This window comes from Camellia sinensis, chromosome 8 (genome assembly GCF_055761805.1).
Source record: "Camellia sinensis isolate YWXY chromosome 8, ASM5576180v1, whole genome shotgun sequence".
In the NCBI taxonomy this organism is placed as follows: Eukaryota; Viridiplantae; Streptophyta; class Magnoliopsida; order Ericales; family Theaceae; genus Camellia; species Camellia sinensis.
In genome coordinates, this window is record NC_138968.1 from 54,135,908 (window position 1) to 54,207,996 (window position 72,089).

The window sequence follows — 72,089 nt, forward strand, 5'->3', positions numbered from 1 at the left end:
CTAGTACCACGACCACCACGACCACCACCACTATCAATGCTACCGATACCACCACCAACATGCCGCCACCACCACCGCCACTACCACTTCCAACACCATCACAATATAAAAATTGAAATATACAATTTGCAAATAATAAATTTTAAATTTGATTTTGTATATATCAATCAATTTAGTTTTTAGTTAAATACCTAAATTTTTATCAAACAAATTTTCAATTTAAAAATTTTAACATTCAATTTTTAATACATAATTTCCAATTTCTAAATTTTAACTTTATCAAATACCACCTAAACGTAGAGTGTATATGAAATTAATAAACTTCCTAAGTATTACTATATATTCTTAAAAAAACATTAGTACGGATGAAGTAGTTAGACTAGATTGTTCCAAGGAAAATGATTGAGACCCTCAAAATGTTCTCAATTGTACTCTTAATGATGTGGCATAATATATATTAATTTTTATTTGTTATACACCCAATGATGTAGGGCCCACCTTCTTGCGTTATTATGGGTGAATTTATGAGTCTAAAAGTGTGAATATCTACCATTGCTCTTGTCTCAATTAGTCCTACACCATATATCATGAGCAAAAGAAAAATGATGTGAAAGTGACCTTAAGAATGTATTTGGTTGGAGAATTTGATGAGAGAAATGAAAAAAGAAAAGGAAAAAAAAAAAAAAAGAAGAAGAAGAAGAGAGAAAGAATGGATAGGATTCGAATTCCAAGTGATATTTGGTTGAGTTGGGAAATAGAGAAAGAAAAAGCCTAAGGGTGTGTTTGTTTGGACGGACTGGATAAGGGAGAATTATAATTCATTGGACTGTTAGTCCTGGGATACATTGTCCCCGAATTATTTGGTTGGACTGGATTTGTATCCTATGTTTGTTTAGTCATGGGATTAGATGTCTGGATTGGACTATTTTTAGTGAATCAAATGTTTGGCTGGATGGATTGAATAAGGATAAATGTTCAAAAAACTATTTTATCCTTGTAATTTATAATTTTTATTTAATATATAATTTTAAATTTGTAATCTATAATCTATAAGTTATAATTTATAATTAACAACACTAAAATTTTTTAATTTATAAGGCCATAATTTTTAATTTATTATTTTCAATTAAATTAAAATTTTAATTTATATTTTTTATTTAATATATAATTTTAAATTAACAACTTTAAAAAAATAATTTTATTTAATATATAAATTTAATTTTTTTAACAGCACTAAAAAAATTATAAGGCCATAATTTTTAATTTATTATTTTTAATTAAATTTAAGTTATAACTTATAACTTATAGTTTATATTTTTTATTTTTTATTTACTATATAATTTTAAATTAACAACACTAAAAAAATGATTTATAAATGTTCAAATGACTATTTTATCCTTTTCCAATTGTTTATTAAGTAATATCATGAGGGTAAAATAGATATTTCACACATTAGTCCCATGAGATACCAATCTCATGGAAATAATCCCACCCCTTCCCTAAAGATACAATAATCCCTCATATGAGGGACTAATAGTTCGGAAGAAATATTAATCCGGAGCAAAAAAATTGAACCAAACAATGGACTATTAGTGTATTAGTTCGGATACACTAATAGTCCAATCCCATGAAATAATCTCTCAAAACAAACACACTCTAAGGGTGTGTTTGATTGGACGGACTGGAAAATGGGGGATTAGAATCCATCGGACTTGAGTCCTGGGACTGTGAATCCCCCGGACTATTTGGTCGGATTGGATATGTATCCTGTGTTTGTTTTTTCATGGGATTAGATGTCTGGATAGGACTATTTTCAGTGAATCCAACGTTTGGTTGGACGGACTGGATAGGATAAATGAACAAAAGACTATTTTACCCTTTTTCAATTGTTTACTAAGTAATAGCAATATTAAACATATCTTTAATATTTTAATTACTTTTAGTAAACATTAAACATACTAATAGTTAAATTTTGTTTAAAGATATTTAAACATACTAATATTGATAAAAAATTGACTGGTACAGATTATTTTTATTTAAACAAATAAAAATTTATTGTTGAAATTAAACATACTAATGGTTAAATGTTTAAATTTTTATTTAAACAATTAACATTGAAATTATTTTAATGTACAGATTATGTTTAAACAATTAACAATTAACAATTAAATAAATGTTGATGTACAGATTATGTTTAAACAATTAACAAATGTTGATGTAATTAACAATTAACAAATGTAGATGTAATCAAATGTTGACGTATTGAAACATAATTTAATAGATGTTAAATAAATATACATGTTGATGTACAGATGTTGAAATAATTTAATAAACATGTTGATGTACAAATGTTTAAATGTTTAAATAAAACATAATTTAAATAAATGAAATTATTTATTGTTGAAATTAAACATTTAATTGTTTAAATAAAACATCTATTAAAACATCTATTAAATTTAAATAATGAAATTAAATAAAACATAAACAAAATTTTAAAATAAAACATCAATAAAATATCTATAAAAAATTATTTTAAAAAATTAAATAAATAAAACATTAATAAAAAGTTAAATAAAATTATTTTATTTTTAAATTGAGACATTTAAATTTTATTAAATTTTATTAAATATAATACATAATTAAATAATATAGGGTCAAAATTGTCATTTTCACATCTAATCCAAATAGTGATTAGTCCCCCCAAAACAATCCCACCCACCCCCCCTAGGACAGGATAGTCCCCCATATGGGGGACATGGAGTTCGGCCGGACATGGAGTCCGCCGGACTAAAAAAAAAATCAAACGATGAATAAGGAGAGAGGCCGGACATGGAGTCCAAATAGTGGATAGTCCCCCCTCCTAATCCCCCCAATCAAACACATGTGTTTGATTGGGGGGATTAGGAGGGGGGACTATCCACTATTTGGATTGTAATCCAAATAGTGCACCTTATCCGTCGTTTGATTTTTTTTTAGTCCGGCGGACTCCATGTCCGGCCGGACTCCATGTCCCCCATATGGGGGACTATCCTGTCCTGGGGGGGGTGGGACAGAAAGTGGGGGACGAATCACTGTTTGGATTATATGCGAAAATGACCATTTTGACCCTCTACTATTTAATTATGTATTATATTTAATAAAATTCAATAAAATTTAAATGTCTTAATTTAAAAATAAAATAATTTTATTTAACTTTTTATTAATGTTTTATTTATTTAATTTTTTAAAATAATTTTTTATAGATATTTTATTGATGTTTTATTTTAAAATTTTGTTTATGTTTTATTTAATTTCATTGTTTAAATTTAATAGATGTTTTAATAGATGTTTTATTTAAACAATTAAATGTTTAATTTCAACAATAAATAATTTCATTTATTTAAATTATGTTTTATTTAAACATTTAAACATTTGTACATCAACATGTTTATTAAATTATTTCAACATTTGTACATCAACATGTATATTTATTTAACATCTATTAAATTATGTTTTAATACGTCAACATTTGATTACATCTACATTTGTTAATTGTTAATTACATCAACATTTGTTAATTGTTTAAACATAATCTATACATCAACATTTATTTAATTGTTAATTGTTAATTGTTTAAACATAATCTGTACATCAAAATAATTTCAATGTTAATTGTTTAAATAAAAATTTAAACATTTAACCATTAGTATGTTTAATTTCAACAATAAATTTTTATTTGTTTAAATAAAAATAATCTATACCAGTCAAATTTTTTTATCAATATTAGTATGTTTAAATATCTTTAAACAAAATTTAACCATTAGTATGTTTAATGGTTACTAAAAATAATTAAAATATTAAAGATATGTTTAATATTGCTATTACATAGTAAATAATTGAAAAAGGGTAAAATAGTCTTTTGTTCATTTATTCTATCCAGTCCGTCCAACCAAACGTTGGATTCACTGAAAATAGTCCTATCCAGACATCTAATCCCATGAAAAAACAAACATAGGATACATATCCAATCCGACCAATGTTTGATTGGACGGACTGGAAAAGGGGGGATTAGAATCCATCGGACTTGAGTCCTGGGACTGTGAATCCCCCGGACTATTTGGTTAGATTGGATATGTATCATGTGTTTATTTTTTCATGGGATTAGATGTCTGAAAATAACTATTTTTAGTGAATCCAACATTTGGTTGGACGGACTGGATATGATAAATGAACAAAAGACTATTTTATCATTTTTCAATTGTTTACTAAAGAATCGCAATATTAAACATATTCTTAATATTATAATTATTTTTAGCTAGATTAAATAAAATTTTATTTTATTTTATTTTTTACACAATTAAATAAATTTATTTGTTAAAAATTAAATAAATAAAATATCAATAAAAATATATGTTATTTTTTTAATTAAAATTTTAAATAAATTTGTTTTTAAAAATAATAATAATTAAACAATGAAATTAAATAAAACATCTATTAAATTTAAATAATGAAATTAAATAAAATATAAACAAAATTTTAAAATAAAACATCAATAAAATATCTATAAAAAATTATTTAAAAAAAATTAAATAAATAAAACATCAATAAAAAGTTAAGTAAAATTATTTTATTTTTAAATTAAGACATTTAAATTTTATTGAATTTTATTAAATATAATACATAATTAAATAGTTGAGGGTCAAAATGGTCATTTTACCACATAATCCCAACAGTGGATAGTCCCCAAAAAATTATCCCACACCCCCCCTAAGATACAATAGTCCCCCATATGGGAGATAAAGACTCCGGCCGGACTCCATATTCGACGGACTAAAAAAAAAAAAAAACGGCGGATAAAGAGCTATCACTGGATTACAATCGAGATAGTGGATTGTTCTCCCCCTAATCCAGCGAATCAAACACGCCCAAGGCTCCATTTGGCATGGGGGTTTGGGTTAATTTAGCGATATTAGACAAAATTAGTTATTTTAGCCAAATAGGACAAAATGTGTAACGCCCTCAAATTAAACCCATAATGTACATAACATTAACGTGCATTATTAAAAGAAAACGAATCTTTTGAATTATTCATCAGAGTACTTTTATTAAAAGTCATTACATGGAACATCAAAATAAATGCCCTAAGGGCTTACATCTTTCCAAGCTAACACTTGGACACAAAAGAATGAGTATTAACCCATTTACAAGTTAAGCCCTTGGCTTGAATGTTTACATGTAACCTTATTTAAAATAAATAACTAAAGACAAGTCTTCAAAATCCGCATCCTTCCAAACTAAGTCCTGGGAGGTTGCATATCACCTGAACCTGAAAATGATGTTCCCATAAAGGGTGAGCCACAGCCCAGTAGAAATATACTAAACCACATATAAGCAATGAATAAAGCAATAGTATTTGACAGATGGTTAACCAAGATAATCAACCACTTCATTTTACAGTCTCATGACACTATTGTCTAAGATACAATTTACTCTCCAATTTTATCAACATGGCTCAGAACCTGGCCAACCTACAACAGTGAATTACATATACCATATTCACATCCTTCCAATATCAACAAACAAATGAGACTCAAGCTCAATTCACAACACTTCATACTTCCAGATTGATACACATTTTAGTGCTGTATCAATAAAACACTTCTATATAAATAAGCACACATAAAAGTGATGCTAATGGAGTCCATCCCCTATCTCCTCCCAAACAAAATCCGGTTTAGAGGTCCATCCCCTATCTTCCCCTAAACCGTGGAGTACATCCCCTATCTCCTCCCACACAAAACAATGTATGCAAATGCAATGCTCAATCAATACACGTATTTTCTGTATCAATGCAATAGTCAAAGTAAATGACTTAACCAATGTGATTAGTTTCAGTTATTCCTAATCCACATGCAATGTCTACAACAATCACGACTATCCTCCACCGATAGCCCAAAACAGTTATTTCTAAACAGGAAATAAATGTATCAACTAACATAATTCCAACATTTTCATAGGTGAGTGATTAAACTAACCAACTACACCATTTAATCAATAAATTCATTAATTCCATGAATTCAACTAAATTCCCCAATTTTCCCTGAATTGATTATATAAATTAATTTATTACAACAACTAGGGTTTTCCCGAAAATTACCAAAGTAACCCAACACATCAAAATACCAAAACTTAGAGCAAAACCTATAAAATGGAGTAGGAAATCCCTACCTCAAAGAAAACAACCCAAAAAGGTGAAGAAAGAGATGAATGCCCAAAATACCAAAGTGCTCCAAATCGTCAAATGCTCAGATTAAATGGTAGCCCTTGCCTCACTCTATCTTTTTAATGAAGGATCTAGGGTAGAAACACACCCTAAGTGGATCAAATCTAAGAAAGAAGGTGAGTAGGGAGAGAGAGAAGTCGAACCTGGGGTTTTGAATCAAAAGAATAAGAAAAAGACTGATCAAATCCCGCTGCTGTGTATATAAACTGGACAGGCTCGCTCGAGCGAAGACTTGGTCGCTCGAGCGACCCGACACAGAGAAACTACGCTCGAGCCAAGGAAGCCTTGCTCGAGCCAACAACTCAAATGCTCGCTCGAGCGAAAGAAAGCTCGGTCGAGCGAAGAACTCAAACCCTCAGGTCTGAACCCAGACACACGCTCGAGCGAAGGAACTATAGCTCGAGCGAAGGATGAACTAACTCGCTCGAGCGAAGAAAAGCTCGCTCGAGCCAAGAATGCTCAGCTACAGGTCCAAATCAAACACTACCTCTCGCTCGAGCGAACAACTACTCGCTCGAGCGAAGAACCAAAAACCTGGACAGCAACTCTTGGTTTCTAAACCCAACCAACCTGAAACAAACCTGCCCAACACATCCTATAATTCCAAAAGAGAAAATAAGGAATAACAACAACAACCATTGTACAATGACAAAATCTACGGAACAGTCCGGATACAATAATTAAATGGGAAAAGACCAGGGTCGCTATAAAATGTTACATCCAACCCATAATTATTTTATTTTTTCTCTCACAAAAGTCAAAAAAGTCAAAAAACCTATCACAAACAAAACCTTTTACCCCAGGCTAAAAAAGCCAAAAAACATTGTATCCCAAATGAAGGCTAAAAAGACAAAAAATGAGATTGTATTTCTCCAATACTTTCTTTTCATCTATACTTTCCATTATAACTAAACAAAAAACATGATAACATTTCTTTTTACCTTTTTATTTCTCTCATCAAAATTTTCAACTAAATATAATCTAAAGGAATGCATTTACGACGTTTAGAAGTAAACTCTCTCCAATCCCTATGAGGGGACTAAACATTCAAGTCTAGGCCTATTGCAGGTTATATTGTGATGATTTGATTAATTAATTTTATAAGTTTTTATATATAGATTATTTATAAAAATGCTAGCATATGCCCGTGCCTAAAGGCACGGTATAAATAATATTAAAATTAAAATGCAATATATTGGCATAATTTTTAAATTTCTTTTGTCTAAAAATCGACCAATAACAATAGACGAAAATATAATTAAGTAGTTTACGATTAAATCTAGGATTACATCTCTTTATAAGACAGGCCCCTAGGTAATCAATGAATTTCAATCAAAGAAGACAGCTTCAAAATCCTTATGTAATATAGCAAAAGCTTAAAACAAAAGTTGGCCATTGAAAACAAAAGAGGCAACACTTCAACTGTAATTTCAAATCTCACTGTGATTGGAGATCGCCAACCAATCAATATTCAAGGAGTTAAAGATAAGATAGACCGGACACATACAAATGACCAAAACATTAATCCAGTATTTCCTTTTATTTTAACAAATACCTGAACAGTTATAATCTCTTTTCTTCAAACAATTGCTGGATATGAGTATCCTAAGAATTGTTAAATGCAAAGCAAAGTAGTAACCAACAAACTCAACTTCAGAGAAAGTTTCGGATGTGTAATGACTTCACATCAACCATCTCCTCATCCTTAAATTCCTCCCTAAAATATATTGAAAGCATTCCATCAATTAACCATAAAAAAAAATAATAATAAAAATAAATAAATAAAAACTATATACAATAAATGTTAATGGTGTAGACAAATGCATAGTAATTGAAGGGGAACACTAACACACTGGGTATAATAACAGTTGTCAGAGACCCAGCCTTTCAAAGCAAGGGTCATGGGCTTGAAGCTCTATGCTATACTATACTATTCAATTCACTTAATTGGTATTGCAACCAAACTTCAGTGTGATTTTTGTGAAAATGGGATTGGTGGATATTTTTGTGATTTGGTGTGGCTCAAGCGTATGATAACATATTGAATAATGGGATTACTATCCCAATTGAGGATAGTGATTCCCTAGATTTAGACATTCAATTTAAAAATAAATAAACAAACAAAGAATGTTGATCCGAATCCAAACCCACCAAATTTTTTTTTTAAAAAAAATGGAACCCAGTTCAGTGGCATATAAGCCTACCAAACTTTAACATATACTTATAATTAATATAAAAAATAAAAAATGAAAATAGAAATAAAAGAAGAAGAAGAAGAAGAAGAAGAAGAAGAAAAAGAAAAAGAAAAATAAAGGCCTATAAGTAAAGAGACAATTACCTGGATGCGAAGCTAAATCAGCGTATCTGGGACGCGCTCTGCTGGAGAGTGATTGAGCAGCAAAAAAATAATTAATCCATTCAAAAATCCAAAATCAAACACTGGTGCTGACTTTGCACCCGAAAATACTTTAATCTTAATGTACACTTATTCTAACCAATCCTAATAATTATGGGTTGTTTTGAAAAGTTGGTTCAACGCTGATTTTTTTTTTTTTTGTATTTTTAGCAAATAATTAATCTGCGTGTTCCTGAAGACTTGTTTATAACATAGGTCAGTTGTAAAAAGGTTGGTTCGAATTGCAATGTCATTTACATATATGACCCAATACCTTCTTGTGGTTCCATTCCATTTAAAACCCCACTACACACTTGCCTTGATTCTCCTAAAACATAGAAGTCAAGTATGTGTTCCATCTAAGCTTTAGGCAATCGTAATGGCAGTGATGACGGGTAGTAATATCACATGGTAACAAACACCAGGTCCAAGGAAATGCATAAGGAGGTAATCAATCTCTCAACCAACATGTTATCTATATTCTCACACTTCCACCAAACAGTAAGACGCAATTTTTTCACGCGTTTTTCATCAACTCACAAAATATTAGCAAATATCATAAAAAATTCCCGCTTACGTCTAGAATTGCCAAATCATTTCAAACATGTACAAATTGCAAGTACCTGCTTTCCTGTTCTCCCAAGTGATATAAATAAGATTTTTGCGAATCCATTAGTTTCTCTATGGAATTCTAACTCCTCTCAATAATTTTTCAGATATCTTGCAAATTATAAATTACCATATACTCCCTAGATTTCCCAATTTTAATATAATTCTTCTTGTTTTCCAAATCAAAGAAACACATAAATATCCCATAAACACATAAGTACCTTGACTTTGAATATATTAAGAAGTTTCAACGTTCAATATATTAAGAAGTTTCAATGTTCAATATATTAAGAAGTTTCAACGTTGTCCCTCTGTTAAATGCATTCACACAAACCTAACTATACTGGCTTTGTTAAGCATTTTAGGACATCAAAATAACAATGGGAAGAGTCTAAATAACATCAATATCAATACAATCGATAATTCCCCAATTTTAACATAATTCTTCTTGTTACCCAAATAAAATAATAATAAATAAATAAAAAACAATATCCCATTTCTGTGAAAGAAAATTGTAGAACCTAACCGCTATTAGAAATCACTAATGAACAATATTGTTTTCTCAACCACAAATTCACGCTTTACATAAATTAACAAATAAGTTTCAAAACCACAATACAATCAAAATCAATAAACCCTAATCACCAAGTCATTAGGCAATCAAAAGGATTAAATCTCAATCATCAATGAGATCAAAAAGGGAGGAGAAAACCAAACCAGAATGAGATCGAAGAGGGTTCCCTGATCTACTTTTACGAACTTGGTATCAAAGTTAAATATATCAGTTTGCTATTCAATCGCCTCAAGTTAGCGAGAGGAGGGCAACACAGAACAGCCCGACAAAGAGATTAATGGCAACAAACCATACACAACGATTAAAATATATAACGATTTGAAAATAATAAATTTCAAATTTTATCTTATGCATATCAAGCAATTTATTTTTAGTTTAGTACTTAAATTTTGATCAAACAACTTTTTAATTCAATGAATTTAACATTCAATTTTCAATACTTAATTTTTAATTTTCAACTTTATTAAACATTACCTGAGGCCAAACCTTATCATAAGACATAGAACTAAAGTCAGAAAATATAAGTAGAGTAATCTACCTAAAACTTATCTTTTGTAACAGATTGATGTGTTTCCAAAATTGTTTTATGTAGTCAGTTTTGTAAAAATGGCATAGGCAAACAACCCTAAAAGAATTCTGGAAAACTCAAAAAGATTGAGCAGCGAGAGGAGGGGAATAAACAGAAAATGGGTAGGCAGAAATACAGAGAGAGAAAGGGAACATAAAGAGAAGGGGAGCGAGCATCTTACCTTGCGAGCCGAGACTGGAGAGCAGAAATAACCTGTTAACAGCCCGTTACAGAGAATTTCGGAAAACTCGAACCCAACAATATAAAATGAAAAGAAACCAGTTGACAGAACTTTGAATGAAGCCATATGGAAAATGATCTACATAGCCAACCAGTATTTGGGATTAGCTTCTAACAATTTCTCTCATAAAAACAAACTAAATAATTTAAAATATCATAAGCATAACAAATCTTTGCAGAGTTTTTTTCATTTTAGAAATTGAATCAATACTATTTTTTTATGGACAGGTAACCATCACAGTGTAATGTGGCACTAACAAAATGAACGGCTAATTATCCCACTGTATCCACAACTATATGACTTTGAACAAAATTTAGTCTGAGAATTAGAGGAATCACAAAGAATAAGAAGACAATAAAAGGCATTACTCACTTCGGTCTGAACAAATATATTCCTTCCAATGCCAACAATAATCAAATCTTGCAAGCAAAATGAAATCATAATTAAATAATTTGGCAAATGAATAAATAAACAAAACAAAGGAACCAAGCTTTATAAACCAAAATCTAGGGAGTATATGGTAAGAACCCCTTTATTTTTTTCCTCTCTTTTTTAAAATAGCCAACAAAAATGAACTTAAGCAATTTAAACAGAAATTATGAAGCATAAACCAAAAACAGAAATAGAAATGATGAACCAGAAATGATGATAAACAGAAATGAACCAGAAACAGAAATTATGGTAAACCAGACCATGAATCAACAATTTAAACATGAAGCATAGAGAGAAAGAGGGAGAGAGGTACCAGAGAGCTCCAATCAGGGTTCGAAGCAGAGAGAGAAAGAAAAGATTATCCCACTATATCCACAACTATATGACTTTGAACAAAATTTAGTCTGAGAATTAGAAGAATCACAAAGAATAAGAAGACAATAAAAGGCATTACTCACTTCGGCCTAAACAAATATATTCCTTCCAATGCCAACAATAATCAAATCTTGCAAGCAAAATGAAATCATAATTAAATAATTTGGCAAATAAATAAACAAAACAAAGGAACCAAGCTTTATAAACCAAAATCTAGGGAGTATATGGTAAGAACCCCTTTTTTTTTCCTTTCTTTTTTAAAATAGCCAACAAAAATGAACTTAAACAATTTAAACAGAAATTATGAAGCATAAACCAGAAACAGAAACAGAAATTGTCAAGCTACAATATCATGGACAATTGCCACTTTTATACACCTGAAATTTTAAGAAAAAAACAAAAATAAAAGTCAGTCAAAATATATGACTGTAATCGAATGCCTAGGATTCACAAAAAATAAAACAATTAGATGAGATCGAACAATTTATGTTGGTAATGAGAAGAGATCGAACAATTTATGTGTAATAAATTTTTATATTACAATTTATTAGGTAGTGACTAATGACGATTAGAAGGCTTTTTTAAATCCAACAATTAGAAGGCTTAACCATAAAATGAAAATTACCATGACCTCAATAAGATAAAAAAAAAAATTGGAATGATTGAAGAGATTTTGTACTTGAGTGCTTAGAGTTGTGATTTCAAACATTCCCTACAAAAATCATGCACGTTGTGTAAAAAAACTTTAAGTAAATAAAAAATTGAAAAATAAAATCAAACTTACATTAAACAATCAAGGGGGAGTTAAGTCAATTTTTCCAAATGAAAACAACTCTTTCATTATCATATTAACAATTAACGAAAGGATCAAGATAGACATTATACGTAAATTGAAAACCGTTACCTAATTACAAATATAAACATTAAGAGAGACATTATAGTTTGTGCAAGAATGTGTATGAATTGTGTTTGGTAAGCAGACATTACATTCAAATCATCACCCACCCTCATCCAATCAAACCACCAATCAGATGGTCGCAATCGACAATCAAATAGAAAACTTCCAAGAAAGAAAAGGAAAGAAGCAAATTGATATGTACGCAGTTCCCCTAATATATTCTCTGCCATTGGAAATCCTTAAACTGTTAATTGATCAAATGTAAAATTAACCGTAAGGATAGATATGTGATTTTTAAAACATTATAGTCCGTAACTATACAACTGGGTGAGAAATAAGAGAGTGAAACTGGACAAAACTTAGGTTTTTCTTAATGTTGATCTCAAGCCAAAATATTTGTTCTGTCACTATACCCATTGGCGATATAAACTTAGGTTTTTGCTTAATGTTGCCCCTAAGCCAAAATATTGGTTCTGCCACTAAACACATTGGCAATATAATTTAATTATGAGGCTAGGCTTGATTGTTCTAATGCTATGTCTTGAAACCATAATGTTGAAACTATAATAGAAATATAAAATTAGAAAATATTATTCTAGTGCTATGTCCTACAAAAACTAAGATATTGAAACCATAATAGAAATATAAAATTAGAATAAATAGCATAAAGAACAAAGAGATTATCATTATGTTTAGGGACCAAGTTTAAAACATTCACCAGCTTTTAGGAAGAGTTGTCTCAATTTACGGGGTGATGCTACATTTTCTCCTAGCAAAGGAACAATAAGGTAAAGAAACAATATGTTTCTTACGTTTCCAAAAAGCATTTGGAACATCACTGCAGACTTTTGTATGGAATTCTTTTTCAAGAGATTTGATTTTGTTTTGTAAAGAAAATTGTTGTAATCTTTGTTCTGTAGTGAGAAAATGAATTTCTTTTTGTAACAAATTGATTTGTTGTTCTTTGAAATTAACTAGATCCTTAATTTGATCTAATTTCTTTGTATAAGGTTCTGTAATAAATTCAAAAATAATCTGTTGATTATTTAAAGTTGTATGTATGCCAATAGAGTCAATTTTTGTAATTGGCATTAATAAGCAAAGAAATGAAGTTCCCAAAATAATGGATTGAGACATGTTCTTAATAAGAACGAATGAAGTTGGAAGACATAATCCTTGATTGCAGATTAAAACTTCTGGAAGTTTGTACTTGATCACTACAACAAAATTGACTTTTTACGGCACCACATCAATGGCATACAATAAATGCACGCTGTAGTTTCTCACTTTTACGACTTGTTTTTTTTGCACGTCGTAAATACTTTTCCAACCACAGCATGTCTATTGCGTAGGCCGTGAATGGTAATAACGATGATTTTTTTACGGCTTGCAATGCACGCCGTAAATAATAAAACTTTCTACGACGTGCTGTAGACGTGCCCGAACTTCCCAGCTTCGCGCGCGAATGGCGCGAAATCCGTTTTGTTCATTAGGCTTACTACAGTTCGGACTCAATGTCACAGTTTTGAATCTAATCTCGCAAAGTGCAATGCAAGACCGATAAATCACCAAAGAGTCCAAATCCAGCAAATTGTTTTGGAAAACTGATTTTAATAAAGAAGTGCCAAACATGGACTGCTTTGCCAGATACAGAGCCGCCACCTAAATGTTTTTGTTTTGGGAAATTTAGGAAACCCTGACTCGTGCCTAAGGCCACGTGTCTATCATCACCAAATTTGTCTCGGCTCGGGAACTTGGGTACGAGAGGGGAAGGTCATGGAATGAGCACCCCCGCTCGCCCGATCAAAAAGATCGGCCTTTACTAAGCATGATATTTTGTTTTTGAAAATACATGTGTTCTTATTCCGGTTTATTAGCTAGCTTACTACGTGATGCGCACAAGTATAGACTAGATCACCTAAGTTGGAACAAAACATTTCATGTTTGTTTGAAAATGGTTTGAAGGTGCTACTCGCAAATAGGCTAAGACGTAGATTTGCCACCCTCAAGTGGGCTTAGAAAACATGATTTTGCCACCTCAAGTGGGCTTAAAACTCGCATTTCGATGAATTGTTCCAATTCAAGTGATCCACCCTTCACCCACAGGAATTTAGGCAGTTATATCGTTTAAGCAATTAGCCTCATGGCAAGCATGCTAACCTGGCAACACACACACACACATGCAAGATGCTAAAGCGTAAACACTTACAGTGTACTCCGAGCCAAAACAATAACTAGTTAGTAATCAATGCATGGCCCTAGTTTATGTTAAGATGGCTAATGCAACGCATGCAAAATGCAACAAGAAATAGGCTCGGCTATTCTAAGATGGCATATGAAATGAAACTTTGATAATCATGTATTCAAGTAGGAATTGAAATACAATGCAGTTAGTATGATGCGCCAAGCCCGGTCCATGCAAGACAGATGAATGAATGCAAACATGCAAGCATAAGGATGCTAATCAAAACATGACCTAGAACTAGCCATCATAAGCGGTTAAGTAAAAGGGAGAAAGACGTGGGGTTGGAAGACATTCACACACTCACCCACGCTTATTACAAAATTCGCCCTCTCGACGGAGGGTCCGAATAAATAATACAAACCAACTAGTTAATCAACTACCCTAGCTAATTAATTATTACAAAACAAATTGAAGCAAATAACTATTCTAAGTTATCAAAAGCACTGAAATGGCCTCGTGACGAGAGATGCATGCATGCTTGGTCGGCTTCGCTTGGAAATCCATTGCCATGCCTCATGTTGCCTTTGTTTGCACTGTTTTGCACCTCTGAAAACTGTGAAAACCTCTATGATGCTCCTGAACCACTTCATGTCTATGCTGAGAGGTCATCGGCCAAAATATGAGGCCATCGGCCAGAGAACAATGGCCATCGGCCAATTTTGATGATACTGACCAAAAATTTCTAGCTGATCGGCACTTAAGAGAGTAGATCGGCCATCTTTCCCTGTAGATTGCTCCTTTTGCTGCAGCAGAGGACAAACAAGGGCATGACAATACATTTGCAAGGAAATGTTGTGCACCTACACTCCTTATCATGTTTGAGACTCAAAGGAGTATAGTGTTTGACTCTCGAGCCATCAATCACGTATTTCGATGCATGATGGCCAAAGAGGCCGAATTACACACATCAATATGGAATGAATGCACAAAAATGCACAAATGCCTCACACTCTATCATGTTGGATCAAGAGTGTCAGCGACCGAGGATTGAGGGACGTTTCGTCACTTCAAGTATGAAACGTCCCTCGGTCCTCGTGTTTGGTTTGACACCCCAAACCAAACACAATGCAATGCATACAATATGGAAAAGCTATGCAATGCAACATAAGCATGCCAAATGCAATATGACTCAAACATGCACAAAAGGCTAAGGTAACAAGCATGCCAAATGCAATGCGACCTAAACGAGCATGTGACAAAATGCAAGCTAGCAAGCATGCAAAATGCAACCTAAACATACAAACATGCATGGCATGCGGAGATGGACGGGCATGTAACAACATGCAAACTAGCAAGCATGCAACAACATGCAACATGTCAAGCATGTAATAACGTGCAAAGATGGACTTAAACCAAAATGGGGAGACCTCAGCCACGCCCAAATTAGTGGCCAAAATGCAATGAAAATGAAGATAAAAGCACATACAAACATGCATACACTTTAGTTCACAAACAAGGCATGAAGATACAAACTCTTAAGAGCACCTAAAGAGTGAAAAGTGTGGACATGTGACAAGCATTATAAGCTTTGAAATCATGTTAGGAATGATGCCAAATCAACCAAACAATGCAAGTATGGCATGCAAGAAAGCTCAAAGCTTGAAACTAACAAAGGGACTTAAACCATGTCCATGCAAAGCAAGCCCCAAAGGGCCGAGGGCAATCAAAACAGTCCCAAAGCAGGTTAAGATAAGGCCAAAAACAAGCTTGAACCTAGCTAACACAAGCTAGAACAAGGGTCCAAAAGGCATGAGGCATGCAAGGCTAACAAGGGGTATTACACTATGCCTATTACAACCAAACATGGCATGACTTAACTAATAAAAATCAGAGTTATGGCATGTCAAAATAAGCCCAAAAACCCACTTAGATGGCATCCCAAAAGCCTAAGTATGATGGCATGCACAATGATCCATTCTTGAAGCACAAAACACCAAACCTCCAAAGCATTGAAAAGATGACAAAGGCAAGTGTATGGCTACACTACATGGATTGAAATCACATGTGAAATGATTCCAAATCATGAAAATGGTCTAAGCAATGCATGCTAATGACTTGGACACTCAAAGCTAACAAGCTAGATTGGACCAAGGCTATACAAAACAATGCATGCATGACCAAGACAACACAAATTAGAGCTTAAGCATGGTAAAATAAGGCTAAAAGCGTCATGGAGTTGAGCCAAAACATGCAAGAATGATAGTCTAAATGCATGATGCATGTTAAGGCAAATGAGAGGATTGCAAGACAAGTGTATGGTGCATGCAAGATGCTATCAAACCAACTTAAAACAGAGGTAAAGCATCACAAAATAACACCAAATACTTGCTGAAATGGAGCCAAAACATGCTAAGCAAACATGCTACTATTATGAGCCATTTATACTAGCATATGAGACACAAGGAGAGGGGGGTGTCCCTCTCCTATTCAGGACTCTAAAACCACTTCTCCATCACTGAAAATCCTCTGGATTTCAATGGTGAGAAGGTCAAAACAAGATGGTTCCAAAGCTCAAAAGGGAAGGCACAAAACAAGGCCAAACAAGGCCTAAGAGGGGGTAGACAACCCCCAACCAAAAAGTGACCTTAAATAAACTTCACAAGCATGAAAAATCAGAACTTTTTGTAATAGAAAGCTAAGCTTAAAACAACATGTAAGTATGGTGAAAAGCTTAAGCCAAAATGGGGGATTAAAAGGTAGTTTACTCACCCTTGAAGAACACCTTCAAGAACACTACTCCAGCAACTTTTCTGAACTTAAACCACTCCAAGAACTCTGAAACCAACTCCTAAGGACCTCAGCAACCCAAGGATGGTGTTCTACTAGGTGTTTGTGTGCAATAGTATGAAGAAATCACACTTTTGGGCACAAACAAGAGCAAAACAAGAGACAAAGGTAAAATATAGAGAGAGATAGATATAGAAATTATATATCCACTTTTCAGAACCTCTGGAAAGGGAGGGGAGGCTCTCTTCTTATAGAATTTCAATTCTCAAGCTTGTTCAACAAGCTTGAGTCTTGAAACAAATCCCTCCATACACATGTATGGAGGATGAGAATAGTGCCCACTAGCTGTCACAACTGGCAGAAAATATTTGCAAAAAGCAGATGGAAAGGTCTCGGCTAAAAATATGGTCGATCGACCAAAAGGAGTGTCGATCGACCAAAAAGAGTGCTGATTGGCCAACACTTATGGCAGATGGCAAGAAAACAAGGCCGATGGCAACGTGCCTTAGTCGATGGGTTGAGGGGATGGCCAACAAGCCACCCTCTTCCATCAGAAGCAAAACCACAAGTCCTTGGTCCACAACAAAGCACAAAACAAGCAAGTTGAGAGATCTTGAGGCAAGGCGTACGGCCAAGACCTCCGAGAACTCAAAACGAACACGAGCATGGATGATCATTGAGTGTTTAAATGATAACATCCAAGTCTTGAGGACGGTCAAAAATGGGGTGTCTACACGTGCATATGGCGTGCCATTAATACATTAATTATACATGACGCACATACGCTAGCCGTAAAAAGTGAATACTTTTCACGACGTACACAACGCCCACCGTTAAAAGTATTACACTTTTTACGACGCACACATCGTCTGCCATTAAAAGTATTATTTTTTCACGACGCATAATGCATGTCGGGAATTGTATGATTAAAAAAAAAAAAGTGCCAAAATGAAATTTGGGCGCCAATATTTTTTTCCCAAAATAGCTATTTTGCCTTCAGAATGGAATATCACAAGGCTTTCAATCTGTCTCTATCTGATGATGATGAAGGCTGAATCAATTGCTAGGGTGATCATCTCATCTCATCTCTTCTCTTTGGTTGCTAGGTTTACCGAACCAATCGACTAGTAGGATGTGGCGCCAATGGCCAAAAATATATTAGAATATTTTTTTTAATCAAAATATATACAAACTGTTTGGCTTCTATTTGGGTTCTAAAAAGAAGATAGAAAGCTGTAAATCGGATAACCTAGAAGACAAGGGAGAAGAAGGGGGTTCGAAAGGGAGATTGGTGTTTAGCGGCATGAGATTTTGAAGGGGAATGATCGATGGTGGCGTAATCGACGGTTCAGTGAGACTGGTTCCGCAACAGCAATACTCGGCGATTCGAGACTGGTTTGACGGCTCAACGGTTCGACGACGATAGTGCTTATTCTCTTCTCTTCGGTCTGGAAAAAATCTCAAGTATGTTTAGATCTCCCCTCTCTCTCTTCCACACACACATTCACTCCATTTAGGATTAGGACTCTATTTGTTCATGTTCTTGCTTTCTGGTACTTCAAGCACTGAGCTCTCATCATTTTGAAATTCCTAGATTGAACTTTTTCTCTGTTTCTTCACCCTTGTTCCTTCACAGCTTCTCCAAGCTCGAATCGAAACTTTTCTAGGGTTTTCAAAACCCTTTTACCTTCAAAGATTCTTTTGTTCTATATTTTAGGGATTGTTCTTAGTTCGTTAGACCCATTTTATTTATTTATTTATAGATACAGCTTGTATTTGAGGTTAAAAAATGTATAATCTATGATGGAAGATTGAGAAAACTGATTAATGTTTGTTTCCAGCTAAAGATTAGAAATGAAGTTGTTTAGTCTGTTATTAGTAATTGTGATGCTTCTATTTCAACTTAGTCTGTTATGAAAATATAATGAGTTATATCAATCAACAACAGTTAATTTGTAGTGTTATAAGTTCAGAATCTGTTTTGATTAAATACAAATTGAAGATGATGAGGACAACAAGATCCCACAAAGACTACATAGGAGCCCACATGTGGCGAAGAACAAATCACTTATCTCCTAGCAAAGACAATGAAATATTTTAAGACTAGACTATGAATTCAAAAACAGATTTGATGACATGGAGACTAATAAAAGAATGCTGATTAAAGTTTAAAGGATATTTTGTGTGGGCTTTTTTCACTCCTGTCCAAGCCATAGAAGAGACTACCATGCTTTGTATTTACTGGGATTTTTGATTCCACTAATGCTTTTGGTGTCTAATTTTTTTTATTCACCTGCTTTGAGGACTGTTTGCGTTTTTTCCTCCCAAAAATGTTCTCTGGAAGGTAAGTCATTGCTTCCATATTTTCTTTGGTTTACATTTCTGAAATTCTTGTCCAATATTTTTGATATCTTGGAGTTCTATCTGTTCTGTTAGATCTGGCTCTTGGACTGGTGGCGAGGGGGTTTGGGTTGAATTATCTGGAAAAATGCATGTCTTAGCCCGGTTTCTCTCCCAGCTGCGCCAGAGAATAGATGACCGAATTGTCTTGGTCTCAAACTACACGTAGGTAGTTCTTAGATTGATTCTTGCCAACTGAAGTAACTGGTTAGTCTGAAGTAGAAATCAAACGATGTATTGTTGCCTTAGCTTTTTGTCTCACACAAAACACATAGTTCTTGAGAAGCTGTAGCCATGTGGGAACTATTTGGATGCTGTAGTTTTTGTGCTCCCAAAAAAGAACTCAGAAAAATGTTCTCACAGTGAAATTTATTTATTTATTTTTTGTGCTTATGAGAAAGTTTACTGCTATGCAAGTTGTCTAGTTATGTATCCTGTCCATCAGGCAATTACTTGTGGCACTTCTTTTCCCATAAGATTGTTATTATTATTATTATTGTTATTATTATTATTTTGATTTTGTTTGGTGTTAAATAAATTAGTTTTAATTCATCAGACACTGGACCTTTTTGCTCAATTGTGTCGGAGAGAAGATATCCGTTCGTAAGGCTTGATGGAACTACATCAATCAATAAAAGGCAAAAATTCGTGAACCGCTTTAATGATCCATCTAAGGTACATAATTTTTGGTCCATTAATTGAATATGCAACTATGTGAGCTGACTTGATGAAAAAGTTCAATTTACATCTGTCAGGATGAGTTTGTCTTTCTTTTTCCCTTGCTTTACTTTGTAAATGAGGAGGTCCTTTAAAATTGCAGTGTCTATTGTTACATTTTTTTGTTGTGCTTAAGAGGGGGCTTTATATACTTTCTTTAATTGAAAATATACTTGTCTCATTTTATAGTCACATGGATATATAGACATTATGGATTTTCATGAAAACTGGTTTCAGTTTTTTTTTTTATTTATTTTTTATTTTATTCTGTTTTTGTAGGGAAACTTCTCCACTAATTGAACTATTTTGAAAATCCCAAGTGATTCGTAATTAGATCAGGATTTAAAATATTCCAATTCCCAAATAATTAAAACATTCAATCTAAATCATCAACCACTTACGAAAGTGATTTAGATTGTTGTTTTATGAATAAACAATAAATCGACACAAACAATTTTTACGTGGAAAAACCTGTCACGACCCCATTCCGCCCCTAGTAGAATTGTGCCGTGATGGCCAGTAATTCGAGATTACCGAAGGCCAACTTTCAAAATTCACACACAATCAGAGTATTACATATGGGGCTAACAAGTGCGGAAGCAATAATTTACAATACAAGTGGTCCATAAGAGCAATGCGTAGATCAAATGAAATAACATACATCTTTACATAGTTTTACAACTTGAATATAAGCAAAATAAAATACAAAATACATATTACATCTTGACTAAAAGGCTTCTCAAGCTGACATGTTCAAAATACATGAAATACAACTAAGAAGCATAATCTTCAAGATTGCCGACATAAATATTGCCGACATAACATGCATCCAAAACATCTTGCAAAACACACATCTCGGTGTAGCCGACTTCTTGCTTGTTACCTACATATATACATAGGGAGGGTGAGCGTGGATACTCAATGAATGGTATAAGTAATAAAGGTTTAAATGAATGATTCCCGAGGTCCTTGTCAAAACAATACATATATCATAGCTTGTTCAAAACGTGGGATGAATCAAGTTCATCAATCAAATCTTGGCCTTTCAAATCTTCTTGGAATGTTTAATAACATCTACATAATACATGGGGTGATGACATTCCTGACAAACAAACCCACCCGTTCATAGACCGTCGGTGGCAAAACAAGACAAAACAAGGGAGATATCTCAAATGATGGTGCAGTTGCATTATAGTCCCCTGGCACTAAGGACTTTCAAAACAAGACGTGCAGTTGTATTATAATCCCCTGGCACTAAGGACTTTCAAAACAAGATGTGCAGTTGCATTATAGTCCCCTGGCACTAAGGACTTTCCAAGAATGTCATCAAAACAAGATAATACTTGATACATAAAATAGGGGTAATCATTCATGCTTAACAAATATTTTTCAAAACAAGCAAAGCGAAGCTTTAACAAAACATTATAACATAGCTTTATTAGAAATACCACTCACATAGTTCTTGGGACGTCGGGATCAAGGCAAAAGTCCAAGTCCTACAAACACATGGCAAAGTCTACTGAATGTACTTCTTAAAATAAGTCTTACATGCATGCAAGTGATCTCGGGAAAACATGCTGGAAGTCAAAACACTGTTTTACATGTCAGGAAGACATGCTGGGTACCAACCAGGTCTTTGCCGAGGTCCCACACCTCCTGGCTGAGGTGTGGTTACCTAGGCTTCGGCGTGCGGCTGCATGCCGAGGTGCGCACAAGTCAAACTAAAGGTGTAAGTGATCATGCAAGGTAGGCCAAGGTGAGATACGATGCTTGGCCTAAGTGTGAGGTCTAGGTAAGAGTGATCTTGGCGACTACACTTAGGGAAGTGAGGTCTAGAGATCGGGGTTTCCACCCGTGAAGAACATGAAGAACATGAACATGAAGATCATGAAGAATATGAATGCCAAAATCATAACTTTTTTATTACAAAAATCTGGGATTTCATGCTATGAGTTCAAAAACATGGACCTGGCTACCCATGCTTGAAGATCATATGGAAACAACCACAAAAACATGGATCTTGGCATGAGCTTTCGGATCAAAACATGACTTTTCTTGAAGAACACATGAATACTATTTTCTCTTTCTAAAACCGAACTTCAAAGCAATGCATGGCTTACAAGTCATATTTAATCATGCAATGCAATAACAAGAACATAAAGAACAACATGAGCAGATCAAGAATCTAACCTTAGAACACGGATCCAACGGTTTGATCTCTAGGGATCAAGCTTGGAAATCTACTCTCCCTCAAGAACTCTTCTTCCTCTCCTAGAGCTTCTCTCTCCTCTCTAGAACAAAGATATAGAAATGATAGGTTTTTCTCCCTCTGCCGGCTGACTTAACACTCAGCTCGGACACGTGGCAACGGCTGGTTGGCTCTCCTAAAAAAGGTGATAGATTGACAAGACATGTGTAAGACAAAGTGTATCTAACAAGCTACCCGGTAAGGCACTTCGGCAAGTGATGACATTGGCTAAGGACAAAGCTTCGGCAACTAAGGTGACAATGACCTCGGCTAGGAAGGACAACACTTGACTAAGCTGTGCCACACCTTGGCTTAGATGTGCCACACCTCGGTCTAGGTCATACCACTCCAGGACAAGATCACTTGGGTGCAAAGGTAACATCTCGGCCTAGATAATACACATTTCAGCCTTGGTGATGAACACCTCGGCCTAGATAATGACATCTCAGCCAATATGTCAGGGCGAAGGTGGAGGTCAAACAAAGTGGTTCCAAGATAAATTCTAGACTGAAGATGACCTCGGCTTGAAATGATCTAGGCTTAACATGACCTAGGCTTGGCATGGCAGGGAAGGAACAAAGCATGCAAGCAACACTTAAGCAAACAAGACAAGATTCATGAATGCAAACTTAACAAGACAAAGTTATGTAAATGAACATAAACATGACCATGACATGAATATGGGTTGTTACAGCAATTTAACATGGCAAAACATACAAATGCATGCAAACATGACTAGGACATTAATGTGGGTTGTTACAAAACCACAATTGAAGAACCTTCAATTGTAATCAAAAACCACGGGCGAAACGCCACTAAACAATCCACTACTGAAGAAAGAAAGATTACAAAGATAATACACAAATTACCCAACTCAGTCAATTTGCCTTCAAATCTTCTGTAACTCTTTCACCAAGCCTTCGTCTCGGAACTGATCCACCTGAAGTTGAATCCACAACTTCACTTGTCGAATTAACGACTACGTACAGAATCAAACACCTTTGAAACTTTACGTTTGAATCTTCGGAATCCACCGAAGAATAACACTCTTGTATGTGTATTCGATCAACCTCCTTGATGTATACTTCTCAATTCATGAGTTTAATACTCATTCAATTTTATCAAGGAAAACTCACAAAAACTCTCCAGAAGAAAACCTTAGAACACCTCAAAGTAGATTTGAAAGAGTAATCCTAGTTTTTGGAGAAAACCAACCACTTATAGAAATCTGGATTTTGAAGCTCGCTCGAGCGAAGCTTCTCTCGCTCGAGCGAGAACCTTAACTCGCGTGATTTCCATAAGTGCCTTCGCTCGAGCCACGAAACCTTCGCTCGAGCGAGAAATGAACTCTTTCAGGTTTTATGCAGACGCAGTTTTTCGCTCGAGCCACCTAGTCTTCACTCGAGCGCACATTCATCTCTTTCAGGTTTTAAGCCAGACGCAGTCCTTCGTTCGAGCGAGCACTTCGTCGCTCGAGCGAGCAACACAAAACAGCACAGAAAATTACAACTTAACCACACAAGTTTGTTCGCGAGTTTGACAAGACTTAGGGACCTAACAATCTCCCCCTTTGTTAATACCCGGGCAAAACTTTCTAACACAATTTCCTAAACAACTGCACTAGCTAAAACAATTACAACTAAAAGATCTAGCTAAAACACATGAACTAGCTAAACCAACTATGAAACCAATCTTGATGACAAACCAATCTACACAAAATAAACTTGGAGAGAATTTGTTATGTAACATAATAAACCATCAAGACATCATCATATATTCCAAGAAAAACAAATCCAATGCAATCTGCAAAGAAACATGTATACAAAAACATCTATTCCAAAAACATGTAAATATCATGAGTATGAGTATCCCGTATAAGTATCCCATATACATCATATACATCACCCAAAATAAATGAAACCCCTGCCTGCAAAAACATATAAGTACCACAAGAAGATATACCCTGCAACCCTGCAAATCATAATACTCCCCCTTTTTGTCCGGGATATACACCAGAAGCAAAACTAGGCAAATAAAGAAACCAAAAACTGTGCCAGACAAGAGAAAAACTGTTCAAAAACAACCGAAGTCCAAAAACTAGGAAGGAGAAGGTGGATGCTGCATCTGAAGTATAGAGAAGATCCGAGCCAGTATGGTACTCTGCTCATCAAGTCTACTGTTAAGGGCATCAAGGCGGGCATCCAAGAGATCAAGGCGACAAGTAATAGACTGCTCCAAGTGCTGTAGCTGGCCACGAAATGAGCGAGGACGTAGCTCAGGAAGATCATGTGCACCTACTAGAGCTGCATGGGGAGCCTCAACCTCATCCTCCTCGGCGAGAGGATCATCACTTGCACCACCTGCACCAGAACTCCCAACCCCTGACACACTCCCCCTTACATGTGCCTGACTTTGTGAAACTGTGAGCTTTGTGATGGGTTTCATAGGATGGGCAAACTCATCATCCTCAAGAGTGAGAACACCAAGAGAGGAGAGGAAACAAGAAAGGAAACACCAATATGGAAGACCCAAAATTTACGACCCTCATAAATAGCAAGCATTTTAGAAACGATCATGGCCGGGAGATCTATAGGTAGCTTATGAGCGATACAGTACAACACATACCCCTGATCCTAGGTAATGTGTGAAGAATGGGAGGTGACATAAATATTAGCACAAACAATAAGATTAAGAAGACGAAATCGAGGAACAAACTCATACTGCTGAATAAGTGACCCGGTGATCCAAGTCCGGTCACAACCACAAAGTTCAGAAGCGACTTGATCAAAGTCAATCCCAGTACGGGTAAGGAGAGGATACCTAAAATCCGGAACCTCAGGAAGATCAAGAAATACCCTAAAAACCTCAAAAGTGATGTCGATAGGTTTCCCCCGAACCCAAGTGCTAAAGGAACAAACTTCTTTTTGAATAGAATGGATGTTGCAATAGAATTCACAGATGAGACTCAAATTTTGTGGCCCTGAAAAATGTAATACTTGATCACCACCTAATGAATCGAATAAGGAACGAATGGTGAGAACCTCAAAGGCACTAGGGAGGACATTTCGCTCCAAATGAACTTTACGAGATGCAAACGACTCCCTAAACAACTTGGCTTTTTCTTTTGACATGAACTTTTCAGTGTTGAAAGGGGGACGAGAAATAGTGGTTTTACGACGCTTGGATGACTCCGCCATGACTAAACAAACCACAACCACATCACAAGAACAGAGACACCAACAATCCCCAAATCCAAATAACAGAGCAAAGCCACAACATTAGTAATCCATCAGTAAAAAAACTCAAAACTATAGCAGAATATAAAAATGATGAACAGACTAAGCACTAAGAAAAAAAAAAACAAAGTACTAAGACCACAAATTAAACATGAAAATGTTAAACATTTAATAAACAATGTAAACAACACACAGAAATTAGGATAGGAATCATGAAATAAACCCCAAATTAAACCAAAGCATCCAAACCTAGCATAAAATGAACCAAGAACACTAACCCTAGATGCACGTGAGAGACACGAAGCATAATGAAATAAGCAAAATCATCAATGAAGTACCCTAGATGAAACAGAGCAAACTCACAGACACAACTCAACCCAAGTACCACAAACCAAACAAAAAACAAACGAAGAGACAAAAAACTTACCAAATACTGAGAGAGCAGATGAAGACAAAGAAAATGCTCTAAAATCCAGAGAGAAACACCAAGAGATTGCAGCAATTCCGACCACGAAAACCCTAGGGGAGAGAGAGAGGAAACACGAAGAGGTGAGAAACAAATGAACTGAAGAGATAGTTCCAAAATTAGAACCTCGACAGGTCACTCGAGCGAAGACTCTCTCGCTCGAGCGAGGGCAATAATGAACAGGGGTTCGCTCGAGCCAAGAACTTGTCGCTCGAGCCAAAAACACATGCTCTCAGGTCTAATGTAGTAGCAGAAGCACGCTCGAGCGAGGACTCCGTTGCTCGAGCCAAGAAAAGAAAAAACAAGACCCCAAATTTTTTTTTTAAAAAAAAAAAAACAAAAAAACAAGATACTCAATATCATGAAGTGAGACCTGGAACAAAAGTAGATAATCACATTTAGCCAAAATGAATACTAAGATGAAATAATCCGCACATCATGAAACCTGTAAACTTGCAATTTTTTTTAAAAAAAAAATGACACTGGAAATCATGAGCAAAGCAGATAAAATATAATCAGTGATCATAAGCTACATGAGAATGTACAACTCAAAATCCAACATGAGATCTCACAAAATAAAGGGTGTTTGTGCAATCCATGAGAGTCCACTGAGCTAGAGTTAATCCTCGTAGTGATCGGATGGTTGGACCTCCAGCAAGAGTAACTGAACATCATAGAGAAAAGTCAAACCACTAAGAATCACGGGGTGTTTGTTGAGGAAATGCGGAGGCTCCTCCTCAATCAATGAGTCCTTTTTTTTTTTTTTTCAAACTGTTTCTTTCTTGTGGTCACTCACTGGTGGTATTCACGCTTAAGAGTGTGGAAACCAAACCAGAGAAGAATGAAATCATAAAGGATGGCCTGGTTGGTGCCTCTAAGGTAGCCGTTTCCTAATACCCAGACTTCAAGGAACTGAGGGAGAAACCGTGGAAGTGAAAACAGATGGTAGATGGTTAAGAGACTCAACATCACCCATGATATACTAGTATCGGTCAATTCCACTGTAACAGTACAAGAAATACTGTTAGTGGTCCATAGAGAACTTTGATCACTTTTGCAGAAACCCCTGCAATAATTTATCTCAAGGATGTGTACAGTATGAGATCATGAGGTTAATGAGCATGGGCATTCAAAATGAGCTATGAACAAAGAACAATGAGATCTTATAAGCAGCATGAGTAGTGTACATATAAAGATGGATGCAAGAAAAACAGATATCAATGACAATGAGATTATAGCATCCAAGCACACATAAAACTAAACATTCACACCTACTCAAGGAACAAGTAACACTCTAGTGATCGAGCATGACACCCAAGGTCTTTCTAAGGAATTCAAATCGAAGAAGATCAAGGAGTTTTGTAAAAATATCAGCCATTGATGCTCAGTGGGAACATGTTCAAGAACAACAAGGCCCTCTTCTACTAACTCTCGAATAAAATGATGACGAATGTCAATGTGTTTAGTGCGAGAGTGTTGGACAGGATTTTTTGAAATGTTTATGGCACTTGTGTTATCACAGAAAAGAGTGAGAGTGTTCTGTTCTATCCCATAGTCATGAAGCATTTGCTTCATCCACAGCATTTGTGCACAACAATTCCTTGCAGCTATATACTCAGCCTCAGCAGTCGAAAGAGAGATGGCATTTTGCTTTTTACTATGCCAGGAAACCAAATTATTCCCAAGGTAAAAACAACCCCCGGATGTACTCTTCCTATCATCCGCACACCCTGCCCAGTCGGCATCAGAAAAACCAGTAATTTTAGCTGTAGTATCAGTAGAAAACCAAACCCTATACCCCAATGTCCCATTCACATATTTGATGATGCGTTTGACCGCAAGAAGATGAGACTCTTTAGGACTGACTTAGTAACGGGCACAAACACCTACACTGAAGGCAATATCAGGACGACTGGCTGTGAGGTAAAGAAGACTCCCTATCATACTCCTATAAAGGGTAGGATCAACATCAATACCAGAGGAATCTTTGGAAAGGTGAAGACTGGTGCTCATGGGAGTACGGGCATGTTTGGCAGACTCAAGACCAAACTTAGACACAAGATTTTTGGCATACTTAGTCTGAGAAACAAACATTCCAGAAGGAGACTGTTTAATTTGAAGACCCAAGAAATAGGACAACTCTCCGATCATGCTCATCTCAAACTCATGTGTCATGCAATCCGAAAAATATTTCACAAGATGATCAGCAGTGGATCCAAACACAATATCATCAACATAAATCTGAGCAACAAGGATATGAGACTTAGTATGTTTCACAAATAGAGTCTTAGCCACACTACCCCTTTGAAAGTCATTATCAAGAAGAAAGGTAGTAAGTCTATCATACCAAGCCCGAGGGGCTTGTTTAAACCCATACAAAGCCTTGTCTAACTTGTAGACATGATTTGGACATTTAGGGTCCTCAAACCCTTTTGGTTGCTCAACATATGCCTCTTCTTTCAAGTACCCATTTAGAAAGGCACTTTTCACATCCATTTGAAACAATTTGAAACCAAGATACCAAGCAACACCAAGTAAAATACGAATAGATTCGAGACGTGCAACTGGGCCAAACGTCTCATCATAGTGAACACCTTCTACTTGAGTGTAACCTTGAGCAACCAACCTGGCTTTATTTCTAGCCACAGTACCATTCTCATCAAATTTATTTTTAAAGATCCACTTGGTACCTATCGCATTCATGTCTCTAGGTCTGGGAACTAGAGTCCAAACATTGTTACGTTCAAATTGACCTAATTCTTCATACAAAGCATTGACCCAACTATCATCTAGCAAGGCCTCTTTGAAATTCTGAGGTTCAATTAATGAAACATAACATATATGTGATACCTCATCCTGAATCTGTCTTTGGGTTTTCATTCGATCCGATACACTTCCAATCACCTGTTGAGCTGGATGATTCAGTTTCACCCTTGCTGATGGTTTGAACTCAGGACTTGCAGTGACAGAAGCATCAGGAGTGATGTTTCTTTGTGCACTCTTTGGACTTTGACTTACCTGTGAGGATGGTGTCGTCTCAACTTCTTGTGCTTGGACCTCAGCTTTTCTTTGACTTTGTGGTTCAATATCCAAGATTGGAGACTCACCATTGTCATCCTCATTTGTTGCTGGAGTAGGGGAACCTGTATCATCTATAACCACATTGATAGATTCCATTAAAAAAGAAGTTCGCAGGTCATAGACTTGAAAAGCCCTACTAGTGGTTGAATACCCTAGAAAAATACCTTCATCACTTCAGGAGTCAAATTTGCCCAAAGGCTCTCTATCTTTGAAAATGTAACACTTACTTTCAAAAGTTTTGAAGTATTTTACATTAGGATTCAATCCCTTCCACAATTCATATGGAATTTGTAAAGTGCCGGGCCTTAAATACACACGATTTATGACAAAAACAGCAGTATTTAGGGCTTCAGCCCAAAACTTTGGAGGAAGTTTCTTACTAAGGAGCATGACCCTAGCCATTTCTTGAACAACTCTGTTCTTCCTCTCAACCACTCCATTTTGTTGTGGAGTAATAGGTGCAGAAAATTCATGCTTAATTCCATGCATATCACAAAAATCCGAAAACGAACTGTTTTCAAATTCACGACCAGGATCAGTTCGGATTCCTATGATACGCCCAATGGAAACACCCTGTTCATTTTGAATTTTAAGGACTAAGGTCTGGAAAGCATCAAATGTATCAGATTTTTCCCTTGAAAAATTTACCCATGAAAATCGAGTAAAATCATCAACAGTTAAAAAAATATATCTTTTACCTCCAATGCTTTCAGTGCGAGTAGGACCCATTAAATCCATGTGAACCAATTCAAGAGGACGTTTGGTTGTAAAGCTGTTCACCTTTTTATGAGGGGCACGGGTCTGCTTTCCAAGTTGACATGGTCCACACACATGGTTCAGATTCTTACCCAGTTTAGGTACTCCTCTCACAAGCTCTTTGTTGGCTATCTTAGTTAGGTCTTTGAAATTCATATGACCTAATCTTTGATGCCACAAATCAATGTTACTTATGATGGCAGAGTGACAAGTGAGATCATTAGTAGTAACAATCCCATAGTAGTTGTCAGATGTACAAACCCCATGCAAGACAGTATTTCCCTTTTTATCCAAAATTTCACATTTATTTTTTGAAAACAATACTTCATGGTGGGTAGACCAGCAAGATTTGCTTTAAGACCATCAACAAGAAGAGCATTTTCGAGCTTGGGTAGACCAGCAACAGTTATAGAGCCCTTACCAATGACTCTAGAAGTGCCGTCATCTCCAAAGGTAACAATTCCTCCTTCATATTTTTCAAGGGAGGTGAAGTAGGATTTGTCACCTGACATGTGACGAGAGCACCCACTATCAAGATACCACATGTGTGAGTCACGTACTTTTAGGGCAGTGTGAACAGCTAAACAAGTCAAATCATCTTTTCTCACCCAAATCTTTTTGGTCTTGGTAAATGTCTTGGCATTGTGAACACCCTCATGAATCTTGGTATTCTGCCTAGACCTGTAAGGTTGTCTCCTAACCCAAAAAGTATTAGAATTTCTACCATTTTGAGACACCTTACCAAACAATTTATAGCAATAAGGACGAATGTGGCCATACCTACCACAGTGATGACAAATAAAAACTGGTTTTACCTACCTTTTGTTGATCTTACCCCCTTTAGGTAGATGAAGAGAGGGATCACCCTGGTCTACTTTCAGCTTTCCCTTTGCTTGAGTCTTCGGGTCATATGAAGTAGAGGCCTGTCCCTTGTGAGCTGTCGCACCATAGCCTAGCCCACTTTTGTCACACCCCAGTTGTTGAGACCCGAGGATGTCTTCTAAAGATTTGGAACCTTTGTTCCACATGGCAATAGTGGCTCTAGCAATACGGAGTTCTTCATCTTTCTGACAGACTATCTTTTCCAATGTAGCTTGTGACATCTCAAGACTTTCAAGCTTCTCTTCATATGTGGAATACACCTTCAGAAGTTCATTCCTTTCAGTTTCACAAGATAGAAGTTTTCCACATAAGTCTTGCCTGTCACTTGAGATCTTGATGATATTCTGCTTTGCTGCTACAAGTTCTCCTTTCAGCTTGACATTCTCACTTTCACATGCTTTGAGTTTGAGAGAGAGTTTGTCATTAATTTTGGACAAATTTAGAGATTCCTCGTAAAGCTTTTCGTAAGCTTGTTGCAGTTCATCACCATTAATCTCATCATTGTCTTCTAATGTTTCATCATCCTCTTTTTGCTCTTTATTCTTCTTGACCTCATCCAATCTAGCAACTAGGGCAGTAAAGTTGCTGGAAGGTGGTGAAGGTGAGTCTCCTCTTTCATGAAATTGGCTCAGAATTTCCCATGCATCTTTAGCCTTTGTGCAGTGAGCAACCCGTTGCTGTTTTTCATCAGAAATTGCTCCACAAATAGTAGTCAGGGCTCTCTGATTGCTCGGATTGTCAGCACTTTCTGTATCTTCTTCAATGGCCTGCCAGCCTTCTGGATCAAAAGCTCTCAGAAAAGCCCTCATTCTGATCTTCTAATACAGGTAGTTACTCCCATCAAAGGTAGGAGCATGATGCATGTTCTGACCATGAGCTAATTCTGCTAGCTTTGGAAGAGGTTGAGTAAAAGTGGACCAAAAAGCCATGAAAGCACTATCCCCGTCTTCTCCGGATTCAGGTTCTTCGGGTTCTTGCTCTGACCCGCTTTCATCATCCCAAGTCACAGTGTAGACTTTCTTTCAATTCTTTTTCGAAGGGCATTCAAGGGCAATATGACCAAACCCTTGACATTCATAGCACTTGACCCCTTGCCCCTTTACAATATTCTTTTCAGTTTTTGGAGCAAGTTTTGGTGGAAAAATTTTGGGTTTTTCATTACTCTCGTCTTTTGAAATAGGGTCTCTAAAATTAGGCTTTTTTTTCTTCAAATTTTTTTTTAAACTGTTTAGTAAACATAGCCGTCATCTCAGACTCTAAATCAAATTCAGTCTCCAGAGTTTTTGCAGTCTCATGAGCACTAGTGGAAGCCATACTTTCTTTTTGTTTTTTCTTTGAAATCTGGTGGGCTTCATAAGTCTGCAAGTTTCCAACCAACTGATCAAGCTTGAGGGTATCAACATTCTGAGCCTCCTCAATGGCTGTCACTTTTGATTGGAACCTCTCGGGTAATGACCTCAAAATTTTTCCAACAACTTTAGCTTCTGGGATTTTTTCACCGAGTGTGAAACAGGAATTCACGATATCACTGAGTTTTGCATAGAAATCATCAAACGTCTCATCATCGCGCATAAAAAGGGTTTCAAAAGTGGAGGTGAGACGTTGAAGTTTTGACCTTTTGACAGAAGTAGTACCTTTGTGTATCATTTCCAAAATGTCCCAAGCCTCTTTTGCTACCTCACACGTGCAGATATGACAAAACTCTTCAGGTGTGACGGAGCAAAACAGAGAATTGAGAGCCTTATTGTTCCAAATCGAGTTCTGGTAATCAGTTGTGTCCCATTTATCAAGGGGTTTAGGAATATCAACACCATCAATGGTGACAATAGGTTCACTCCACCCATAGATCACGCAGTGCCAAACTTTCTCATCGATGGATTTTAATAACGCTCTCATACGAGCTTTCCAATAAGAAAAGTTTGTACCATCGAGTAAAGGAGGTCTATGGGTCGAGTTACCTTCACGAATAGAATCCATGACACTAGTCACACAAAATCACACTCCTATAGTTTTGATAAAAACAAAGAGTGACCCGCTTTGATACCAATTAAAAATCCTAAGTGATTCATGATTAGATTAGGATTTAAAATATTCCAATTCCCAAATAATTAAAACACTCAATCTAAATCATCAAGCACTTATGAAAGTGATTTAGATTGTTATTTTATAAATAAACAATAAATCGACACAAACGATTTTTACGTGGAAAAATCACAGTTGAAGAACCTTCAATTGTAATAAAAAACCACGGGCGAAACGCCACTAAACAATCCACTACTGAAGAAAGAAAGAGTACAAAGATAATACACAAATTACCCAACTCAGTCAATTTGCCTTCAAAACTTTTGTAACTCTTTCACTAAGCCTTCGTCTCGGAACTAATCCACCTGAAATTGAATCCACAACTTCACTTGTCGAATTAACGACTATGTACAGAATCAACACCTTTGAAACTCTACGTTTGAATCTTCGGAATCCACCGAAGAATAACACTCTTGTATGTGCATTCGATCAACCTCCTTGATGTATGCTTCTCAATTCATGAGTTTAATACTCATTCAATTTTATCAAGGAAAACTCACAAAAACTCTCCAGAAGAAAACCTTAGAACACCTCAAAGTAGATTTGAAAAAGTAAACCTAATTTTTGGAGAAAACCAACTACTTATAGAAATCCGGATTTTGAAGCTCGCTCGAGCGAAGCTTCTCTCACTCAAGCGAGAACCTTAACTCGTGTGATTTCCATAAGTGCCTTCGCTTAAGCTACGAAACCTTCGCTCGAGCGAGAAATGAACTCTTTCAGGTTTTATGCAGACGCAGTTCTTCGCTCGAGCCACCTAGTCTTTGCTCGAGCGCACATTCATCTCTTTCAGGTTTTAAGCCAGACGCAGTCCTTTGCTCGAGCGAGCACTTCGTCGCTCAAGCGAGCAACACAAAACAGCACAGAAAATTACAACTCAAGCACACAAGTTTGTTCACGGGTTTGACAAGACTTAGGGACCTAACATATTTAATTCTGTTCATTTCTCTGCATGCTTTGTGGTTTGAAAATTTAATAAAGTCTAGAATTAGGTGAGGCTAAGGATTATAATTTCTTTATCAATTGAAGAATAAGTTCATTTATAGAAAATGTGCCAATGTATGTCTCTCATGTACACTAGAGGTTCACAAAAAGAAAATTCAAAAACTGTTAGCTCTTATAATTGAAGCCATGTTTATATTATTAAGAACTTAGACTATTATTAAGAACTTATGATAAAATTGTAGCAGTAGCAGGATGCTTACATATGCTTCATGTGCACTAATCACACCAATTTTCAATTCCATGACAGTTTACTTTATGACATCTGAGATTGAGTAATAGCTGTTCTGTTTAGTCTTGACATTGGATTGGAACAATTTCCTTTAAATTTTCATTGTCAATCTACCCCTTCTGTATGATATTCTTGTCCTAAGTATGGAGTTCTGGTGATGACATTGTACATTGCTCACTAGACCATGATTTTCATAGGTTTTTTTTATCACCTGTTATTCTCTTCTTATAACCTTTTTTTTATTATTATTATTTAACAGCATTTCTTTATTTTTTTTTATGGTTCCAGTGTTTCTTATATGCTAGTATTTAATTAATTACTCTTATGGTTACAGTTGCCTGAGAAGATATACTTCAATTCCATTTGATTCAATCTTGTTGCACATTTATCACAGATTTTTGTTATGTGGTTGGACACCGTTACTTGCATGCCTTGGTACTGTAGAAAGGTACTAACTATTTTTTATTCTCAGTTTTTCCAAATATGCTTAGATTTAATCAATTCCAAAAAAAAAAAAAAAAAACTTCCCCCCAATCTCATGTCTCTCTAAACAGGAATGACATTTAAAAAAAAAATATTTCTTGTAGTGAACTTCAGATGCACTAAATATTAAATTTCATTCCAATGAGAAGAAAAATGATGGTTGCTAATTATAATATTGAAGTCATCTTAAATGAGATTCACCCCTTCCCAACGGTTGCTAAGAATAAAACAACCTTGTTTCTGATTCGTTTTGATTCCAAATATGTTTCGTGGATTGGACTTCTACATAATATGTAGAATTTGGGGGTGGGCATTGTTCTGATTCCATAAAATTTTCACCTTGTTCTACATAATATGGAAAATTTGAGATATGGACACTCAGATCTTTTGTTATTGATGACATTGAAATAATTGAAGCAGACTGAACACAATCTTTGTCCATCTATTAAACAAAAAAGCAAGGCTGAATACATCTTTCTTTTCTCATTGGATATGAGATTGAAACAAGCATGACTTCATGATTTTAAATTAACAAAAACTGATAATTAGCTACGTGACAATTTAAGATCTTCTGGAATTTGAATGTTGCCATGTTTGCCTATGATTTGATTAAATCAAATATTTGAGTTTTCATTTTTTATTTTTTTATGTTTTTCTCTTTGTAATTCTTTATTGTAAAAAAGCTCATAAATTGTTTTTTTGATATTGTTTTAGGTATTGGGGAGGGAGTCTGCACTCTAAGGCAATTGAGAAGAAGCAAGACTTTGCAAATCAGGTTTGGAGCAACAAACCTGGAGCTCAAGGCTAAACCTGCATTTTCTTTTGAATACTGTGTCATTTTGATGATTGATAGTGCTTTTGTAGAGATCTATTTGGCTTGGTTCATCTTTATGAATGATCTATTATTTTCTAGACTATAATAATCTTGCAGTAGTTTATATAGCCTTTATGAAGATCAACTTTCATTACTTATTTCTTAATTAGGTAGATTTAGAATGTTTAACTCAAGCACCCTTATTTGTGAAGGTAGTTCACTCCATTTGGAAAAGGTTTAAACTTAACAAAGTAGTTTCTTTCTTTCTTTTTTATTTTTTTTTATTTTTTTATTTTTTAAACATGTAGACAAAATAATTCCTGTTAACCCATTTAATAAAAGGATTCCAAATTCTACTCTGGATTAATTTAAAACAGTTGGTGGAAATTGTTTGTTTCTTGACCAATTAGTCTAGGTTGCAACCTTGACTGAGATCTATTTCTTTTGCAAATTTTTTAAAATTTGGTTTATTGGTATTGCTTTTGGGTTTTTTGTGTTTAGAATTTTTGCAATGAAGGTGAAAATCAAAACATACCTAACAGGGACATGAGTCCTTTTTATCAGGAACAAAGAGTACAATTGTGTGACCTCAGCTTATCGATATATTATGGCGGTCAAGACATCTATTCTCAACCTCAGACTACCCAAGGTTCTGGGTACTGAATGGTGAGTGTATGCTATGCAACTCAAGAAGCACGATAATTTTGCTAATATTCAATTTACGACATCTCTAAAATTGAACGAGAAAGAATTACTACCTATCCAAAATGCTCTCTTTTTGAAGAATTATGTCTCTTGCTGGGCTAGATAGAATTTGCACGAGAATCTCACTTATAGAGTGTACTATCACAATATAGATCCATTGATGAGTTTTCACAAATATGAAAATATGCTAAAATGTTTTCTCATCTCTTCAGTTCAATCAAGATGGGGTAGAAGATGATTTGGGCAGTGCTTTAAGGGGAAATTGATGGCAAGGTAGGATCCTATTGTTCATTTACTTTCTTGCTTCTTAAAGTCATAAGTCACACGAATGGCTTAGTTAAGATAATTAGAAATCAAAGGCTTTCCCTTTGTTTAAATTCCAAGGCTGAACTGCTGCTATGAAGAATGTAAATTCATATGATTTGTTTCCAATTACCAAAGAATTAGAAAAAGGTTTTCATTAAAGAATTACTATATACCTCTCTCTCTCTCTCTCACACACACACACACACACACATGTAAAAAAAAAAACAGTTGTAGATTAGTAGTTATAATTTGTGTTAGGTCCCTATGTTGTCAAATCCGGAGACAAAAACATTGTGTTGATTCAAATGTAATTTTTTGTATTTTTGTTCTGTCCGCTTGAGCGGATCCTTGTGAGCTCGAGCGTAGATTAGCAGGTCTCAGTATTTTGTCAGGGCAAGCAAAAAATACTGGTGGGTGTGATTTTACGCTTGAGCGGATTCTCCTATGCTCGAGCGCATCTCAGTTTGTTCGCACGCAGTTTTTGGTCAGTCCGCTCGAGCGGGCTGTGTTGAGCTCGAGCGGAGATCGCGGATCCAGATTCCTATTTAAAGCTGTTAAGGGTGTTTTTTTGAAGGAGTTTTTCCTAGATCTGATCTACAAGCACTAGGGTTGTGTTTAAAGTTTTCTTTGGAGATTTTTCATAGTTTTCCTTGATGTTCTTGAGAGAGTTCTGAACTTATGCATTGAGATTCATACATCAAGGAGGTTGCTTCTTAAGTTTCAAGTAAGTTCTCTTCGGTGGATTCCGAAGATTAAAGCGTAGAATCCAAAAGGCGTTTGATTCTACGCAGTCGTTAATTCGACAAGTGAAGTTGTGGTGTGGAATCAACTTCAAGATCAATTCTGTGACGAAGATGTGGTGAAAGAGTTACAGAAGATTCAGAGACAAATTGACTGGGTTGGGTAATTTGTATGGTATCTTTGTAATCTTTTCGTTCTTCAGTAGTGGATTGATAGTGGCGGTTCGCCCGTGGTTTTTGATTACAATTGAAGGTTCTTCAATTGTGGTTTTTTTCACGTAAAAAATCGTTTGTGTCAATTTATTGTTTATTCTAAAAAACAAACAAACTAAAATCACTCTCGTAAGTGTTTGATGATTTTAGGTTGAGTGTTTTGAATTAATTGGGATTTGGAATAAGTTAATCTTGATCTAATCACAAATCACGTAGGATTTTTAGTTGGTATCAGAGCGGGTCACTCTTTGTTTTTTTTCAAAACTATAGGAGTGTGATTTTGTGTGATTAGTATCATGGATTCTATTCGTGAAGGTAACTCGACTCATAGACCCCCATTACTTGACGGTACAAACTATTCTTATTGGAAAGCTCGTATGAGAGCATTTTTAAAATACATCGATGAGAAAGTTTGGCACTCCGTAATCTTTGGGTGGAGTGAACCTACAATCACCATTGATGGGATTGATATTCCTAAACCCCTTGATAAATGGGACACAACCGATTACCAGAATTCGAGTTGGAACAGCAAAGCTCTCAACTCCCTCTTCTGCTCTGTCACACCTGAAGAATTCCGTCGAATTTGCACGTGTGAAATAGCAAAAGAGGCGTGGGATATTCTTGAAACGATTCACGAAGGTACTACCTCTGTTAAAAGGTCAAAACTTTAACGTCTCACGTCCGCCTTTGAAACCCTTTTTATGCGCGACGATGAGACGTTCGATGAATTTTATGCAAAACTCAGTGATATCGTGAATTCCTGTTTCACTCTCGGTGAAAAAATCCCGGAAGCAAAAGTTGTTGGAAAAATTTTGAGGTCCCTTCCCGAGAGGTTCCAACCAAAGGTGACAGCCATTGAGGAGGCTCAGAATGTTGATACCCTCAAGCTCGATCAATTGGTTGGAAATTTGCAGACTTATGAAGCCCACCAAATTTCTAAGAAAAAGCAAAAAGAAAATATGGCTTTCACGAGTGCCCATGAGACTGCAAAACTTCCGGAGACTGAATTTGATTTAGAGTCTGAGATGACGGCTATGCTTACAAAACAGTTTAAAATTTTTTTGAAAAAGAAGCCGAATTTCAGAGCCCCTATTTCAAAAGATAAGAGTAATGACAAACCCAAAACTGTTCCACCAAAATTTGCTCAAATTACTGAAAAAAAGATTGTAAGGGGACCAGGGGTCAAGTGTTATGAATGTCAAGGGTTTGGCCATATGTCTCTTGAATGCCCTTCGAAAAAGAATCGGAAGAAAGTCACCGTAACTTGGGATGATGAAAGCGGGTCGGAGCAAGAACCCGAAGAACCTGAATCCGGTGAAGATGGGGATAGTGCATTCATGGCATTTTGGGCCACGGTTTCTCAACCTCTTCCAAAGCTTTTGGAATCAGCTCGTGGCCAGAACCTGCATCATGCTCCCACCTTTGATAAGGCTAACTATCTGTATTGGAAAATCAGAATGAGGACGTTTCTCAGAACTTTTGAACCAGAAGGTTGGCAAGCCATTGAAGAAGATACAGAAAGTGCAGATAATCCGGGCAATCTGAGAGCCCTGATCATTATTCGTGGAGCAATCTCTAATGAAGAACAACAACGAGTTGTTCACTGCACAAAGGCTAAAGATGCATGGGAAATTCTGAGCCAATTCCATGAAAGAAGAGATTCACCTCCACCTCCATCCAGCAACTTGTCTGCCTTGGTTGCTAAATTGGATGAGGTCAAGGAGAATGAGGAGCAAAGAGAGGATGATGAAACATCTGAAGACATGGATGAGATCAATGGCGAAGAACTACAACAAGCTTACGAGAAGCTGTACGAGGAATCTCTGAATTTGTCTAAAACCAATGACAAACTCTCTCTCAAGCTCAAAATATGTGAGAGTGAGAATGTCCGGCTCAAAGGAGAACTCTTGACAGCAAAACAGAATGTCATCAAGATCTCGAGTGATAGGCAAGACTTATGTGAAAAACTTTATCCTGTGAAACTGAAAGGAATGAACTTCTAAAGGTGTATTCCACATATGAAGAAAAGCTTGAAAGTCTTGAGTTGTCACAAGCTGCATTGGAAGAGAAAGTCAGTTAGAAAGATGAAGAACTCCGTATTGCTAGAGCAACAATTGCCATGTGGAACAAAGGTTCCAGATCTCTAGAAGACATACTCGGGTCTCAACAAATGGGTTCTGACAAAAGAGGGCTAGGCTATGGTGCGACGGCTCACAAAGGACAGGCCTCTACCTCTCAGAACTTGAAGACTCAAGCAAAAGGAAAACTGAAGATAGACTAGGTTGATCCTTCACTTCATCAAGCAAAAGTAGGTAAGATCAACAAAAAGGAGGTAAAACCTGTTTTTATTTGTCATCACTGTGGTAGGTATGGCCACATTCGTCCTTACTGTTTTGAACTGTTTGGTAAGGTGTCTCAAAAGGGTAGAAATTCTAATACTTTTTGGGTTAGGAGACAACCTTACATGTCTAGGCAGAACACCAAGACTAAAAAGATTTGGATTAGAAAAGAGAATTTGACTTGTTTTGTTGCTCACACTGCTCTAAAAGCACGTGACTCACACATGTGGTATCTTGATAGTGGGTGCTCTCGTCATATGTCCGGTAACAAATCCTACTTCACCTCTCTTGAAAAATATGAAGGAGGAATTGTCACCTTTGGAGATGGCGGCACTTCTAGAGTCATTGGTAAGGGTTCTATAAGTGTTGCTGGTCTCCCCAAGCTAGATAATGCCTTACTTGTTGATGGCCTTAAAGCTAATCTTTTGAGCATTAGTCAAATGTGTGATTCCCATCATGAAGTATTGTTTTCAAAAGATAAATGTGAAATTTTGGATAAAAAGGGAAATACTGTTTTACATGGGGTTCGCACATCTGATAACTGCTATGGGATTCTTACGACTAATGATCTTACTTGTCATTCTACCACCATAAGTAACATTGATCTGTGGCATCAAAGATTAGGTCACATGAATTTCAAAGACCTAACTAAGATAGCCAACAAAGAGCTTGTGAGAGGAGTTCCTAAACTAGGTAAGAATTTGAGCCATGTGTGTGGACCATGTCAGCTTGGCAAGCAAACCCGTGCTCCTCATAAAAAGGTGAACAGCTTTACAACCAAACGTCCTCTTAAATTGGTTCACATGGATTTAATGGGTCCCACTCGCACTGAAAGCATTGGAGGTAAAAGATATATTTTTTTAACTGTTGATGATTTTACTCGATTCTCATAGGTAAAATTTTTAAGGGAAAAATCTGATACGTTTAATGCTTTCCAGGCTTTAGTCCTTAAAATCCAAAATGAACAGGGTGTTTCCATTGGGCGTATCATAAGAATCCGAACTGATCATGGTCGTGAATTTGAAAATAGTTCGTTTTCGGATTTTTGTGATATGCATGGAATTAAGCATGAGTTTTCTGCACCTATTACTCCACAACAAAATGGAGTGGTTGAGAGGAAGAACAGAGTTGTTCAAGAAATGGCTAGGGTCATGCTCCTTAGTAAGAGTCTTCCTTCAAAGTTTTGGGCCGAAGCCCTAAATACTGCTGTTTATGTCGTAAATCGTGTGTATTTAAGGCCCGGCACTTTACAAACTCCTTATGAATTGTGGAAGGGTTTGAAACCTAATGTAAAATACTTCAAAACTTTTGGGAGTAAGTGTTACATCTTCAAAGATAGAGAGCCCTTGGGCAAATTTGACTCCCGAAGTGATGAAGGTATTTTTCTAGGGTATTCAACCAACAGTAGGGCTTTTCGTGTCTATAACCTGCGAACTTCATCAATAATGGAATCTATCAATGTGGTTATAGATGATACAGGTTCTCCTACTCCAGCAACAAATGAGGATGACAATGGTGAGTTTCCAATCTTGGATACTCAACCACAAAATCTAGGAGAAGCTGAGGTTCAATCACAAGAAAAAGTTACAGCACCATCCTCACAGGTAAGTTCAAGTCCCAAGAGTGCTCAAAGGAACATCACTCCTGATGCTTCTATCACCGCAAGTCCAGAACTAAAACCATCAGCAAGGGTAAAACTGAATCATCCAGTTCAACAGGTGATTGGAAGTGTTTCGGATCGAATGAAAACCCGAAGACAGATTCGGGATGAGGTATCACACATGTGTTATGTTTCTTTAATTGAACCTAAGAATATTAAAGAGGCCTTGCTAGATGATAGTTGGGTCAATGCTATGCATGAAGAATTAGGTCAATTTGAGCGTAACGAAGTTTGGACTCTTGTTCTCAGACCTAGAAACATGAATGTGATAGGTACCAAGTGGATCTTTAAAAATAAATCTGATGAGAATGGTACTGTAGTGAGAAATAAAGCCAGGTTGGTTGCTCAAGGCTACACACAAGTAGAGGGTATTGACTATGATGAGACGTTTGCCCCAGTTGCACGTCTCGAATCCATTCGTATTTTGCTTGGTGTTGCATGTTTTCTTGGCTTTAAATTGTTTCAAATGGATGTGAAAAGTGCTTTTCTGAATGGGTACTTAAAAGAAGAGGCATATGTTGAGCAACCAAAAGGGTTTGAGGATCCTAAATGCCCTAATCATGTCTACAAGTTAGACAAGGCTTTGTATGGGTTGAAACAAGCCCCTCGGGCTTGGTATGATAGGCTAACTACCTTTCTTCTTGATAATGATTTTCACAGAGGTAGTGTGGATAAGACCTTATTTGTGAAACATACGAAGTCACATATTCTTGTTGCCCAGATATATGTTGATGATATTGTGTTTGGATCTACTGCTGAGCATCTTGTGAAATATTTTTCTGATTGCATGACACAGGAGTTTGAGATGAGCATGATGGGAGAATTGTCTTATTTTTTGGGTCTCCAAATTAAACAGTCTCCTTCGGGCATATTTGTTTCTCAGTCTAAGTATGCTAAAAATCTTGTGTCCAAGTTTGGTCTTGAGTCTTCCAAGCATGCACGCACTCCAATGAGCACCAGTCTTCACCTCTCCAAAGATTCCTCTGGTATTGATGTTGATCCTACCCTTTATAGGAGTATGATAGGGAGTCTTTTGTATCTCACAGCCAGTCGTCCTGATATTTCTTTCAGTGTCGGTGTTTGTGCTCGTTACCAAGCCAGTCCGAAAGAGTCTCACCTTCTTGCGGTAAAACGCATCATCAAGTATGTTAATGGGACCTTGGGGTATGGGGTTTGGTTTTCCACTGATACTACAGTCGAAATTACTGGTTTTTCTGATGCCGACTGGGCAGGGTGTGCTGATGATAGGAAAAGTACCTCCGGGGGGTGTTTTTACCTTGGGAATAATTTGGTTTCTTGGCATAGTAAAAAGCAGAATGCCATCTCTCTTTCCACTGCTGAGGCTGAGTACATTGCTGCAGGGAGTTGTTGTGCACAAATGTTGTGGATGAAGCAAATGCTTCATGATTATGGAATAGAACAGAATACCCTCACTCTTTTTTGTGATAACACAAGTGCCATAAACATTTCAAAAAATTCAGTCCAACACTCTCGCACCAAACATATTGACATCCGTCATCATTTTATTCGAGAGTTAGTGGATGAAGGCCTTGTTGTTTTGGAACATATCCCTACTGAGCATCAAAAAGCTGATATTTTTACAAAACCCCTTGATCTTCTTCGATTTGAGTTTCTTAGAAAGACCTTGGGTGTAATGCTCAGTAACTAGGTTGTTTCCTGTGTTCGTGAGGTGAGTGTGAGTGGCTGACTTACTGTTCTTAGATGTGTTAATCTCATTGTGATTGAGTCCTGGTATCTTTTGCATCAAAATATTAAATGAACACTGCTCATGTTTCTTACAAGATTTGTTTTACATCTTTGTTCATAGCTTATTCTGAATGCTCATACTCATTTACTTCGTGATCTCATTCTGTACACATTCTTGAGCTAAACTGTTGCAGGGGTTTCCGCATAAGTGATCAAAGTTTTCTATGGACCACTGACAGTGTTTCTTGTACTTTTGCGGAGAAATTGACCTATACTAGTATATCATGGGTGATGTTAAGTCTCTTAACCATCTACCGCCTTAGTTCACTTCCATGGTTTCTCCCTCAGTACATGATCTCCGGGCATTAGGAAAAGGCTACCTCAGAGGCACCAACCAAGCCATCATTTTGAATTCATTCTTCTCTGGTTGGAATCCATACTCTTGAGCGTGCATGCCACCAGTGAGTGCCCACAAGAAAAAAAAAAAAAAAAAGTGTCTGAGGGGGAGCTTCCGCATTTACTTAACAAATACCCCGTGATTCCTAGTGGTTTGACTTTTCTCTGTGATAGTCAGTTACTCGTGTCGGAGGTCCAGCCATCCGATCACTACTAGGATTAACTCTAGCTTTGTGGCTCTCAAGGATTGCACACACACACATTTTTTACATGAGCTCTCATGTGTGTTTTTGAGTTATGCATTCTCATGATGCGTCTGGCTTTGATTTAATACTATCTGTGCTGTTCATGAGCTGGTGTTTCATCTCTTTTCTCAAAATTTGCAGGACTCATAATTTGATGGATTTTCTTGTCTTTGTGGTTTAGTCTACACTTGCTCTTCTTGCTTGTTACAGGACTTTCTAGGTGTGTTTTGTTTTGTTTTTTTTTTTTTTTTAAAAAAAAAAAGGGTTTTTTACGCTCGAGCGGAATGTTTTACGCTCGGGCGCGTTTTTCACTCTTGCAGCAGTTTGTTCGTGTTTGGCAGTTCTGAGAGATGGGTTTTTGAGCTCGAGCGGCCCTATGCACGCTCGAGCGGGAGTCTGCTTGCATTGTTTTACGCTCGAGCGGTAACACGTACGCTCGAGCGGACCATTTTCATACTTAACTCCCTCTCTCGACTCTTCGAGTCATTTTTTTTCCTTTTTCATTCTCTCGATTTAGGGGTTTGTTTTGTGGCTGCATTGTGGTCGATTTTCCCTCTCATCCTCCATCCTGCCTGCCGATTTGCTCTTTGGTAAGTTTTACCCTCTTTTATTTTCGTTGATTTTTGTTCTATTTGGTTATAGTGGGTGTTGGGTTTGTGATTTTGTGGGTTTTGTGTGTCGTTTTTGTGATTCTCTCTCTCTCACACCTTTTCCTCGTCCTATTGTCTGATTTTTATGTGTGTTTTCTTTATTGTGTCAGTGGTATTCGGGTTTATCTGTGTTCCTGCTTTCATGTCTTTATGGACTGTTGAGGTCACTGTGCGTGAGTATGGGTCTGGTCTTGAATACATTGCTTTGATTTTCTCATGATTCATACTTATACTTTGCAATTTCTCTCATATTGGGTGTATTAGTTATGAGTTCTTCAATACCATGCTCCTCTTTGTTCATGCTTGATCTTTTGCATTGCACATTGAGGATTTCATGCCCTGTTTTTTTTAATTTGGTTATTGAACTAATGATTTGCTTTGGTTTTGTTTTGGTGTGGTTTGGGTTTTGGGTTTGTTGGTTTGTTGGGTGTTATAGTGTCTTTTTCGGCATGTCTGCTCCTGCTCCGAAACGCCGAAAGGCCACCGTCTCTCGCCCTCCCTATAACCCTGTTAGGTTTCAGTCGGCCACACAATCCAAGTCCTTCCACAAATCTTTTGTGAATCGCACAGTTCATTTAGAACGGAATGTTCAACCTGATACATTTGAGTCCATCCACATTCGTTCTTTGTTCGACCCTCTAGGTGGTGACCTTGTTTTATTGTTTTCTGGGCGTCAGAATCTCGATTGGGTTCGAGAATTCTATTGTAATATGGAGGGTATTCGTGATTATGAGCCATCTTTCACTACATGGGTTCGGTCAAAATCCATTTTCGTCACCCCTGTATTGATTCGCCAACTTCTTAAGATTGAGCAAGTCTTTCCCAAATACTATCCTTTCCCTGTTCCTGACCGTCCTACTTGTAACTTTGATGATGTGGCTTTGGAGTTGTGTGGTGTTGCCCGTCATTGGCCTAAAGGAGGTTTGATTAAACAGTTTGAACTTCTTCCGGAGTTCAGACTGCTTAATCTGATTGTCTGCGCCAACATCATTGTCACCACACACTTATCCGAGGTCAAACAAGACCAAGGATTCATTTTGTCCTGTATTGCCCGTCACCGGTCTATTGATCTTGCCTCTCTTATTATAAAAAAGATGATCGGTGCTCATGGGCATAAAAAACTTGGCCTTCCCTACGGTTGCTTGATTAACCGAATTTTGTCTGACCTTGGGACCCTTATCCTAGACGATGATGAGTTTGCCTCTCCTTCTCGCCCTTTTACCAAGAAAACTATGTCTCAAAGTTGAGCTCATATTAAGGGGGAGTCATCCCGGGTTGGTCCTTCTGCAGGAGTTGCTGCTGGTCTTGCTGAAGAAGCCGAGTTTGATGCCACCGCAGCCGGTGATGATGATGAAGCTCCTGTTCCCCCTCCGGATCTTCCTGCTCTGTTTCAGCAGTTCGCGGAGGCCATGATCAGACGCTTGGATTTTTTGGATGCTCGCTTCGATGCCTTTGATGGTCGTCTTGGTCAGATTGAGGAGACTCTCACCCATCTTGCCCGTCTCATTCAGTCTCCACGGCCACCCGATGCTTGATTTCTGATCCCCGGCCAAAAAGGGGGAGTGATGTTGCTTGTGTGGGTACAGTTGGGTACAGTTGATCAGTTGATTACACTTTTTTGGTACAGTTGTTCTCTGGTTATCCTTCCTTGGTACAGTTGGATTTTATATAGCTTTTTCTTTTTGATTATATTTTGGATATATGTTTATGGATGGATGGATATATGTTTATGGATGGATGGATACTGGTTTGCTTATGATTGGCTTAATGGTTTATTATTTAATCCAGTTCCACCTGTTTTTGGTTGGCTTGTGTTTGGGTGTTCTGTTTCAGGCTCATGGAACACGCGCATAAGTGGATGAAGTTGAATGAATGAATTCTTTCCCAAGTTGTGTGTTTTCGGATTTTAAAAGAATGTTTTGTTTATTTGTTTTGTAACTTTTATAGTGCGTGTGTGTAAGGAACAATGGTTAGAATGGTTTTTTCCGGGAATTGACAAAGGGGGAGATTGTTAGGTCCCTATGTTGTCAAATCCGGAGACAAAAACATTGTGTTGATTCAAATGTAATTTTTTGTGTTTTTGTTCTGTCCGCTTGAGCGGATCCTTGTGAGCTCGAGCGTAGATTAGCAGGTCTCAGTATTTTGTCAGGGCAAGCAAAAAATACTGGTGGGTGTGATTTTACGCTCGAGCAGCTTCTCCTATGCTCGAGTGCATCTCAGTTTGTTCGCACGCAGTTTTTGGTCAGTCCGCTCGAGCGGGCTGTGTTGAGCTCGAGCGGAGATCGCGGATCCAGATTCCTATTTAAAGCTGTTAAGGGTGTTTTTTTGAAGGAGTTTTTCCTAGATCTGATCTACAAGCACTAGGGTTGTGTTTAAAGTTTTCTTTGGAGATTTTTCATAGTTTTCCTTGATGTTCTTGAGAGAGTTCTGAACTTATGCATTGAGATTCATACATCAAGGAGGTTGCTTCTTAAGTTTCAAGTAAGTTCTCTTCGGTGGATTCCGAAGATTAAAGCGTAGAATCCAAAAGGCGTTTGATTCTACGCAATCGTTAATTCGACAAGTGAAGTTGTGGTGTGGAATCAACTTCAGGATCAATTCCGTGACGAAGGTGTGGTGAAAGAGTTACAGAAGATTCAGAGACAAATTGACTGGGTTGGGTAATTTGTATGGTATCTTTGTAATCTTTTCGTTCTTCAGTAGTGGATTGATAGTGGCGGTTCGCCCGTGGTTTTTGATTACAATTGAAGGTTCTTCAATTGTGGTTTTTTTCACGTAAAAAATCATTTGTGTCAATTTATTGTTTATTCTAAAAAACAAACAAACTAAAATCACTCTCGTAAGTGTTTGATGATTTTAGGTTGAGTGTTTTGAATTAATTGGGATTTGGAATAAGTTAATCTTGATCTAATCACAAATCACGTAGGATTTTCAATTTGGATTGTTAAGAGGTATGAACTTAGGCACTTCCAACATGCATACAAGCACAAAAAAGCAGCTTTAGATTAGTAATAGGAATAATTTAGATTCTCTTTATGTTTTCTTCTACTCATTCTTTAATTATTGTTTCACTTAGATCTATGCTTTTGCTCTTTATTTATTTATTATTTATTTTTTTTATTTTTTTGTTTTGATAAATGTAAGTTTGAAGCAATGTGGTAAGAGTTGCAAGCTTAGATGGTTGAATTATCTTAGACCAGACATCAAAAGAGGTAACATATCCTCACTACAACAAAAAAACATTTTTAATAACATTTTTTAATATCATTCTTCTTAAAATCTTATCAAATATAATGCATTTAGCATAAGATGACGTGAATGTTTTTTTTTTTTTCTAATAAATTCATATTTTATTGGCAACAGGATTAGTTGCGCTAGCTATTGTTGCAGGTTTAGGTGCCTTAACACGTACATTGGGCATCCTCGTCCCTATGATAGAAGCAAGTGGGTTTGCTACAGCTGCAACTGCTATAGGAACTGTTGCCGGTAGTTTTAGATAATCTCTAAATAGTTTTGGATATGTTTATATGCGTAGTTTTGGATGGTTTAAACTTTCTGGATAGTTTAGAACTTAAGATATAGTTTGTGAATGTTTGAAATGTATAGACAATTGTAGAATGTTTATAATTTATGGATATAGTTTCTTTTTGATGTTTCAAATAATATTTTGGTAGTTGATTGATATTTTGTGAGACTTATTTGTAATATTTGTTAGATTGTACAGAATTGGTCAAATAGAATCTGCTGAATTTAAAAAAAAAAATAATTGCATATTCTACGGCAGGCATAATAAGTAATTGTATTACATATTTTACGGCACGCAATTAGCATCGTTATTTGTCTCACCAATTAACGGCGTGCAAAAATAGTCGTAGAAAAAGTAACAACGACGCACAAAATCTGTTGTTAAATAGTTTTTAACGACGTACTATAGCATGTCGTAGAAAAAGTATCAACAACGCACAAAATCTGTCGTTAAATAGTTTTTAACGGCGTATGAAATATGTTGTTGAAAGTGAATGACTTTCCATGACTGGTCATAATATGACGTGTGAAGCCCCTGAAAAATGTTTTCTCTTTAAAAAACCCTAATGTTTAAATTATTTTCTTAAAGCCCTTAGTTACTTGAATTATTTCGAATCTTGTCGGTTAGCATTTTTTTTTTTATCAAAATCGGAATATCCTAGCTGGATTAGGTTCTTTAGCCTAATTTAATTAAATTCTACATAAGTAAGGTTCCAATACATGAATTTAATTCCAAGCCCTCACTTCTTTATTTAAATTCAAAAATTTTTCCAAAACTAGTACATGTACTTTTATATTATAAGTACCATCAATCAAATTGAGATATATATATATATATATATACATTGGGGAATATGCTCCTAGTACCTAGATTGATTAAAAAAAAAAGGCCCTATCACCCTTCCCAATGGCCGGCCACCCTAGAGAGAAGTGAGAAGCCTATTTTCAAGATTTATAATCATGGTATTCTAGAAACCAAAAAAAAAAAAAAACTATTCAACTAGGAATTAACTAGGTGTTGCCTAATCCCAAGGTTAAGCTCCCTAATCACTCCTAATTCATTGAACTCCAAGTAAATCCTAGCTTGTCCATTCAATTCCAACTAGTGGGCTTCTATGTCATTTTACACCAAATTTGCCTATAAATATCACCACTCCCTAGCATGGCAAACACAAGCATCACACTTGCAAACACAAGCATCACACTCACACACACACTTTCGGCTAGAGGAGGAGAAGGAGAACAAGAGAGAAGTCTTGAGAGGAAGAGGAAGGGAGAAGAGAGCCATCTTGTTCAAAGCTTAGCAAGTAAGCCACAACACAACCTTCTCTTTCATTTTCCTTTTTCAAATACATGTTCTTAAGGGTTCTAAATATTGTTTTCAAATGTCTTATTGATGAGCTACTTGTGTTAAAAATGATAAGGGTTGAGCCATGATTCTACCTCTCTTGTAGTTTCCCTCATTTCGGTACAAAACTATTGTTTTTACTCCAATCTCTCAAACTTTCCAAAGGCACACCTTCAAGAAAATTTTTTGAGTTTAATATATGTTAGTTAGCATGTTTCATCACAAAAGAAATGAAAATTTTCCCATAGTGGATCTCTTTTCTCACAAATCTTCTTGTTTTAGGTATTGTGCCTTAAAATTTGCTTTCGCAGCCAACTTTCAAAATTTCTAGAAAAATGTAGAAAATTATTCTGGACCTCTATTTTATGTCAAAATCTTCCTTAAGGAGTTATCTTTCAACTAAAATTATTTTCATGGAAAAATAGTGGGCGGTTTGCAAGAAAATCAAATTTTCGTAACGATCGACGAATCTGGACAGCGCTGGAGTGTTTTCTAAATAACTTAAAATCTAGAAAAGCTATCCCATTTCTGAAATATGTTCTGGAAACTAGATTAGATTCTCTACGAACCATAGGAAGACCGAGTCCGGTAAAAATTCTAAAATAGCCCTTCTATTCTAATCCTTATGTGATATCGAATCTGGAAATCTTGTTATGCATAGGTGTTTTATGCTCTTGTGTTCATGAAAATGTTTATTAGCGTATGATCATATCTTGGCACGATGTTGTACATATTATGGTTATGTTCTTATTCTCCTTCATCTTAATGATGCATGCTTATGTGGATATTATTATCTTGTTAAGATTGGTTTAACCTTGTTTTAAAACATTTAACTCAACGGGAAACTTAATTGGGATGGTATTGGGTTTTCGATCACTTGAGTAATGATGATAATGTGAGATGTGTGGATTGTTGGGATGCGTTCCCTACTTGGAAGTTAAAGTCTTACGCAAGTGGTTTTCGGAACCCTTGAACGGAGCGGTTGTATTCGGACCCTAGGTGGTTTGGTGTGAGGAGGGATTTGAGCAAGGCCCATTCTTACCGTCTCTTTTGAGGCCCTGCGGTTGGCGCTACATGGTATATAACCGTTGGTAGGCATCCGAGGTTAGTTCTGCAACAAAGCAGCAAAAGAGGGGGCATACCGAATAATCCGCGTCCGATTCTTGTGGTTGGGAGGACGAAATCTCTTTGGGGGATTTCTAGTTTAGTAACATCTAACTTGTAACCCTTTATTTATTTAGTATCATGCTTTACTACTTGATGTTATAATTGCGATTGTGTATTGGACTGGGAAAAAGGGACGAGGTGTGTGTGTGTTTACTGGGCATTCAAAGCTCACGGCGTATCAAGCCAGGTGCCGAAGAGGAGCTTATAGTTGGAGACGACGAGCATGAAATCTTCGAAGGCTTTTGGCTATCTTAGGAAAGTTAGAAATTCCTTTTGATATTTTGTAAGACTCATATGAAGTTTTAAACTTTCTTTTTGGGATGTAATGTAATGGAACAAGCTTTTGAAATTAAGGATATTCGTGGTTGTTATGTACTTATCTTCTAATACTATGTGTACACCTTATTGTTGCTTATGAGACCTTGTATCAATACCTGTTAAGATCTGTCAAAAGGGTAGTGCGCTGTCTAAGAAAGCCGGACTTAGAAGGGAGGCTAATTTGACTCCTCCGGCGATCTGAGATCTTACTTGGTTATTGACCATAGGACTCATTAGTGACTCTCCCTTGACTGCATCCCATAGTGTAGATTCGGGGAGTCACATGACGCGCGCTACACGTCGTAGAAGGATTTTTAAGGCGTGCATTGCGCACTGTAAAAACGTTTTTTTGTTGTAGTGGATGTACAATGAATTACCACTTGCACTAGTAAGTGATTGAGTAGTTTTCTGGAAATATTTAGTTTATAGCGATCCCGGGTTTACCCTTGTTGTGCAGTGATCCTGACATGTGTCCGTGGATGTTGGTAGTTGTTTATTATCTTGTTTGCATCCTTTTTACTTCGTATTGAATTGTAGGATGTGTTGGGCAGGTTTGTTACAGGTTGGGTGTGTTTGGGAGCCTAGTGTTGCTGCCCAGATTTTTGGACCTTCGCTCGAGCGAGGAGTTGGTCGCTCGAGCGAGAGTTGAGTTTGTGTCTGGTGGGTCGAGCCAGAGTGGCTTCGCTCGAGCGAGCGATGGCGTCTGGTTCTGGACCTGAGAGTTGCGTTTCTTGGCTCGAGCAAGCTTTTCTTGGCTCGAGCGGTCTGGTTTGTTTTTCGCTCGAGCGAGAGGTCTGTCGCTCGAGCGTGCTTCTGGTTGCAGACCTGAGGGTTCGAGTTGTTGGCTCGAGCGAGAATTCTTTCGCTCGAGCGCACTTTTGAGTTTTTGGCTCGAGCAAGAGCTTCTTGGCTCGAGCGAGAGTTTTCTGTGTCTGGTCGCTCGAGCGACGAAGGCTTCGCTCGAGCGAGCGTGTTTTATATCAGCGGACAGTAGCGTTTTGAACATGACTTTTTCATCTTTTTTTTTGATCAAACCCTAGATCCGAGACTCTCTCTCTACACTTATATTCTCTCTAAAAATTGATCTCCCTAGAGTGTGAATCTAGCCTAGGGCCTTTGTTAAAAAGATAGAGGGCGTTGAGAGCTTTGTTTTAATCTGAAAAAGTTGGGATTTGGAACACGTAGATCTTCGAGTCTTCATCTCCTTTGTGGCTCAAACTTCGAGGTAGGGATATCCTACTCCTCTTTATGGATTTTGTCTTTAAATTTTAGTATTTTGAGATGTTGGGGTTGGTTTGGTAATTTTGTGAAAGTTTGGGGCTTTTGTGCTATTTTACAAAAGTTGGGGTTTTACTCATAATAAACCTAGATGCATGTTTGGCATAGAAAAATGGAATGAATGTTGAATTATTGATGAAAATGGGACCTAAGGGTTGAAATGTTAATTATGGGAATTGACCTAATTACATTGTTTAATTAATTGGGATAATTAATTGTGAGAAATGAGGAAATGAAATGTTGATTGAATATCCATTTGTGCATTTATTTTCTGTTTAGAAATAACTGCTTTGGGCTATCGGTGGAGGATAGTCGTGATTGTTGTAGACAATGCATGATGATTAGGCAAACTGAAACTAATCAATGAAGTGTGTCATGGAACTTGACGGTTGATAGAATACATTAACTATATGTATTGAGTGATTGTATATAGAACCAATGTGTTTGTATACGTTATGTGTAGAGGAGGAGATGGGGGATGTACTCCGCGGTTTAGGGGAAGATAGGGGATGTACCTCTAAACCGGATAGTGTTGGGAGAAGATAGGGGATGAACTCCGTAGATACAGCTCATATGCTTGTCTAGAGAAGTGAAGATTGAGCTCATATGCTTATCTTTGTGAAGTGTGGATATAGCTTATATGCTTATCTGTGGATATTGTTGTTATACATATCTGTTGTAGAATGTGGATATAGCTTATTTGCTTATCTGAGAATGTGGATATTGTTGTTATACATATCTGTTGAGAATGTGGGTAGTGCTTATATGCCTATCTGTTGAAAAAGAAAAAATGAAAAGTAATTTGGACTCATAAGTCGTATGACATAAATATGTGATTTATGTGATTGTATCAGTGTTGGCCATCTATCAATTGCTAATATTTTAGTCATTGTTCATGGTTGGTTTAGTGTATTTCTACTGGGCTGTGGCTCACCCTATATGGGAATATCATTTTCAGGTGCAGGAAGCATGCCACCTCCAAGGACTTAGCTTGGGAGGCTAGAGGCGGACATAATGTTGTCGTTTTACTTTTTGATGTATTACATGTAAATACAAGCCAAGGGCTTAATGTGTATGAGTTAGTACTCTTTTGTTGTAACCAAGTGTTAACTTGGAAAGCTGTAAGCCTGTAGGGCATTTGCTTTTGTTGTTAACATGTAATACTTTTTGTAATGAAACTCTGATAAATGAAAGAATGTGGAACTTTTGAATATCAATGTATATCTTATTTGTTGGGTTTAATGTTATTATTTTGAGGGCGTTACATAGTTGGCATTAGTCCTTCCTGTATGCAATTCATATCAGCACCACTATCTGCCAAAGCGATAGCATCTTTTATTATAAAATCTGGTTTTATAATAAAGGTGATCCTGATATACTATTTGTGGAAAGTTACTGTATTCATAAGACAAAGATAATCAACTTCATCTTTTTTGGTACTGGATTCTTCTGGTATAGCTATACCTTTTTCTTTGGCTGTAGATTTATTGATCTGAGTATTAAGCTTTTTAATCTCAGCATTAATAGCAATATTGGAAGTCTGTGAGTGTTTGATTTCTACTTTTAAAGCATTTACCTCTGTTTTAAGATCCTGGATAGTAATAAGTTTTTCATCAGAAGTATGTTGAATTCTTTTATATACTTCTTTCATGCTGTAATGTTTAGGAGGAATGACGTCTTCCTTCTTCTGTTGCTGGTAACAAAGTTCTAAAAACTTTAGTTTCATGGCTGGATCTGTGATTTGGCAGCAATGTTTAGCCTGTTTTGTTCTGTATTTGTAAGAACATTGATACTAGGGCCACTAATATCAAGTCCATTCATTGCTATTATTGCTTTCAAATAGTTAGCCTCTTATGTAATTTGATTAATATTAGTTTTGCAGGCGCAAATTTCTGGATTATCATCAGATGTGGTTGATTCGGAATCTGATGAGTATAGAGCTCCAAGTTCATTATCTGAACTTGAATCTGTACTAGAATCTTCAGAAATCATCTGAAGGATTTGTTGCTGGATTTCATCATCCAAAGCTAACTCATTTAATTTCTGTTGTATTTTAGCTTTGCAACGATTGACATAATGACCTGTTTGGCCACATTTATAACATTTAACTGTAGACTTATCTTTCTTTTTATAAGAAGGCTTCTGTTTGCCTTTGGATTTTGAAGACTGTTGTTGCTGAATAATTTTCTTAGATGGTTTGTATTTTCTGGAATTTTTGGAATAATACTTTGAAGATTTTCCATATTTATGTTTTTTGTTTTTATGTTTGGAAGGATACTGGATTTTAGTATCATAGGCAAATTGTTCACAAAATTCACTTAGTTCATTATGACTCTGTTTTTTTATTTGATTCTGTAATTTAAGATCATTGCATAAAGCAAGACCTTCTTCTGTGACCAATCTTATGAGTTGGCCATGGGTATATTCGGAATAAGGAATAGACATCTTACTATGTTTATCCCTTAATTTCTTTCTGATTCTCTCAGCAAAGAGAGTTGGAAGGCCATCAATAAATTTGGCTTTCCAATGATCACTGTTGGCGTCAGATCTTCTGACAACTCTCATCATAAAAATATCTTTATACCATCTAAAATGAGATAAAGAGGGACATCTTAAATTTTGTAAAAGTTCTTTACTCCTATCTTCTATACCATCTGTAGAAGCACCTACAAAATGATGTAGAATTGTATTGATAAGAGTATAAACAACATCTTGTTCTGTTATTACATTTCTTGTGATGGGTTCTGTAACTCTTTTAAAAGCTGTAAGAATCTTAGTTTGCTTGGTTTCAGTGATGATGTTTATCCTACCATCCTTTAAGTATACCTGTAAAACCATTAACCAGAAATCTGGTGATTTCATGATCATCATTATCATTCTGTTTATAGATTGTTGAATACATTATCATTTGATGCAATAATTCAAAAATATGATATTATGAAAGACCATCTATATTCCATTCACAAATGATTTTACCATGATATGATTTTTGTGTCTGTAGAAAATCTTCTTCATAAAGAATATCCATTGGAGTGCTCCTAGGATAATAATATCTACTAGGTGCTATTTTACTGGAAGTTGCATTCTGATAATGAACTTTATTTATGGAATTCGGTTGCTCTAGAAAATTCTTTTCGATTTCTGTAATTTGGGATAAAGTAAGGTTTTCTTCTTTATCTTTGGGTGGAAAGTGTCGGGATAACATATTAATTTGAGATGAGGAGGATTCTCCTATTTTAAGATTTTTAATTCTTCCAATAAGAGTTTCCATAAATTCTGTATCTTGTTTAGACGATTTAAGTTTAAACTTTGTTACGTCTAAAGGTGGTTTGATTGTTACTGGAATTATTCCTGAAGCAGTTTCAGTTTTAGGTTGGAGTTTATAACTATCTTTAATTTCCATAACAGCTTCTTCAATTCTAATTAATTGTTTTCCTGCTGTTTGGCAAAAAAAGATTTGTATAATTATTCTGTTTGATTAAGGGTACAATTTCTTTAATTTGAACTTGTTCCCTAATTCCAACTACCCCTGGAGCTTCAACAAAAGCTGTGATAACTGTAACAGCGCCCGCGGTGGGGCCTCGCGCTACAGTTCGGACTCTAGATTTGTGTCACGGTTCTAAATCTGAACCAAAGAGTCCACATCTGGCAAATCGTTTTGAGAAACAGATTTTTTGAAAAAGTAGTGCCAAACATGGACTGCTTTGCCAGATACAGAGTCGCCACCTAAATATTTTTTTTTTATGGGAGAATTTAGGAAACCCTGACTCGGTGCCGAAGGCCACACGTCCGTCATCACCGGAGTTGTCTCGGCTCGGGAGCTTGGGTACGATCGGGGAAGGTCAGCTATGAGCACCCCCTTTCGCCCGGTCCGAAGACCGGCCTCTACTAACCATGATATCCGTTTTTGAAAACTTTACGTGTTCTTATTCCATTTATTAGCCTAGAATTACTATGTTATGCGCGCGGCAAACAAGTATAGACTAGATTGCCTAATTTGGAAATAAACATTGCATATCCGTTTGGTTTGAAAATGCTTTGGAATTTGCTACTCGCAAGTAGGCTAAAATACGGATTTCAACGAGTTTTTCCAACTCAAACAACCCAACCTTCACCCACAGGCATTCAAAACAGTTTAACACATAAGCATCTAGCCACATGTTAAGCATGCTGTTATGGCAACATTCACACTCATGCGATATGCTAAAGCGGAAATACTTACATAGTACTCCGCGCCAAAACAAAGAACTTGTTAGTAATCATGCATGATCCAAGTCCATGTGAAGTGCCTAATGCATCGCATACAAAATGTCGCTAAGATAGGCTCGGCTATCCTAAACATGTCATGTGAAAATGCACAATTATCACGTATTCAGTTTGAAAATTGAAGTATTGATGCAATTAGCGTGATGTACCGAGCCTAATGCATGTAATACAAATGCATGGATGCACACATGCATAGCATAAGGTATGCTAAATTAGACGTGACCTAATACTAACCATCAAAGCAGGTAAGTAAAAGGGAAGAAAGACGTGAGGTTGGAAGACATACACACACTCACGCACACTTATTACAGATTTGCCCTCGCTCGGAGGGACCAAATAAATATTACAAATTAATTAACTACGCGAGCTAATTAAATATTACAAATTAATTAATTAACAAATTAACTAATTAATTAAAGCAGGAAAGCGTCTCGGGAAACGCGCCACCATGCGCAAGCTGCCTCTGTTTTCCTTCCTTTCCTCCTCTGGAGGTTGTAAAAACCTCAGGACTACATCCTTGGACAGAGGGTATCATCACCGGCTGAATGAAACTTCCACCGGCAGTGTAGTATAGCCATCGGCACAAAATAGGGCCTGTCGGCAGAGAAAAATGTGCCGGTCGGCACATTACACTGCCGGTCGGCAGAGTATTCCTGCAGAACCTGCAACTCACAGCAACAAAGGGCGAAACAAGGCATGGCAGCATATTTCAAGGCATGTATGCATCAACCATGTCTCTTATCATTGTGATGACTCAAAGGGACATGTGCCTCGGTTCTTGGACCACCAATCACGCATTTCCATGCATGATGGCCCAAAGAACCAAGTATGCAACTTTGGTTTCAAATGTATGCACACCAATCAAACAAAACTCCCAATCCCTATCACACAAGTCAAGGGACAAGGAATGCATGCGAGATGCAATGCAACCTAAGCATGCAACCTAAGGAATGCAACATGGCATGGTAACAAACTCATGCAGGCATACAAGCATACAAATGGTAATGCTAACCAATGTCAAGATGGACTTATATGTGATTTGGGCAGCTCTAATAAGGCCCAAAACAGTAGCCAAGGTGCTATAAAATGGAGGCTAAATGGCATGCACACACACATGCACATAAGGGCCAACACTTAAGCACAAATCAAACAACATTCAAGCACACTTGAAAGGAGGAAACATGGATAATTGGCATGCAACACGAGCCCTAAAATCATGTTAGGATGGTGCCAAACCAAGCAACAAAATCAAGCCAAAACATGCAACAAATAGTCCAAGTGTTCAAAGCAAATCAATAAGGCATTGAACTACACTTAACATGACCAAACATGGCATGCATTATACAACTAAAAACAGATTTTTAGCATGTTAAAACAAGGCCAAAGGACTCCTTAGATGGCATCTAAGTGGCCCAAATTCAAAGGCATACATCATGGCCAAAACATGGAGCATTGCAACACATACTTTCAAAGCATTAAAGAGGCATGCGAGGCAATCAAACGAGCATGGAAATGGGACTGAAATAGCATGCAAGATGATCCCAATTCATCAAATTCATGCAAAGATGGCATGCTACACATGCACATACTCAAGGCCAACAAGCCCAAATACAAAAGAGCTATATAATGCATGCAAAGATCAACCCAAACGATTATGGACAGAGCTAAAACATGGCAAAATAAGCACATAAACTTCACAAATGCAAGCCTAAAACATGCTCCAACTAAGGCTAACAACCTAAGGCACATTAAGGCATAAACATGGCATTACATGGCAACTATGCTAAACATGCATGGAGTTCCAAAACCAACTTTAAATCATGTTATATCATGGATATATAAGCATGAAAAACAAACCAAACATGCTCAACACACACTCAAGCATAGGCTTCTTTAAGAGGCCAAGATGTGCCCTTTTCAAGGACAACAAGGAGAGGGGGTGGCCCTCTCCTTCTTGGGACTTCAAAGGATCATCTTCACCACTGAAATCCCTCAAGATTTCAGTGGTGAAGAGACCTCAACACCAAAATCCCGGAGCTAGCACAAAATGGCTCAAAATGAGGCCTTTTGGGGCCTAAGGGTGGTCAACACCCCTCAAACAACAAAACACTCTTAATAAACAATAAAGAGGGCTTAAAAAAAGAACTTTTTTATGTTATACAATAATCACAAAAACAGCTCTAAGATAGGTATAAAATTGATGCAAGAATGGGGAATAAAGGTGTAAGTTTCTTACCCTTGTAGTCCTCTTCAACAAGGATGCTCCAATGGCCTCCTTTGGCTCCAAATCAGTCAAGAAGCTCAAGAACAACCCCTTAGAACTCTAATCTTAAGAGGAAGGTGAAACACTAGGTGTTTGTGTACAATAGTAAGGCACAAAACACCTAGTGTGCAAAATGGGAGGGAAAGAGAGATAGATTGTGTATGTCTAACCCTAACCCTAGAAAACCAGAGCTCTCCTCTGTCTTTTTTCTCTCTAAAATGTCTAAGCCTCTTTCTTTTGCCTTAGAGAGGGCTTCTCTCTATAAGCCTCTTGTAAAGCTTACCAAACAAGCTTTGCAAGAGGGAGATCCCTCCATACACGTGTATGGAGGGGAGCAAAAGTTATACAGCTGTCCAAAAATATCTGCAAAAGCAGATGAACAGCAATCGGCCGGCAAAAAATGCCATCTTGGCCAAACAAAGTGCCGACCGGCACAAAAAAGTGCTGACCGGCAACAAATAGTGCCGACCGGCAAACTAAATTGCCGGTGGCAGCAAAAACCAGCCGGTGGCATCTAGCCACTGCCGGTGAAGGGTGGGGATGGTCTACAAGCCCCACTCTGCCTCTCAAAGGCAAGATGCAAGTGTTTGGTGCAAAACCAGACACTAAACGGTCGAGTTCGGGGATCCTGAGGCAAGGCGCGCGAGCCGAGACCTCCGGGAACTCCAAACGAACACAAACATGGATAATCACCGAGTGTTCAAACGGTGACGTCCAAGTCTTGAGGACGGTCAAAAATGGGGTGTCTACAGTTGCCCCTCTTTGACAGAACTCGAAAGTCATAACAATGACGGGAGTGAATGTCAAAGCCCAGAGACGACCCATTTTTGACAAGGCCGAAGACTTAGACAATCATGCAATACAAATAAGATATGCGCCCGAAGGCAGGGGCAAAATGCACGACAATGCACAGAGCCGAGCATAACTTATGATCATGCAAAGAAAGCTGTAATGAAGCAAACATGCAACAATTTTAAGCTAGCATACCAAACTACACTACAATGCAGAAAGGATGTAAGAGAATTATGGAATTCTCAATACGTCTCACTCGGGAGATACAATACCTGTGCGGCTCGTCTGGTTGCACCAGCTTCAAATGAACCGTACATACAATATCGTGCCTGAAAAAGAAAACAAACTTAACAGGTACAATATTGTTAGCAACATGCATGACAATGCAAATGTGGATGCAAAACGATATGCGATATATACAAAACAATGTATAAACAATGCAAATGCAGATGCAATGTAATTGAAACAATGCAAGCTACATGCAAAGCAATTGAATCGTGATCCAATCACGAGCGGTTCGAAACCACACCTATGTCAAATAGATTGATGGAGGTAACAAGTCTGTCTACCATAGAACGGTCAACTGAACTATGAGTATTGTAGACAGACGCAAGAACAAGTATTGGGTGGAATGACACAAGTGGGGAAACAACCCGCTGGAGAAAGGACTACGATCCTAATGCCGGATGCAAAAATTACACTACAATGTAATGGGTGGATATGGCACGCAGGCCAAACCAAATCTTGCCTAGGAAAGGCATGCATACATACAAGCCATGTGTAACACAGAAAAGGTGCCGCAACCCTCAACCAACATATCAACGTGGAATCGGCGCGATACACATACAGAACTGTGTTCTAACATGAAAAGTAAGGGCACATACCAGACCAAGCTCAACCTGGAATGGCGCAAGCCAAAGGCGGAAGGTGATGCAATGAATGCATGCAATCTACAATGCAATATTTACAAATATGCAATGGAATGGATACAATGGATATGGCATGCAAGCCAAACCAAATCTTGCCTAGGAAAGGCATGCACACGTACGAGCCATGTGTAACACAGAAAAGGTGCCGCAACCCTCATCCAACATATCAACGTGGAATCGGCGCGATACACATACAGAACTGTGTTTTAACATGAAATGTAAGGGCACATACCAGACCAAGCTCAACCTGGAAAGGCGCAAGCCATAGGCGGAAGGTGATGCAATGAATGCATGCAAACTACAATGCAAATGCATGACAATGCACTATGATGCAATGACTATGATTGCAACTTTCCCTATCTTACCAACAGGGCGATATACTAGGTTGGTTCAGTATCCAGAACTGAGGCGTAGACATGCCGCCTCAACCTATGGGGCTTCCATACAGATTTCAAGCCGAGGGTAAACCTCTGGGTATTTAAACCAGACTTTAGTCTCGGAACTCCCGAACCTTTGCGTTCTAGGCATAAGCCATTCGAACTCTAGTTTCCACCGTCCCAGTTGGTCTTCTAGGAACTCATCGCAAGCACAGACAGGTGGCTTTACCAGACCACCGAAAAGTCGTTCGGGCACGACAAACACCGAAGGAATTGCACCTTCAGAGGATTTAAGGTCTCCTAGACCGGAATGCAAAATGTATGCATGACAATGCATGTTTTTGTTTGTTGTTTTTTTTTGAAATGCAAATGATGCAAGTGAAATGCATGAAATACATGTTGCATGAAATGTGCGACAACACGCGGCTCTCGAAGTGTACGACAATGCGAACACTAAAGGTCTTACACCTTCCAAGGATTTAAGGTCTCCTAGACCGTACGTGTTTAAGGTCTCGCCAGACCATGCGTGTTTAAGGTCTCGCCAGACCGTGCGTGTTTAAAAGACGCGTGACAATGCGCTGAAGGTTTCGCACCTCCAAAGGATTTAAGGTCTCCTAGACCGCGCGTGTTTAAGGTCTCGCCAGACCGTGCGTGTTTAAGGTCTCGCCAGACCATGCGTGTTTAAGGTCTCGCCAGACCGGGGGTATTTACAAGACGCGTGACAATGCGCTGAAGGTTTCGCACCTCCAAAGGATTTAAGGTCTCCTAGACCGTGCGTGTTTAAGGTCTCGCCAGACCATGCGTGTTTAAGGTCTCGCCAGACCAGGGGTATTGCACGACGGTATGATGCGCAAAATAGCGCAATGCGTTAGGCAACGCGAGTGCACAGGACAGTGCGATGGAATGCATGCAAAATGCAATGAGATGCGCAAAACAGCGCGAACAATTTTGAAATGCACAAAACAGTGCGATGCGCAGAACAGCGCGAGGTTTGAAATGCACAAGACAGTGCAATGCGCAGAACAGCACGAACAATACAATGCACTAACAAGTGCAATGCGCAGAACAGCGCGAACAAAATACAATGCACTAACAAGTGCAAGTAAGGTGCGCAAGATAGCGCGAACAAATGCAATGCACAAAATAGTGCGAGTGAGGTGCGCAAGATAGCGCGAACAAATGCAATGCACTAACAAGTGCAATTGAGGTGCGCAAGATAGCGCGAACAAATGCAATGCACAAAAAAGTGCGATGCGCAAAATAGCGCGAAGAAAATGTGATGCACAAAACAGTGCGATGCGCAGAACAGCGCGAGCAATTCAATGCACAAAACAGTGCGATGCGCAAAATAGCGCGAAGAAAATGTGATGCACAAAACAGTGCGATGCGCAGAACAGCGCGAGCAATTCAATGCACAAAACAGTGCGATGCGCAGAACAGCGCGAACAAAATACAATGCACTAACAAGTGCAATGCGCAGAACAGCGCGAACAAAATACAATGCACTAACAAGTGCAAGTAAGGTGCGCAAGATAGCGCGAACAAATGCAATGCACAAAATAGTGCGAGTGAGGTGCGCAAGATAGCGCGAACAAATGCAATGCACTAACAAGTGCAATTGAGGTGCGCAAGATAGCGCGAACAAATGCAATGCACAAAAAAGTGCGATGCGCAAAATAGCGCGAAGAAAATGTGATGCACAAAACAGTGCGATGCGCAGAACAGCGCGAGCAAAATCTAATGCACTAACAAGTGCGATGCGCAAAATAGCGCGAACAAAATACAATGCACTAACAAGTGCAAGCGAGGTGCGCAAGATAGCGCGAACAAATGCAATGCACTAACAAGTGCAATTGAGGTGCGCAAGATAGCGCGAACAAATGCAATGCACAAAAAAGTGCGATGCGCAAAATAGCGCGAAGAAAATGTGATGCACAAAACAGTGCGATGCGCAGAACAGCGCGAGCAATTCAATGCACAAAACAGTGCGATGCGCAGAACAGCGCGAACAAAATACAATGCACTGACAAGTGCAAGTAAGGTGCGCAAGATAGCGCGAACAATTGCAATGCACAAAATAGTGCGATGCGCAAAATAGCGCGAAGGAAATGTAATGCACAAAACAGTGCGATGCGCAAAATAGCGCGAACAAAATGCAATGCACTAACAAGTGCGATGCGCAAAATAGCGCGAACAAAATACAATGCACTAACAAGTGCAAGTAAGGTGCGCAAGATAGCGCGAACAAATGCAATGCACAAAATAGTGCGATGCGCAAAATAGCGCGAAGGAAATGTAATGCACAAAACAGTGCGATGCGCAAAATAGCGCGAACAAAATGCAATGCACTAACAAGTGCAAGTAAGGTGCGCAAGATAGCGCGAACAAAATACAATGCACTAACAAGTGCAATGCCAAGTGTGACGTGCATGCCACACGGAGTGTAAATGGGCTTAAATGCGCAACAACGCACGTATTCCGGAATGCATGACAATGCATGGAATGGAAATGCAATGATGATGCATGAGAAATGTGCACGACAATGCAAAGGGGTGCGTGTTGCAACGCATGTAACACGTGCATAACAATGCAAATGTGTGGCACACTGCCTGATTCTTGACACACGGCCCTTACTCTGTTGGGGATTGATCTGCACACAGCCCATAACACAGCATTCGATTCATTCTGCACACGGCGAATTCTCAAACAAACAGCCCAGTCTAACAGGACGGACCTCAAAGATGGAACCGGTTGGAGTCGAAATGCGTTCAAATGTAGAGAATGGCACAGCATTCTGAGCATAAGCGATTTTTGAAATCGAATGGGGGTTTTTCAAACCGGGATGTCGAGCCTACAACCGAACACAGCGGGGAGGACTCAAATATAAAGGTACACGACCTAAACACAACGAGACACGCTCGGGAAAGACTAAAAACAAAAGACGAGATCGTCAAATGAAAGAGACACGACACACAGACGCGTAAACGAAGATGGGGGACCTCGGACCGCGAGGAGCCAGTTCAATCTGGGTGTTGTTTCCCACCCCTTCTTATTTGTGATTCTCACATCACTCGGCTCTCAAGCTCGGATTTTCTCTCGAAACCCTTTTCCTCGCTTTTCTCTCAACTTACACCTCTCTATTCTTCATTCTCTCATTTTTCATCCCTCCCCGGGGTGATTGATGGATAAATGGAAAGGTGCGGGTTTATGCTCAACACCGTTAGCTCACGGCTATTCTTCCGGCAGGCAGAGTGCTCTTCTGGCAAGTACGTCGATGACGGGGGAGAGACAGAACGCCTGGCTCAACTGTGCCCCTAGTTCATCATTTTAACCATTTTTTTCGTTTTTGCTTTCTACTAAAACGGTTTTGATCGAAATGAGAGTCGGATTAACGTACTTGTTCGACTTTTGTTTTGAAAAGCATGCAAGTCAGGCAGCAAGCACTGAAAATTTTCCTTTTAGGTCCAAGACAATGGTCCGGTTTTGGAAAATGAAATAGTTTTCGAGAAAATAGTCAACCTCAGTAAAAATTTTCAAAAACTATTTTTCAAATAGCTGATGCTCAACAAGCATGAAACTTACCCTTCGAGATGCGCAACCTCGGATCGGAGGCAATGGAAAATTGCCCCTGGTTTGAAGGAGGGTGGGAGGCAACGGAAAGTTGCCCCTAGTTTGAAAGGCGGCTCACAGCGGCTCGTGGCAACGGAAAGTTGCCCCTTGTTTGGGATGGTGCCGCAGCAATTCACAGACAGTCTTCATTGGCGGTGGTCGAGCTCTTAGACACAGCGATGACGAAGACGGTCACAACACATATATGGACACAGTCACCTTGAAGGGTGTTGGCCACTGGACTTTGGAACGAAATTGAAACCATTGCATGGACTGAGACGCTTATGAAAGCGTTGGGGGCTGGACTTCATGATGAAGTTGCCTACGTATCCCAAACATGGGAATCAAGCCTTACGTAGTTCCGGTTAAGGTCCACTCGGGTATTTTAACCTTCACTTTGTTTGGCTCTTATTTTTGCCAAGGCGCCCAATGCGGGTTTTCGACCTTGCGAGCTTCTTTTCATTTTCTATTTCTTCTTCATTTCTTTTGCATTTTTCTTTTTCTTTTCTTTTTGGTATCTTTTGTCTTTTCTTTTCTTTTCTTCTTTTTTTGTATTTTTCTCTTGCTCTAACTTTTGCCTGGGTCACCCTTCTGGGTTTTCGACCCAGCGAGCCTCTCAAAGGGTAAAAGTGTAGCAAGTCCATGCCAAATGGTTCCTGAACTGGAAGCCTCTCCGTGTCTAAGAGAACGGCTGTTGCACTGATTTGCGGAGAACCCATCAGGGTTACTCTACGAGCTTCTCCCGGCGAGATCTACTCCTTCTGATTCGGCCTTGATGCTTCTTGATCGAAGGCTACCTCAAAACTGGCCACACGGGCCTTTCATGGCGTTTGTCCGTTGAACTTTTTGAACAGTCTGAATGGGTTCAAAGTCGGAACGGGTTGAATCTTGAGGCTGAGAGCGATCCTAAGCTGCGCGATCTCAAGAACGGTTCCACACAGGTCTTCACAAGGCCGCGTAAAATATTTGTTTTTGAAAGTTTTTAAGAAAGCGACGAATCGCTCGTGCCGAAGATAGTGTGGAACCAATCTGGATCAGGCCAGGGTCCTTCTCAGTACTCACGCCGACAAGCATGATTTCATTCATAAAAAGGCTTAGCACGCCTCTCTTTCTCTCAAAATGATCAAAATTTTACAAAACCCAAGGAATTCCTTCCTCTTCGTTTTCATCACCGCAGTGTTCAAAAAGTTTTTTTTTTGAAAAACTTAGGTTAATGCTATGAGTTTGGCGCGCAAGAGAGCAGGCGAGATGTACTGTCAGCCCAATCAAATTCTCTGGTCCTTATGCTGAAAGCAAGCATGAAGTTGAGATAGCAACAGCTATTTCAATCGGCTCTGTTGGTGTAACTGGCCCCTCGGCAGGAACAGACTCAAAACAAAAACAGATAATAATAAAACAAGACGGTGTTCGGGACAACAACCCCTGAATCACCGGGTATTATATACAACGGGGACTGACTCGATACAACAAGACAGACCCTTAAGCAAAAAAAGACTGACTCAAGACAAAGAGACAGACTCAAAACAAAAGACCGACTCGATATCCAAGCCAGAATTTACAAAACTCGGTTTCACCGATGCTTAAAAATGCGTGCCAAACGCTTCATCAAAAAATATACCAAATGTTGCCCGCAGGCGGTTCACTTTACATACTCGCAGTATCTGAGCCCTCGAAATCCAACAACTGAGTGGTGACGGGCTTGCCTGAGGTAGGTGGTAGGATAACCTTATTATCAATCAAATCCTGCACTTCATGACGAAGGCGGGAACATCCATCGGTGCTGTGACCGGACTGTTGATGGTACGCGCAGTACAAGGTAGCATCATGGGTGGCGGGGAGATTCTTCGGGAGCGGTCGGGGCTCCAAAGGCTTAAGATGCCCATTCTTCGCCAATATCAACAATGCCCTAGACAAAGGCATGTGGAGGTCGTGAAAGACTCTGCGCCCTCGAGGCAGGTACTTTGCAGTTTGAAGATTCTTGCCAGACGCGCTGGCGAAAGGATCAGCTGGCGCTGCCTTGGCTTTTTGAACCTTTCCCGGTGCAGGGTTGGGAACAACAGGAACTGTTTGGGCATGACGGGGCCCATCCCGGTTTTCTGCCTGGCTTGAACTGCCTTTGGTTGGAGCGGGGAAAGCATCATCTATAGCTTTGGTCACTATTGCGGATGTTTGTTGCTTGTTCATCCCTCTGGCCTTCAGAGCCTCGACTGCCCACAGCAGTTGTTCAATAGGGTCGGCATCTACCTTTGCCTTGTCCTTTCCTTTGGCCTCAGCCTGATCGAGGGTCGGGGTTAGTGCTGACATATCGTGGCTATAGCCAGAAGCCATCTCTGGTTGGCTGAGCTCTATCACAATCCGCCCCAGTAGCGGGGGCTCCTGTGGTACAAAATTCCCGGCATACGGTGCCGCTGGTGGTGAAGCCGACATTCCATAGGCGAGGTCTGCCACAGACCTTTGGAGATTGCCTATCATCCCCATCAATTCGAAGGTGGTGGGCTCACGAGCCTGGTATAACTGGGGAGCCCAAACCGGGTGCACAACGGGCGACCTGGGCGGGTATGACATACCGATATTGGCCTCACTCTGCGGAACGGTCCCCTGCTCCGATACAGCTGCCATAACCATAATTTCTTCTGAACTTTGTGTCGCCATAAATCTTGCCTCAGCAAAGGGGAGACACTGGCTGTTCTGTATCAACTCTGCAACTCTCTGAACTGAAAGAAAAACAGACAACACTTCAGCCCAAACTGATCAAACACGGGTGTAGCCGAACAACTGTTCCCTACTGCTGATCACTGTTCCCAGATTTCTGTTCCCCAAAATACTGAATCTGATACCCGCGGATAACTGATTCTCAAATTCTGATACCAATGCCCTTAGGCCTGATGCCCCAAACTTGCAAACTGGTATGTACGTTCCTGTAGAGATACACTCTAAAAGCACATAGCAAGTAAGAGAGAGCCAAAACACCCCTATGTTGGGGTAGGGTTTCCCTGTCCTATTTTGTCAGGAACTAGGATTTCACTACGCACGCAGCGGTTTCAAACAACCTATAATCGGGTAAGCAACCTGTCCTAACTTGGAATGGTCACTATGGATTCCGAATATGCACTAGGTCGAATGGTCAAAAAGGGTGCCCCGGTAAACCGGGGTTTGTGTTCCCATGCTGTCAGAGCCCATAGCCGGTCAGCCTTATGGACATGCCTTGACAAGACAAGCCTCCGGCAAACCGTTCAGGAATGGCAGATGGCAAACACTGTGTTCCTAGGCGCACCAATGCACATGCAATGCAAAGAAACACATAAATGAGATCAAAACAGGATATCACGAGTTCAAGTCAAGCTCTCTAAACTCCCCAGCAGAGTCGCCAGAAACTGTAACAGCGCCCGCGGTGGGGCCTCGCGCTACAGTTCGGACTCTAGATTTGTGTCACGGTTCTAAATCTGAACCAAAGAGTCCACATCTGGCAAATCGTTTTGAGAAACAGATTTTTTGAAAAAGTAGTGCCAAACATGGACTGCTTTGCCAGATACAGAGTCGCCACCTAAATATTTTTTTTTTATGGGAGAATTTAGGAAACCCTGACTCGGTGCCGAAGGCCACACGTCCGTCATCACCGGAGTTGTCTCGGCTCGGGAGCTTGGGTACGATCGGGGAAGGTCAGCTATGAGCACCCCCTTTCGCCCGGTCCGAAGACCGGCCTCTACTAACCATGATATCCGTTTTTGAAAACTTTACGTGTTCTTATTCCATTTATTAGCCTAGAATTACTATGTTATGCGCGCGGCAAACAAGTATAGACTAGATTGCCTAATTTGGAAATAAACATTGCATATCCGTTTGGTTTGAAAATGCTTTGGAATTTGCTACTCGCAAGTAGGCTAAAATACGGATTTCAACGAGTTTTTCCAACTCAAACAACCCAACCTTCACCCACAGGCATTCAAAACAGTTTAACACATAAGCATCTAGCCACATGTTAAGCATGCTGTTATGGCAACATTCACACTCATGCGATATGCTAAAGCGGAAATACTTACATAGTACTCCGCGCCAAAACAAAGAACTTGTTAGTAATCATGCATGATCCAAGTCCATGTGAAGTGCCTAATGCATCGCATACAAAATGTCGCTAAGATAGGCTCGGCTATCCTAAACATGTCATGTGAAAATGCACAATTATCACGTATTCAGTTTGAAAATTGAAGTATTGATGCAATTAGCGTGATGTACCGAGCCTAATGCATGTAATACAAATGCATGGATGCACACATGCATAGCATAAGGTATGCTAAATTAGACGTGACCTAATACTAACCATCAAAGCAGGTAAGTAAAAGGGAAGAAAGACGTGAGGTTGGAAGACATACACACACTCACGCACACTTATTACAGATTTGCCCTCGCTCGGAGGGACCAAATAAATATTACAAATTAATTAACTACGCGAGCTAATTAAATATTACAAATTAATTAATTAACAAATTAACTAATTAATTAAAGCAGGAAAGCGTCTCGGGAAACGCGCCACCATGCGCAAGCTGCCTCTGTTTTCCTTCCTTTCCTCCTCTGGAGGTTGTAAAAACCTCAGGACTACATCCTTGGACAGAGGGTATCATCACCGGCTGAATGAAACTTCCACCGGCAGTGTAGTATAGCCATCGGCACAAAATAGGGCCTGTCGGCAGAGAAAAATGTGCCGGTCGGCACATTACACTGCCGGTCGGCAGAGTATTCCTGCAGAACCTGCAACTCACAGCAACAAAGGGCGAAACAAGGCATGGCAGCATATTTCAAGGCATGTATGCATCAACCATGTCTCTTATCATTGTGATGACTCAAAGGGACATGTGCCTCGGTTCTTGGACCACCAATCACGCATTTCCATGCATGATGGCCCAAAGAACCAAGTATGCAACTTTGGTTTCAAATGTATGCACACCAATCAAACAAAACTCCCAATCCCTATCACATAAGTCAAGGGACAAGGAATGCATGCGAGATGCAATGCAACCTAAGCATGCAACCTAAGGAATGCAACATGGCATGGTAACAAACTCATGCAGGCATACAAGCATACAAATGGTAATGCTAACCAATGTCAAGATGGACTTATATGTGATTTGGGCAGCTCTAATAAGGCCCAAAACAGTAGCCAAGGTGCTATAAAATGGAGGCTAAATGGCATGCACACACACATGCACATAAGGGCCAACACTTAAGCACAAATCAAACAACATTCAAGCACACTTGAAAGGAGGAAACATGGATAATTGGCATGCAACACGAGCCCTAAAATCATGTTAGGATGGTGCCAAACCAAGCAACAAAATCAAGCCAAAACATGCAACAAATAGTCCAAGTGTTCAAAGCAAATCAATAAGGCATTGAACTACACTTAACATGACCAAACATGGCATGCATTATACAACTAAAAACAGATTTTTAGCATGTTAAAACAAGGCCAAAGGACTCCTTAGATGGCATCTAAGTGGCCCAAATTCAAAGGCATACATCATGGCCAAAACATGGAGCATTGCAACACATACTTTCAAAGCATTAAAGAGGCATGCGAGGCAATCAAACGAGCATGGAAATGGGACTGAAATAGCATGCAAGATGATCCCAATTCATAAAATTCATGCAAAGATGGCATGCTACACATGCACATACTCAAGGCCAACAAGCCCAAATACAAAAGAGCTATATAATGCATGCAAAGATCAACCCAAACGATTATGGACAGAGCTAAAACATGGCAAAATAAGCACATAAACTTCACAAATGCAAGCCTAAAACATGCTCCAACTAAGGCTAACAACCTAAGGCACATTAAGGCATAAACATGGCATTACATGGCAACTATGCTAAACATGCATGGAGTTCCAAAACCAACTTTAAATCATGTTATATCATGGATATATAAGCATGAAAAACAAACCAAACATGCTCAACACACACTCAAGCATAGGCTTCTTTAAGAGGCCAAGATGTGCCCTTTTCAAGGACAACAAGGAGAGGGGGTGGCCCTCTCCTTCTTGGGACTTCAAAGGATCATCTTCACCACTGAAATCCCTCAAGATTTCAGTGGTGAAGAGACCTCAACACCAAAATCCCGGAGCTAGCACAAAATGGCTCAAAATGAGGCCTTTTGGGGCCTAAGGGTGGTCAACACCCCTCAAACAACAAAACACTCTTAATAAACAATAAAGAGGGCTTAAAAAAAGAACTTTTTTATGTTATACAATAATCACAAAAACAGCTCTAAGATAGGTATAAAATTGATGCAAGAATGGGGAATAAAGGTGTAAGTTTCTTACCCTTGTAGTCCTCTTCAACAAGGATGCTCCAATGGCCTCCTTTGGCTCCAAATCAGTCAAGAAGCTCAAGAACAACCCCTTAGAACTCTAATCTTAAGAGGAAGGTGAAACACTAGGTGTTTGTGTACAATAGTAAGGCACAAAACACCTAGTGTGCAAAATGGGAGGGAAAGAGAGATAGATTGTGTATGTCTAACCCTAACCCTAGAAAACCAGAGCTCTCCTCTGTCTTTTTTCTCTCTAAAATGTCTAAGCCTCTTTCTTTTGCCTTAGAGAGGGCTTCTCTCTATAAGCCTCTTGTAAAGCTTACCAAACAAGCTTTGCAAGAGGGAGATCCCTCCATACACGTGTATGGAGGGGAGCAAAAGTTATACAGCTGTCCAAAAATATCTGCAAAAGCAGATGAACAGCAATCGGCCGGCAAAAAATGCCATCTTGGCCAAACAAAGTGCCGACCGGCACAAAAAAGTGCTGACCGGCAACAAATAGTGCCGACCGGCAAACTAAATTGCCGGTGGCAGCAAAAACCAGCCGGTGGCATCTAGCCACTGCCGGTGAAGGGTGGGGATGGTCTACAAGCCCCACTCTGCCTCTCAAAGGCAAGATGCAAGTGTTTGGTGCAAAACCAGACACTAAACGGTCGAGTTCGGGGATCCTGAGGCAAGGCGCGCGAGCCGAGACCTCCGGGAACTCCAAACGAACACAAACATGGATAATCACCGAGTGTTCAAACGGTGACGTCCAAGTCTTGAGGACGGTCAAAAATGGGGTGTCTACAATAACCAAAGGTTAGTAACTGTACTTGGTTTGAGTTCTAAAGATTGTGGAGGAGGATGGACAGAAGTTATGATTTGGCCATCTGTTGTGGTCTAATTTTTCTGTATATTTTCAAGTACATTAATTTGTGATTCTGTAGTAATATTTTCCTTAAACCATAGAGGAAAAGACAACATACTCTGGTGTTGTTCTAAATAAGTATAATACTGTATTTTCTATTCCTGTAGTTTTTCTTTAGTATGGTTCTTAAAATACCATGCTCTAAAATCTCTGTATTTATCCTGTTGCAAATCTTGGTTAAGGATCTGTCTGATTTTACTACCTGGTGTAAAATCCATTAAATTTCAAAATTCATGTCACTTGCTGTAGGGCTATAAGGCCTTCTGGATTCGTAAATACCATGTGGTATTTGGTTTTTTGAAAATTAAATTCCTTGA

The 72,089-nt window shown here is 38.2% G+C and overlaps 1 protein-coding gene across 17 annotated transcripts; it reads left to right on the forward strand.

The window, feature by feature from the left end:
- The first annotated feature begins 18,336 nt into the window (after positions 1-18,336).
- On the forward strand, positions 18,337-53,494 carry LOC145796937 (uncharacterized). 17 transcript variants are annotated; one of them, XR_014337685.1, is made up of 10 exons: positions 18,337-18,790; positions 19,630-19,670; positions 19,763-19,891; positions 20,283-20,401; positions 34,820-34,873; positions 35,623-35,683; positions 36,287-36,388; positions 36,640-36,700; positions 47,828-47,895; positions 48,047-48,343. XR_014337685.1 is itself a non-coding variant. In XM_082882659.1 (9 exons), exons 3-6 carry the CDS (start codon positions 20,388-20,390, stop codon positions 36,383-36,385), a joined length of 228 nt encoding a protein of 75 aa, XP_082738785.1. In that variant the 5' UTR covers positions 18,337-19,670; positions 19,763-19,891; positions 20,283-20,387; the 3' UTR covers positions 36,386-36,388; positions 36,640-36,700; positions 47,828-47,895; positions 48,047-48,343. The 17 variants fall into 17 exon arrangements, 15 of the variants coding, with proteins under 15 accessions (XP_082738785.1, XP_082738782.1, XP_082738774.1 ...); XR_014337684.1 differs by having other exon boundaries at positions 19,630-19,891; XM_082882659.1 differs by having other exon boundaries at positions 18,337-19,670.
- The last annotated feature ends 18,595 nt before the right edge of the window (positions 53,495-72,089 follow it).

Excerpts from the sequence above, each read along its gene's own strand:
- LOC145796937 (XM_082882654.1), top strand. Across the intron at positions 34,874-35,622 it reads TGCCTTGGTACTGTAGAAAG|GTATTGGGGAGGGAGTCTGC; the intron begins GTACTAACTATT and ends ATATTGTTTTAG. Across the intron at positions 35,684-36,286 it reads AGCAAGACTTTGCAAATCAG|GAACAAAGAGTACAATTGTG; the intron begins GTTTGGAGCAAC and ends CCTTTTTATCAG.